General features: G+C 24.4%; 2 protein-coding genes across 2 annotated transcripts; both read left to right on the top strand.

Annotated features, from left to right (window-relative positions):
* Positions 1–50,808: 50,808 nt before the first annotated feature.
* On the top strand, positions 50,809–56,536 carry LOC145841670 (dual specificity protein kinase TTK-like). The gene is made up of 8 exons (XM_082949021.1): positions 50,809–51,051; positions 51,590–51,968; positions 52,242–52,407; positions 52,947–53,034; positions 53,780–53,967; positions 54,645–54,797; positions 55,745–55,865; positions 56,325–56,536. Exons 1-8 carry the CDS (start codon positions 50,823–50,825, stop codon positions 56,534–56,536), a joined length of 1,536 nt encoding a protein of 511 aa, XP_082805147.1. The 5' UTR covers positions 50,809–50,822.
* A 1,134-nt stretch (positions 56,537–57,670) lies between these two features.
* On the top strand, positions 57,671–60,702 carry LOC145840509 (LYR motif-containing protein 5B-like). The gene is made up of 3 exons (XM_082947794.1): positions 57,671–57,725; positions 58,391–58,471; positions 60,091–60,702. The coding sequence occupies exons 1-3, from the start codon at positions 57,684–57,686 to the stop codon at positions 60,274–60,276; spliced, it is 309 nt and encodes a 102-aa protein (XP_082803920.1). The 5' UTR covers positions 57,671–57,683; the 3' UTR covers positions 60,277–60,702.
* The last annotated feature ends 11,387 nt before the right edge of the window (positions 60,703–72,089 follow it).

The following is a 72,089-nucleotide window of genomic DNA, read 5'->3' as shown; positions in this document are numbered from 1 at the left end:
GTAGATTTAATTATCTTCTTACTAAACTAAAATCAAGCTATTAAAGCCTATTTAATTTTGATCGTTTTCAAAATATCACTATCAGTAAACTTAAAAGTTGTACAACTGACACAATGCAATCTATTTTACTTTCGTAATTAGAGCTTATTTTTAATAAAACTACACTAGACTATCCATATGTATTTTTTTAATTTTATCTTTATTTTTTAGGTTAAGTGATAAAACAAAACATAATCTGTGCTGGAAAAGAAGTCTAAGTTTTCAAACTATTTTTTTGTGAAAAAAGTTCTTAAAAAATAATTTAGGTAAATAAATGCATCTTAGAACTTTACTGACCCGTGTAATCTTTCTAACCCTGTTAAAGTTCAATGAAAGTTAATGTAAACTTCAAATGATAGAACTGCAAAAAAAAAAACAAAAAAAACTCAAATGTTAACAGTAATGATTTTAAAAAGAAATAAAATGTTGGTAGTTCTTTAGAGTTGCAAACACCATGAAACCGCAAAAGGCTTTCTAAAATTATAACAGAAAAGTTTAAATACAATTTTTGGGAAATTATACAGCAGAGCAATACAAGTCAATCTGAAATAGATTTATTTATTCATTTAAAAAAATTTACAAACCATAATGACTCTGTCACATAAAGTTCTTTGCTTAAAGTTGTAAATATAACCAATAAACGTATTAATGTAAATATTTTTATATGCTGATAGCAGTTTCGGTGCTCTGCCGAAAGTTTTGTGTTTATATTTTTAAGAAAAACTTTATTTTTATGTTAATGAAAAATATTTTGTTAAATAACTTTACCTTAAACCAATAGCTTACATTGACTATTTTCAATAGAATTAAACAAAATATATATATTATAGTTTTTAGTTTTATTTTGAGTATATTTAACTTATCCATTTTAAAATAGCATAAAACCCATTTTATTCATCTAATTTACTTAATTTTTTTTAAGACACGTCGTAACAGAAATACGAGAACAAACAGCTGCAGGGTTTGGATATATGTTTTTATTTAATATGTTATAGGAAGCTTTTAAAATTAAAAAAAAACCGAATCCTGGCAGACAGATTTCGGTATTAGATTTTTTTTCTAATGAGCTTTACAGTTGGCAAGATTAAATGTTAATTCTTAACTACGTCAAATTCTCAAATCAAAAATAACTCAAATCAAAAACTAAATTAAGCTGTTTAAAAAAAAAAAAAGATATAGTATGATGAAACTTGAAAGCAAATATTTACTTCTACACTTAACATACTTTTATATATAAACGTTTTTCATAAAAGTTTTTTCGAGTACTTTATTACAAGAAATATTTAAAACAAACAATTTTTAAAAAGTAAGTCGTGCTTCTTTGAGTAACGCTTAAAGTAAGTTTGTTCTATAACATATAATCAACAAGTAAAATAATTTTTTTATTTATTTCTAAATTAAAGTACTTCAGCATTTTTTCTTTAACATTAGTTGCAATAAACAAATGTAATAAAATATAGGGTTGTAGTAAATTTTGTTGATAGTTAGGCTCTACCTTAGCTAAGAAACAAGTTTAAATGTAGCCAAAATCAAAATACAATATAGAACTTTTTGTTTTTCTCAAAAAATGTTTATAAATATCTGCTATACTTTTTCAGTGATTATATTAGAACTAATTCTGAATAGTTATCTGACAATATGTAAGAATATTCGTTTTCATATTTCAAGCTTGTTTACATATAATAGTACTCGTTGAATTTTTTACCTTAACTTGTAAACCAACAATTCATACAGAGTGTTAAGGTATGCTAGTTACGATAGTAAGTTACAACCGTTACTATTGACTCTTATGTATTTTTGAAACGTTACAGTAGCATTTAACGTTAAATTAATTTTCCACATACTCTAAGTAACTTTGTTAAATTTGTAGATTGAAGTAATAAAAAATTAAATAAATTAATTGATTTATATAATAACTATATTCAGAGTAACATTCGTATCAATACAAGTTTTATGTTTTTTTTGTATAAGTATTGCAGTTTTTCTGTATTCATCTAATAATTATTTTTAACAATAACTTATAATTTGGTGTATCCGAAGTTTAAAAATACTGTACAGTTTATGGTCTGAAAGAGACTAAAAACAACAAAATTTTCTTTAATTTACACGATCAAAAAATAAGATAATAGTTTAAGCTTAAAACAACAAAATTTCAGACTTTTTTCATTGATATAGATTTTGTTTTTTATTTTTATTAACTAATTGACCCAAGCAAAAAGAGATCTTAGTTTATTAAGCACTAACAGATAAAATAAAGTAACAAGAAGATCATAGAAGCTAGACATCAAAAAAGGAAATTAAGACAATTTAACTTTACTCACAAATGTTTGTATAATATAAGTTTTTGATGTAAAAATTAATAAAAATAGAATTGTTTTTATTACTAAAAAGTTTTAAAAGGCTTTTATAAAACAAGAGTTAAATAAAAGACACATTTGTAAAAAATTTTACAAAGAGACATTAAAACTTATAAACTATATTTAAAGGGTCGTTAACGTAAACAAACAATTTAAAAACTAGACAGATATTAGTTTTACTTTTATAAATTTTTGTATATTTTTTCTACTTTATCTAACTTTTTATTACTTAATAGTGTATATAAACCTTACATCTTTATAGAAAAGTGTTTTAAAAACAATTTTAATTTAACTTTATTTAGTTAAAACTTTATTCAATACTTTATTAAAATGCTCAAAAAATAAATAACGAAATGAAAAACAAAACAGCAAATATTATTTGCACCAAGTATTATTTGAATAAACAATTGAGTTTTTTTTTAGTTGTAACAAATTGAGTTTAAAGATGTTGATAAACATAAAAACAATTAAAGACTGATTAAAATTTCCACAAAGCCTGTTTGAATTCTTTCACAAGAAAAACAATAAAAGCAAGCGATACTTTAATTAAGTCCTTAAAACATAAAACGCAAGAGAGAAGTTATACTACAATATATCAATACTTTTCTGTCTTTTCATTTTAAAGTTTCGCATCCTGCTGGATAGGGTGATGAGCGTTTGCTTTGGTGATGTTTTGCCTGCTAGGATAAAGTCATTCTCCGATAAGCAGTATATGTTTTTAAATAACTTAAATGAAAAAAAAAATTCATACACTGTTATAATTTATTGATACTAATGAAAATTATCATTAAATACGCTATTTTTCAAACTTTTCTTTTTACCAAACTTGCTAGTTACAATTTAAAATTTACTTGTATGTTAAAGTTAAATTGTTCCTAAGTAATTAAAACTAAGCATTTGGTACGCATACTTATATGGTTTTAATGTTTTTGTACACTATTACATTTATATAAATAAAAACATTTCTCAGTAAGTAGGATGAACTAAAAATTTAATAATATAATTCACCTTCATTTTCTACAGCTGGTTATTAGTGTTTAAGTTTGTCTGAAAGTAACTCGAAACTGCATTGCTTGATGTATTCTGATTGTAACTTAAGTTAAAGTCGTCGTTTTGTTGGTTGTTTAATGAACTTGTTACGTCATAATATTGTTGATTTACGTCAATTGCTTTGCTGTGTTATAAAAACTTGGTATGGTAATTAGACAACTGTGATCATTTAAGCTTATATGTGATAAGTGTTTTGTTTACATGAAGTTCTTCAACAAAAATCAGAGTATTTATTTAAATAGCTTGTTTGCTTTACACAAAATTATTTTTTTGATGTATTAAAAACAACTAAAATCTTTAAGTTTCTAATTACATAAAAAATTGCAAACTTTAAACTGATAGGAGCTGTTTCATTTGAACAATGCATCTGAATTGAGTTTTGATTTTTGTACTGAAAATTATTGGCCACAGTCGTACTTGTTAATTTGTATCTGTTTGGCTGACGGTTATACGAACACCCATCACTGTACTGACGGTTATACGAATTTCCAAAAAGATATCCGCTCGGCTGACGGTTATACGAGTATCCACCACTGTAGTCATCAACTGCATCTCTGTGATGTACTAATTTCAATTTTTTTTCAGTAAAGTTAGATTTTTTTTTTTGAGTAAAAAACATTGCTTCAATTCACTGAGTAAACAGCTTATTTAAATGTTATACAAAAATAGCACGTATATTGTTCAGCGAGGTTAAAATAAACAGAATAGTTACTTTGCAGTTCTGGATGATTTTCTGTTTGAAATAAAAGGTAAGGCATTGTAAAAGCCTCCAAAGTTATATTGATCATCAGTCACTGCAGTAGTTTCTATAATGTCGACTTTCTGCTTTTTAACTTGGGTTGTTTGAGAAACTTCATGAGAACTTTGGCGCTTTTTTGTGACTTGTTGTGGCTCATTAAAGTGCTGGAAGTTTTAAACTGAAACTACGAGTAAACTATTTTTCAATAAAAAAGTATAAACAGCTTTTGTTTATATACAAAGAATGTTTTTCTAAATGAACATTGATACTTTAATGCTATTCAACTAATGTAAGCTTTTAATTTATTGTAAAACAAAACCAATGTTAATTAAAATAAAACTAGACTATAATTAAATGCAATTATATCTTTTCATTATAGGTTTCATTGATTTTTTGGTATTTAACGTGAATAATGAAAACTTAAAACAGCAAATCAAAAGTACCTAGAAAGACATTAAAAAAATGTTTAAACCATTACAATAAAGAATAATGTAGACAGTCCTGACAACTATTAATAGTGTATTTAAAACAAATTTAAGAAAGTTCGTCAGCATTAGCATACAATTTGAATGAAACAAATTATTGAAAGTAAGTAATAAAAATATTTTCGAAATTTTTATACGAATAATAAAACAATTACTTTTAAGTAAAAGCATAAGTGTTGCAAAAGTCTAAATTACTAAGTAATAGAAAATCACTAACAACTTTTGTTCCAGTAATGTAACGATCCTCCAACTGGCAAACATTTAACAAATTCTTACTGATGCTGTTACACAGGGTGCCTAAATCCGCGCAATGATTGACGTCAGCATCGGATCTGTTCAAAAAAAAAATCTCTTATAATTTTCATGAACTTTCTTAAAGTTTCAAGCACACGAAAGTTTTGTTTCTTTCGGTATTATAAAACTGCGGAACACAGCGATCTGCTTTTGGAGAGCATTGTTACGCTTATTGATTTTCAAGATTGCTTTTTGTCTGTACTATTTAACTTGCTCGTTATAAATTATGTTGCGTTTTGAGTTAATTTTCTAAATGATTTTTATGTTTGTTTTAGCAACAAAAGCATAGTGTAGATGAGTGGAAAAGTTGTATTAATCCGTACACTTTATAAATTTTAGCCATTTTCTGCCATATTTCTTGCGCATGCTTTATTACGTCACCATTCATAGTTTAACTTGACACAGTACAGTATACTACCGCTTAAGTACGCACTTTTTTTGGTACGCATCACGCCTTAAATACGCACTTATCCAGAAAGACAAAGTAAAGGATGTTATACTAGAACTTCAAGAAATTCCAGTTTTTTTGCCAAAAATTTCAATTATCAAGTTTTTCCAGATTATTTTATGTTTCCAGGTAGAATGGCCAACCTGCTGAGTTAGCCTGATACTTTTACAACTTTTAAACTAGGGTGAGTAATCCTGAGTAGGCCAAGTAGCCTGAGATTGAGACAGTCCTGTTATTAAATGTTAACAAACTAAATACTTATGTAGTGGTTGCAGAAAAGTAAAAACAATAATGATATTTGAGCTGTAATGCTATAAAATAAATAAATCTAGATGACAAAGTTAAAAAAACCTACATATACAAAATAGTTAAGTCAATATTTAAATGTACATACATTGATGTTTTGAAAATGTTTGGTAAACACAAGGTAGTTTGGTACTTTCCCTCTAACAAAACAAAATGTAGCTTAATTTTTTTTTTTAAATCATTGACTGACATTGACTTTCTATATTAAATGTATGTATTAATTATGTAGAAGCTTTTTATAGAAAAAATAAATCATTTTAAAATCTATTAAAAAATTTTCAAATTAGAATTATGTTTTAAATATTATTTAAAATAAATGACTTGTTTATTTTGCTTAATTATTTGGTGGCTAGTTGTAAGAAAGAAAACAAACAACTAAATTTCAAATTGTACTATATCGTCAAAAAGTACGCACTACCCGTGCTAAGTACGCACTTATTGGTCGGGTTCAATTTGCGTACTTAAGCAGTAGTGTACTGTATTTTCACAAATATTTTCTTGTAGTATGAGCGTAAATAGTTTGAAGTTGGTTCTATTCTTGGTGAAAAACCAACTCTAACGTTTTATTCAAGTATTGTTTTATCTAGATTAAAAACACTGTATGAAAATAACTAAAAAAGGATATAATTGATTTTGGAACGTAAAGTTATTATTATTATTATATTTTTTTTGTATTTAATAAACAAGCTAACAGTAAAGTTTTAAACGTTCAAGCTAATTGAGTTCTTTCTTTTTCAACCTTATTTATAATACATTAATATTACTAATACGCTAACTTAAATAATATTCAAAATATGTTTATTATAAGGAATTTTTTCACTAATTGTTATTTGTTTCTCAATTTCTATAAAATTAAACTAAAGCTAACTTTTGGTACTCAGCGCAAAATGTTGGTAACTTGTTCAAGTCATTACACGGGCCCTGTTGATCCAATATAGTGTAGTTGTTGTGTGTTGGATGTTGTGAGTTTTGGTATTGGTTTGAGTAAACCCCCTGTTGTTTCTGTAACGGCTGGTTGTAGTTATTTCCGACATGCTTATGTTGAGGCATGTTGTAAGAAAGTTGATGTTTGTAAGATGCTGAACTGTAAAAGAATTATATTAGTTAAAGATATAGTTTATATACTATAAAAATATTACAAATTAAACAAATGAATCGTTTTTTAATTCAATTAAGCTTCCAAACTAACCACTTCAAATTAGTTTATATACTCTTTACTTTACTTCTAATCAAGTTTGTTAGAATTTTTTGATAACTTTTTTAAAAACCCAAAAAATAACTAAACACTTACTTTCTATATGAATACTGGTTAGAAGTTGACTTCTCAGAGTTGTAATTCCAAAATCTGGGGCCGTTGTTCGGTGATAATTGGTTATTGTAGATTTTGCTACCTACAGAACTGTGTTTGTGTTTATTAGTTGATCCGTTTCTAAACAAAACTTTTTTAAAAGAAATCAATATTAAACTAAAAGTAGTCTAAAATAAAAACTAACTGCTGCACTATGCACTGGTCAAATTGGGAAAAATAATTTTCTAGTGTTGTACTTTGTTGGTTGATGCTTTGGAAGTTATTGCTTGGTAACCAATGGTTATTGTTTTCATAAAATTGGGAGTCATTTTTATGGTTATAAGCAAAAGGCTGTTGATAAGTCTGAGTACTAAAATAAAAAATAATTTTGTTAAGAAACAATTTTCACTTTCAAAAACGTCTACAAAACAAAACTAACTGTTGGTGTTTATTGTGGTCTGATATACAAAAATAATTGTTTTGTGAACCGTACGATGAATTACTGGAACTGGAAGATAAATAATTGTTGTTAGCATTCCTATATGATATTTGGTTATATCCGACAGAAGCATTTTGTTGCATATCACAACTATTGGGTGACTGTTGTGAGTTTCCAAAGTATGTTTTCTTATATCGGCTACTGTAAGACATATTTTGTTTTATAATAATCCTGTGAAAATTTTAAGTTCAAAGTGTTTATAAGTTAAAACATAACTTTGAAGGAAAAATATCCTACATAACTACTAATTATCTTTTACTAAAAGAATTTTTTTTAAGAAAACGCTTTTACATAAAAAACTTAACTTCAACTCGATAAACTTATTAAAAAACTCTCTTAACTACTTAACATCGTAAAAAACAAACTACAAGAATCACTTTATTATTTTAAAGTATAATTTACTTGAATTTAGTTTTTTGAGTTTTCAAATTTTGTTTCTGACTTCAGTGCTTCCAAATGGTATAAGTTACAATACTTCTGCACGAAAACTCTCTTTTTATATGCATGCACTCGATATTGAGAGAAAAAAGAGATTTTATAATTAAGAATCTGGATAAAACATTGTCTACTCGTTTTTAATAACTAGTATTTAGTTATTTTCAAAAAATTTTAGGTCTTTGATTTGTTTCAATAGCAAACTTGTATTGAGTATATATTACTAAATATTAGATTAATACATAATTCAATCAAAACTTTAAAGTTAGTAGTAATAGAGTATTAAGGTTTAGAATTAAGTAGAAATTAACCAAGTTATAAATCTCTTTAAAATTAGTTTAACATGATTGTTAGAATCAGGCATTTTAAAATGCACCGTTTTATTTATGTAAGATCGTTTCAATCGTTTAATTTGTCACCATTTTGAATATTAGTTAATAGTTTAATTAACAACTAAAAATTTTTAATCTTAACCATTAAATGATCAACGTTTATCAATAACTTATTACATAAACCTTTTTTTTTTCTTTTTTTTTCACCAATAATTGAATTTTTTCTTCCTTTTAAGTCTGTGTAAAAGTTTTAATGATGTCGTCTATAAAGCGTCTTATATGCGTTTTCTAAATTAACTTCAATTTGAAATAAAAGTTTTAATAGCAGTTTTTAAAATATTAACAAGATAGTTAACTTTTAACTACTATACAACTTTTTAAATATTATTACAATAACACTACGCTATTTATAAATATCTTTGTATTTTTACTATACAAATTTTAAAATACTTTTACAATTTCACTATGCTATTCTATATTTTTTTTACATTTTATTATGCTATTTCATAAACATTCACTTTTGTGCTACTTCAATATTACTGGTAGTCGTTTGTTCTGATTCTAAAAGCTTAATTAACATATAAAAAATCAAAATAAACATAAACACTAAATTCTAAAAAGTAGCATGAAATAAAGTAAATTTTAAATATCATTAGTTAAAGTTCATCAATAAAGTTTATGTTTAGCTAAAAAATAGTACGTTGTGCTTATATCATTAATATAAACCAAAATCTCTTTAATGGTATCCCTAAAATAAAAATTTTTAGAAAACGTTCAATATTTTAATCTTAAATAAACATTCGAGATAAAATTTTCTAAATTTAAGTTTGCACCCATATATCATAACTAAAAGTTCAAATTAAGTATATACCTCCAACAAAGTATACATCCTAAATAAATTAGTATTTTGATTCATGTTAAATAACCGTGAAGGGTTAAATATTTCATTTAGTTTGCAATGACTGACAAAAATCTTTTTCTATTAAAGAAATGTTTATTTCAAATATTACACGACATAACAAAGAACAAAGTAAGTTACTACTTTTCTTAAAAAAATTATTATTTTTATTTTATTGGGTTTTATGTGAAAAAGTTTCATAAACTGCGTAAACATTTTATTTTTGTAGTACAATAATAAACTTATTCAAACAGTCTTAATGTCACTAAAACCACGTGGGAGTAAACTATATTTTAAGTAGTTAATTATTATATTAATTAAAAGTAAGTTGTAAGTAAAATGATTGAATCAATCTGAAGGTAGCTAAAAACAACCTTTAAAAACAAATTTAGGATAAATTTTCCTCATTAAAATTTGTAATTGTAAAATAAGTCATATATTTTAAGTTTCATGTATCTTTAATACGCAAACAATTTTTAACTACGTAAACTGTCAGATTGCATTGTATTGCATTGTATTGTTTTAAAATGGTACTTCTTAAACTAAAACACTGTCGTTTATAACTAATTTTGTAGTACTTTTTAAATTATTTTGTAATAATTTTTTAATTTAATTTATTAGGTCATGATTCGGCAGCCTTACAAAGTTGCCAATTTTCATAGAAGAAATTTGCTCACAGACCATTGTGCCTAGTTTGAGTAGTTGTAGTAATCGATGGAAAATACTAATTTATAAGAAAAACAGTAAAATAAGAGATCATAAATCATTTCAAACTGTTAACGATCAAACTTTAAGCCTAAGTATGTTTTTTTTTTCACAAACATCCCTGAAACTAAAATATGTATATACATTAAAAGTTTACACATTTATAAAATTGTATAAAAGTTTTGTATTTAAAGTACATAAATTTAAAACTTTTTCAAAATAACTTAAATTGGATTTGCATAGAACAAAATAACGAAAGTTATACGGTATTAGTACAATTTTTTTTAATGTTTTATTTTTCTCAACTGCGTTACTTGATGTTTTGTTTCTTGGTAAAAATACAATTACTACTTCAATGTCATAACAAGATATTTTAGTAGTTAAAAATTACTAAGTAAATTGTCAAAGTTTTTGTCTATACTTACTATATAGGTCATTTCTGAAAGCTTTATTTTTCATTGTTTGTGGTAAGTTTTTAGAACTGATATAGTTACCTGTTATCTTTTTTTCTTTTTTTATGTAAAAAATCACGTCTTTTATGAAAACGATCAAGCAACCATACTAACTTAAATATAATTTTCAAAACTTTTCTGATATATTTATTACTTTTTACTTGTTTGCTAATTTTCTCTATATGAATAAGCATTTAATGGTTTCCGTTTTGCGAGGTAAGTAGGTTAGATTTTCAATATAGCCTGAAATTGTCAAATAAATCTGGGTGTTTTAAAATAAATGTTTAAATTAACGTTAAAATTTTTTTAGTTTTAACTCATAACTAAAAATACGAAACGTAAAACAAATAAGTTTAGAAAAAATATAACATTCTAAAAAAAAATAATGCATGTATGTTTTAAGTAGGTTATTTACCAACAGCAACTGTTCTAACTTCAACTAAATATTGATTTACTTATTGAAATGATAACAAAGCTAAATAAGTTATTTTTTGAGTCAATTGGTTTTAAAAGTTAAATTAAACTGATATTTATAAGTATTTATATAATTTACACAGAAAATTTAGCTCATTTTTTTAATTTTTAACTTCAATAAAAATATTTAAAATGTCTGAACATTGATAAAAATTCAAAGAAATAGGCTATCAAAAAACACAAAAACATCAAAGATTAAAACACCACCAACAGTTTATTGTTCAAGTTAGTATTTCAATACACGTATAATAAACTTTAAAACTAAATTTGTAAAAAGTACCACAGTATGTTGACTATTAAAAATTTATTTCTATTATTTATCACTTAAGATGTTTTAAAATAAACACTTATCAAACACGTCTTTTAAATCTTAGTAAGCTGTTTGTTTGTGTTAACAATACAAAATTATTTGTAGTTTAACTGATTGTTTTATTACTTAAGATTAAAAAACTTAAATGATAAAATATTAAATCTAATAGCTCGTAAAAAACTTTATAAGCATGTGGTGTACGACTCGATAACCGAAAGGTTCCTTTGTAACACCAGGTCCTTAGACCAAACATTTTAAGCGCTTTTTATATCGTTCAATATATATATATATATATAATATACTAAAAAATAACTTTTTATCAAACTAAAGTTAATATAAATGTTTTATTTATCGGACTTATCTAGAACTAAAATTTAAAAAATTATAGTCGTTTTTTGTGAAAAACATAAAACTATTTAAAATACTTTGAAAAAAAACCAATAAAAACTATAGTTTTTAAATAAAATTGTTAAAATTTCAACACGTCTTGATCATTTATATTATTGTTAAACTAATAACTTTTTATTTTATCTAAAGTTCGTGGCTAGAGGTATAATAAAAAATTACTCACACAACACTTTAATGTATATATTTTTTTTAAACTTTAAACAATAAAAAAATAAATAAACAAATTTTTTTTTGTTTTAAACTGAATTGAGTTACTGTAATTCCATTTTCAAGGTCATTCATTATACTCATTAAAAAAGATAAGCTTAAATTATTGAAAAATGGTTATAAACTACGATTAGTTATACAGATGAACAGAAAAACTGACTTTTTAAAAGGTACTTTTTAAAACGAGTACAAAAACTGTCTAAATTTATAATTTGATACTCACATTTTCTATTCAACTGTCAATTTATTCTTTGCTTGAAACGTTTTTATGTTATTATTTTAACTTATCTTTACTTTAGATTCAAAATTAGCCTTTATTAGAAAAAAAATATAAAAAAATATAGCTTGATAAACTTACTAAAATATTTTATTTGCTTTTTAGTATCTCGTTTTTCGAAAGACAAAGTTGTCTAAAAATATTAACAAATTTATAAAATAGTTTGAAAAGAAAATTACATTAAACTTAAAACACTTCTTCAAACAAAAACTAACTATTTAAATAAAAAAAAACTTTATAACAACAATATCTGACTAAAACCACACTTTATATTACGATTATTAACTTTTATAGCAGTAACAAGGTTATATGAAAACTAGTTAGCATAAAAAAATTCTGTTATTATTCTTCAAATTATACAGTAATCTTCCTTTATTCTACCAACATATGTTTCTGTGTGTCAACGAATCAACACACTTCAACTGGGTTGTTAATAGGAAAGATAACTATGTTATTAATCTTCTCTATTTACCCTGTTATCATAACTGTTTTAGTCTTTTACAAAAAGTATCATAATTCAAAAACTAAAATACTGTTTCAAAAAAGTCACTAGTGGTGTACGACAACGGTACTTTTGAGTCAAAAACAAGAACAAAACCTGTTTTTTTAACTTCAATGTGTAGTTAATCTAAAACACGTACTAAATCCTTTTTTATTCCTACTAAAGTTTTATTAACTACATTGTTTTTTTTTTAATTCTTACATAAAGGAAGTGCTAAACGAAAACTGGGTGGGAAGATTTAAAGTTTTATTTAAAATAAAGATCAGACGTGTTAAAAATAGAAGGCGCCTTGATAGATTGATGAAGGTATTTTCAGTCGAGCGTTTAGTTATTAGGGGGAAGGGGTTGAAATATAATTAAAGGATCGTGAGAAGGTATTGTTGTACTTTTAATGACCACCCAGATTACGAACGTTTTTCCTTGTACTAGTGAAAATAAAAAGATTTATATAAAAAGTTTTGAATTGTCTTCAAATATTGAACACACTTGAGATAATTTTTGAAAAAGTTTTAAAAAAAGTAATTAGCATCATATATGTAACTATTTTCCTTTACCAAATAATCGTAAAACTTTACTTTTACTACTGTTTTTAAACTATTCTTAACAACTTATGTTTTATTTATTGCTATAAGTTTAAGTAATTTTAGACAAAATCTGTGTTTATGTGATAGATTATGGCAAAAAAAAGTATCTAAATCCTATATGGTAAACATTAAAGCAGTAATCACCCATTTCAAAATTTAGTACAATTTGTTTAAGTTTATTTTTTTAACTTGAAATAAGCTTAAATCAACAACATACATATTTAAAGTTAGCAAAATAAATTCTGTACAAGTGAAATACAAAAAAAAAAGAAACTATATATACAAAAATATATATCCCTATTTAAAGTAATAAAAAATCCTAGGCTTTCATCACAGCTATAAATGAATTTAAATATAACAACTTTATAACTATTTGACTTAACGAAACACTTTTGATATATAATAATTTCAAAAGGTTTAAGACGACAAATTAACTTTATTTAAGTTACTTTTATATCAAAGCATCGCTAGAAGTGCAACTATAAAAATTTTAAAAATCTCGAAATATTCTATAAACTTTACATATTTTTAAATACAAACAGTTGAATATTTTCTTTAACGTCATATATTATTGTTTTCAGTTTAAACTGATAAGAACTAGAATAAATAAAAATCAAACCTCGTAAACTTTAAAATAATAAAAAAATTTCATGTTATTTGACAATTCCATTTATTTCTAGTTTTTATTTTAAAACAAAAACAAATGTTACAAAATAACCTATAAACTTTTCGGAAACAAAACATTTTAATTTACTAATTTAATATTTATTAAAATATGATGTTATACTTGGTTTGATGATGTTATACTTGTTTGGATACTCATCAACTAAAACTAGAAGCACTTTGTACAAATAAACTCGAGAATAAATTACAGCAATTTCATAGAAAATTTGGCCATTTAAACAATTCAAACAAATTTTACCTATCCGATCGATCTTTTTGTTTAACTTTACATACAATCGATCAAACGAACAGTATGCAAATTACGGAAAGATAAAACCCAAGATAAAATATTTCTAGTGGCGACGTAAGGTATTAATAATTGAAAAATTATTTGTAGATATTTGTTGTTAATAAAATAAAAAATACCAGTATCAATGAGTAAATCATTTTTAGCAAAAAAAATTTTAGGATAATATACTTCTATTATTTCAATTGTTATTAACTTTACTTAGTAGTGAGCTTATAAAACTTAAATATACCTTTAATAAATGTTTAATAAATTGAGATTAGTTTACAAAAGAAGTTATATATGTGATTTTTTTTCTTTAAATCACGTATAAAAAAAATTATACAATTTATACCAATAAGTTATAGTATACATACATGAGATTATTTCTCAGAGTCATAAGCTAGGTTTTTATTTGAATAAGTAGATATAAAAATTGTATTTTTATTCTGAAAACTCAGTTTTAAAAAGTAAAATTTCAAGTAATTTTAAAAATCAGTGTTAACTGTTTTATTGTTTTACAATATTTTATACTTTTTATGTCTTTAAGTATAACTATATTTTCACATACACTATGTGTAAACACGTACTTTGTTAACAATAACAAACTTTTTCTTATAAAACCATCGTTTAACCATAACCTTGCTTAAAAGTAAAAGGCTTTTACTTGATATTTCAAATTACATAAGGAAAAAACTTGAAGTTCAAACACAAAATGGCGTCAATAGTAAAGCGTGACACAATTTAGTTTTGCAATTTGATACGGACTAGTATTCATTACAGTAAAAACAACTTTTTTGAATTGAAGTTGGGCATTTTAATTTTTTCTTCTCTGAAACAAAAGGTCATGTTAAACTATTTTTCTTATTTTACTTCAATATTTTTGTTCAATTTATATTTTGTTTTTTAAAATAAATTAAAGAAATAAAATCTTATTATACAATTATTTTTTTTTTATGTACGCAAACTAAAACTTTACGTACAAACACTTATCAGTTTTATGCTCACATATAAAATATTATAATCTGACGAATATTTAATAAAATATTCTAACCTGCGAAGCTTCCAGTTTTTTTTTTGAATTCCAATGGCTGAAGTGAATACTATTGATTGTTGGTTGTCCTAGAAACTTCAAAGGCTTTTCAGAAAGCGACGAACTGTATCATCATGTATATAGTTATTTAAACACAAATATATTAATTTAATATTTAGGTTGCATTCTGCATATTTTTTTTATTTTAATTTAAATTTGCTAAAAATTTTTAATTAATATTAAAAACATTTTAAGTTTTAATTGTAATTTTTAAATAGTAAAACATAATAAAAATTAAACAAAAGAGTCATACAAAATGTACTAGAAAAATCTAATAAATGTGTATATAATTTTGACAGAACTAATTTAAACTATTAACAATACTACGTTTAAATATGTTAACTATTCGTTGAATAGTATAGTGTTGGTGAAAATATACAATTATATAATGTTACAGTGTAGTTGGTACGTATTTAAATTTTTTTTTTATATATTCTATAAGCTTATGATTTATATCAATGTTTAAATAAATTAAGACTGATTAAAAATGTTGTAATTCACAACTATGAATAACAAGAAACATAAACAAAAATCTAGTGTCTTTATATTATTTTTAAAATCTTTAAATACATTTAAACTAATTAGTCTTGAAGTTTAACTAATCAATATTTTTTATAAAGTCTTACAATTTAGCTGGCGACATGTGAAATATTTTACCTATAAAAGTTCACAAAATAAAATTTCCCACTATTTTTATTTTTACTTTAGGAAATAAACAAGTATGCTTGGGTACAGATAGCAACATGTAACTTTTAGACAGTTCTCAAAACATATGTAATAAGAGTATATAATCATAGGCAAAAAAAAGACTCTAATTTAAAACCTCAAGTTTTCGTTTAATTACGTTTTTTGTAAGTAATTAGAACTTTGATAGTGTTTTAATAATTAATATAATTAGGTAATGATGCTAATTTTCTGATTTGTTTCTTTATACTGAAATTAAAAATAAAGCAATATATATTTTTCACTAAAAATAATTTTTAAAATAAAGCTAAAATCAACTACTTTTAAAGAAACTAATGTAAAAAATACTTATTTTACGTTATTTTAGATATATTTGGCTCTTTTTTTAATATAACTTTACTTATTTTCATTCCAAAAAAAAAAACTATTTATGATAACATTGCAAGCGTAATTAATATTGAGTTCAAATACCAAAAACAAGGATACACAACAAATCTACAAAGATTTATTATATTTTTTTTCGTCTCTGTAAAATATCCTGGTAAAACAAATAAGTAAATATAAACAAACAGCTACTCAAAAATATTTTTCATCATCACCAAATTTATACTATGAAAATAATAAAACAACTTGAACTATAATAAATAATAATAAAAATACTATCACAGTAAAACCTTTACGTATTTTACATCTGCAAACTAATATGTATAAAGTTTAAAAATCATGGGAAAAAAGAAAATTAAATAACTTGAAAATAAGTTTCTACTTACCCGTATCACTTTTCAACCCGTAACGGTCATTGCGAGTTCATGTAACTAAACTCTTCCCCCCCCCGTACTGTTGACTGAATTTTGAATAAATAGATTCTGTTAACAGCTATTTACAATTGCAAGCCCCATAAAACCGCAAAAACCGCAAATTTTCAGATGAAATAAACAGGGTAGCTGCCTTTGTGGTCAAGGTAAGCTGTGAATAAAAATATAATTTATATGGTCGGCTTAAATAGCTAACAAACAGTATAGCACTATATACTTCTTATAATTATAATTATAAAACTTTATGTATCATTTTTATTCATTTTAGGTTGACTTAGAGTTAAAATCTTATTTTAAATAAAATAAATAGTTAAACTTTTGGTTTATTTTTTAAAGATGACTCGCTTTTTGACAGTCTATGAGTAACTTTTTTATAAATTTAAAATCTATAGAAGTAAACATTAGTTAAAGTATATCAAAGTTTAAAATTCAACTTACATATACTTATAGTCATGCTAACATAAGTTTTTATACCATCTGGTCAAACCTTTGTTATTGGAAAATATAAAATAGTTTATTCTTTACTTGAGAAAAATTAACTATATATATGAAATAACTTAAGCTAAAGTTAAGTCCTTTGCTGTAATGTTGTACTTGTCCCCTTGTTGTACTCTGCTCTAATTTTCAACAAAATAAAACTTATTATGCTAAAGAGAAGAAAATATACATTAGCTTTATACAACCAGTGTAGTTCATTTGAAAACGTAATTATGGTAAGTAACTCATTCTATGAAGGTAGTACACGTCGTAAACATGAAAATGTTCAGATAAATTTCTGTAATACTACTTTTCTTGAGCTAATAAACTTCATGAGAAAGTAAATAGACAGTTCGTGATGAAAAATGTTTTTAGTAGTCAGTAAAATTTTGTTATCAGCTAGAATAATTCATCACTGAAAATGTTTACTACTCCCATCATTATTAACAGCTGGCTAAACTTTCATGTCAGAGAAAGCAATGTTCAGCTGACATAATTGTATCAGAGAATAAATTTGGTACTCGTCAGTTTCAGTACAGTATTTTGAGCCAGAAAGTTTTGCTTAACAATTTATAATTTAATTTTCACCATTAATAAAACTTCTAAAATATACAACTTTTCTGAGAAATGTTAACACTTGATAAAAATAATATATAAACAAACAAAGAAATAAAAACTAAACACAATTAATGATAACTTTAATTAATAAACAAATTTATGATTAAGTTTAAGTACGTAAAATACTTTTAGAAGGCTATTAGATCGAAAAATTTGTTGTTTCTTAAAACAAAGCTGAAGTAACTCTAATGCATCATATGTACTTTCAGTTCTACACTTTTTTTTAAATTGACTTTATTTCAAATCAAAACACATCCAATTTTTTTTTCTTTAAAACTTTGTTCGTTAACTTTCAAATAAATTTTGGAAAGTTATTAAAGTTGTTTTTTATTGAAACAAAACACATAAAAGCTGTCACACTTGGTTTAACTTGTTGATTTGTGACTTGATGTATGATTTAACTTTGAGTTTACTAAATTCACACTGAGATAGAATTTCGCATGCCTCACCTAACTTTGAAGAAATTAACATCTTTAGTTGAAGTTTTTGAAAAAAAATTATTAGGCTCCAAAAAGTATAAAAAACAAAATAAAAAGATAAATAAAACTAAATCTATATTAGTTTTATGTATTTTGTAACTAACAAAAGTAATAACTTTTATTATTTTTTATAAACGTTAACTAATTAAGTTACTTAATTTAATTAACTTTTTCGAACTTTATTTCCGACAAGTCTAATCCAAAAAAGACTTACTTAATAAATACAGTCAACTGCTTATAAAAAATTACTACATACTGTTCTACAAGCTATCTTGCATTTAATAGTAATGTATGGTACTTAACAAATAGTTTTGGAGTCAATTTTAAAGTAAATTTACTGCAAACTCATTTCAGTATGATTGTGTTCTATTATTACCATATAAATGTAGAAATTTGAAAGCTAGAGACATCTTTTAATGTGCTGCAAATATATATAAAGTTCTCAAAGCTATAAATGTTGTTAGGTACAAAAAACATCAATCTAAAGCACAATCACATAGTTATCAATAAAAATATACTGTGTTGTTACTAAACTCTATCAGGTAGTTTTATAAATGGTTAAGTTATATAATTACCTTCTAACCCACAGAAGCACAGTAAATGCATTTTAAATACCCGGCAACTGCTTAATACATACTACATCAGATACATCACCTATTTTTGTGTCGCGTGTCGAAATACGTTTCGAACACTATTAGATAAAGTTGTCTCTGTTGAATGTTGTAAAGTTATATGTTATGACGAGTTTTATATTAGTACTACAATAAAGTATATATAAAACCTATGCTTTGTCCCGCAAATATATATATGTGTGTTTCTTTTTCTTTTTTTCATTTAAAAGGAAACAAAATATATAAATCGTCTGACTTTAATGCAGTAAAACGTAAGAATTAATGTGTTCTCTTTTAAGTTTTAAAGTTTTTTAAAGTATTAGATTAGCCATAAAAATTCAAAAAATACTGCACTAAACTTTAAGTTGTCATTTTCCTACTTGCTGCAATGTTTTATTTAAACAATAACATAAGCTGCAGGACAGCTTAAATAAAACTTCGAAACAATAATTCTTCCGCTAAATCAAATCAATCTCCTGAAAAAATCATCTGATGCTTGTTAAACAAAATTCTTTTACCCATTTCTTGTTTGACAGTCGTGTTAAATGACCTTTTATGCGTGAATTAAAATGTTCCTAAGATGAACTCCTTTGTCAACAACACATTTCAACACCTCGTTTAAAAAAAGAAAAAGAAGAAAAAAATATTTAAGTTTAATTTTTTATTTCTAATTTTAGTTTGTCGAAGTTGTAACGAAAATAAGTAATATTGTTTTTGATTTAAATTGTGGGTTTTTAACGTACAGTTTAAAACAAATAGAGAGATTATAGTGAGTATATTAGATGTATGTATAGTTTGTCATACTTTTTATTTTGGTCATTGTTTTGCATTTATAATTTTGTTTTGTTTTTGTTAAGAAAAAACATGACTGGCAAACTTTGTAAAATTTTAGACTTATATTTTATGTTTTATTTTAACTTATTTAAAAGAAATTATAGCTTTAACTTTTACAACAACTTAATGGGTGCTTTATTAAGTAGTCTAAAAAAGTGTTTTGTTTTTTACTTAATAATGTTTTTTTATTGCTATTGTTAGTTTTTTTTGTGTTTTTCGTTAATTTTAAGAAAAACTTAAGGCTTGTTACGTTTTTATAAAAATATTTTAATTTAGTATTTTTTGAACTATATATCTTATTATTCTATCTTTTTTTTATTCTGTCTAAAACTATTTAATTATTGGCATATAGAAAGATTCTAAGCAATTAGTATAATTTTAAAGTTCAATAGACAAAACTTTAAAAACTTTTTCAGCTATTATTTTTAGATACTTTTACAAACATACGTTGGAACTTCGTAGCAGTATGAGCGAAGAATAAAAAAATGATTAATCAGCTTCGTCAATGAATGAAGGAAGGAAAAAACAGTAAAAAAAATTAAGGTTCGAATTGAATTTGTATTTTAAAATTTAATAGTAGTTTTCAATCATTGCAGTTATTTTTTGATTTAAGTGATTTTTTATGATACACTTTAAAAACACCGAATTTTTAAAACATGAGAAAGCTAACATATAATTCTTTTTCTTATACGTTACTAAATTTATGTTTTGTTTTTATTATACTAGTTACTTACATTGTTTTTTTCTATTGTTTGTTTTGTTTTTTTTTTACTTATATCTAGACAACTTTTAAAAAGACTTATAATTATTATTTTAATATTTTTGTACATAATTTATAAAAATTTTAACTGTATAATTTTCAGTTTAAGTTTTTTTTTTAGGCAAGCCATATTATTACGGACAAATATATATTTATAAAATTTAATCCATAAAGTACTATGAAATACGATTTCAAGCAAATACTGGAATACAAGTAGTCTTCATTAACAAAGTGAATTTTGTAAATTTAATTTAAAGTAAAGAGATTAAACTTTATTCAAGATACAACAAATGTAATCACTGCTTTTTAAATTGTTATAATATGACTAAAACTTAACACTTTTTTATATTAAAGTTTTTTTTTTCTGTACATCACGGAGATTAATTGTTAATAATCTTTTCAATACCACCAATCAGTAAACTATTTTCGCACAAAAAGTTTTAAAACATAGTTATTCATTGCTTGTTTATAATGTTTTCGGTTTTTCTTTAATACTTTTGTTAAGATACAAACAAAAGTAATTCTGAATATGTTACTCATAGCTTTATAAAAAAAAAAGTTTGGTAGTAGGTTACAAGATATAAGTTTGAGCTAAAGCAAAAAATACTTTAAAATAACAAACGGTTTATGAAATGTTATTAACGACAACTTTTACAATAAACTCGATTTAATTGAACTTTTGAACTAAAGTTTATTTTTTAATTTTCAACATTAATTTTAAAAATTACTACAAAAAACTAGTTAACTAGTAAATTTTCAAAGTAAAAAATTAAACTAATTTATTTATCTTAAAATAATAATATCCTTAGTTTTCAAAACAGTAAACATTCCTGAGCCGTCAAATTAAAAATAGGACTTCAATTATTTTTCTAACATAAGTTAATGTGTCATAACTGCGAGCGGTATGTGTTTTTAATTAACTTATTTTTTATGTTTTTTAAATAAAATATACAGAAACCCAAAAGTTTAGCTAATTATTTACATTTGTATGTAATATAAAGAAAATAAATACTCAATATAAACAAAAAAAGCATCAAAATAGCTACTTAATTCTTGTAGAAAATGGATGTAACCCCCTTGCACTTTTGAATTTTTTTTATAAATATCTTACTTTTTAAATTACCAAATCATTTTCCAATAACATAAATTTTTATTTATCTTCTGTTTCATTGCAAATAATTTTTACAAGCGAAATTTAAAAACTGATTAAAAAAAACGATAGTGGTTTCAACGTTCTTCCACAATCTGTTTTAACTGTCTTTAATTGGGTTTAATTTTTATTCAATATATAAACATAAATTTTATTTTTATATTCATTTGATCATTGATCTGATCAAATTACCATTTTTAAATTATTATATTGTGAAATGATATTTTTTTAAGCTATTAACTTTTACTGTGTAAATAATAATCATACAGTTTTCGAGAAATAATAGCAATAATAGAAGCCAGTGAAATAACTTTTAATAAAACTGGCTTCAGAAACAAACTAATGTTTTAAGTATCCACATTTTCTTACAAATTTAAATTTATTTTGTGAAACTACTATATAAGCTTGCTGTGTATATTCACTTGAACTAATTTATTTATTTTTAATTCATTAGTTATTATATTTTTAAATGTTAATGAAATTTAGTTTATTAAAACTGTAAGGTATGCTTTTTTGACATAAAATTAAAAAAATTGATACAAACTGTTATAAACTATCATTTTGATTATTACATATTGATTTTTTAAATAAAATTTAAGAAAAATCAATAGTAGGTTAACATGTTAGTAGGTTAACAATTTGCATAGCAATGATTAATTGTTTATTTTCGATGTGTTTAGAATTTTAAAAAGTGCAAGCTATTTATATATCACTTGTAAATATGAACCAATTGTATGTTTTTTTATAGGATACAAACTAATCGACACTGTTTTTAGTTTAAACAACATTTTCCAATAATTTAGATTATTTTGTATATTCAAATATGCTGTAAATATGTTTTTTTATTTAATTTGGTGTAAAACAATCCAATATTAATAGTCGACTATTTCCTACCATAAACTAAGATAAACACGTTTTAAAAAATATTTCAAACAGGGTGGTATTTTTCATGCGAAATAAAAATTTCTCACGATTTATTGATGTATTTAAATGATACGGTTAAATGAAGTTGTTTAGTGAGTATCGACTTCTGTTTTCGCCAAACAGGTTTGACGCCATTTTGTTTTCAATGAATTTTTTATTTGCAAAGTATTTAATCTAAGAAGATATTTGTACATATTTTTCTCTTTAAATGTACAAGTTTGTTCTAAAAAAATTTAAATTTATTCATGTAATATTTGTACACATAATTTAAACGAATTTTGAGAAAATAAAATAATTAGTTGTATATTATTTCTGCTATAGTTATACTATGAAGTTTTTAAAAATATTTCCAACGCATTAACCTATTTTATGTTCTTTTGAATCTTCAAAGTATGTAAATCAGTTTTAAAACTTTTTTATATGTATATTCACATTTGATATTTACTTAAAACTTACTATTTACAAAGTTGTTATATGTAAATAAAATGTTTTAAAAATGTCTAAAAAGAATACTTACAGCATTAAAATAATCGTTTTAAATTGTTGTGATTTGTTTTTAACATTTAAAATAAAATATAAGAAACTCTAGGAAGACAACAATGTAAATACAATTTATATATCATTATATTATAAAATTTTGTTTAGAAAAAAACTGTAATATTTAACTTTTTAAAAGATTTTTTAAATTCATATTTAATAATATGTTAATATTTATCAAAAGTACCCGTTTTACAACTAATGATTAAAAAGTAAAAACAGTTTACGTTTTATTTTATGTACAAAACTATTATATTTTTTTAATTAGCATTTTAATACTTGTAAACGATTTTTATCTACAATTCTAGTTACAAATAATTTGCTATACTTTTCAAAACTTAGTTGAAATCTTAAAATTTTATAAAATGTTTAACTTTTTTAACCTTTTAAATGAATTTTTTCATACACTTTTCGATATTTATTTTCTTTTGAAAACGTATAGTTTAGATATTACTGTCTTTTGTTCAGCAAATGCTGTTTAAGATTTAACTTTGTTGTTATTTTGTTTTTAATGCTTGATATTACGCTTAAAAAAGAATATAAATGAAAAACTTGTTCTAAAAAACAAAACTTTTGAATACTTGTGTTGTTAAAGTTTTTTTATAATTTTAATTTAATATTAAAATTTATCGATTAAAATAGTACTTTTTGTCACTTTTGATATTTTTGCTAGTTTTCTAAAGTTTTGCAAATGTAGGTAAGTAGTCTTGTTTTAGAATTTTTAATGATGAACAGTAAATAGATTATTTAAAAATTAATTATGGTTTAGTTTGAAATTCTGTTACTAAATCAAAATCCTCTGTCTAAACTCTAAAACATTACACTTAGTACGAAAATGTTTATGCTAATAACAACTAAAAAACTAACACTATTCATGGACTTTGTAGCAATTGATGCTTTTCATTTTAGTATAACATAAGCTATGTAAAACAAAAATTATCCAATAAAAACTTTATAATGACTAGTAAAAAATCTAGCACTATCTCTATAGTATTTCTATCAGAGTATCTTAATAGACGACAAACCTTTTTTATTTGCAAGAAAATGTTTTTTTTTTTTAATAAGCTACCTTTGTTTGAAGAACTTAAGCTAAAATAATAATTAAAAAAGATTCACTTTAAAAAACTCTACAACATGTCAGTAATGTTTTTCGAATTTTTAATTTGAAATTAAGAATGTAGTGTTTTTAAAATGAAACAAAATTAAACTATATATTAATATTCAATAAACAAAATTATGTTTTGTACAATTTAGTTCAAACTGAAATGAGTAATGATGTAGTTAATTGTTTTCTTAACATGTTGTGAATTTGTTTTTTTAAAATTGAACTATAAATTACTTTGTATTTTTTTTACGCTATCCGTAAACTTGTAATGTTTTCTAACTAAAAAAAATAGTTATTTAGTAATTGTTATATCATTTAATTCAAATATAGTTTGTTTGATGTTCTTAGTTTTTTGTGAAGTTTATCATTCTTAAACTTTGTTGTGTTCGTTTTAAAGCAGCATAAAAAATATCCAAAGTAAAATACATATACTACAATTTAACTTTAAACATACACAAAGATGTTTTATTTTGATACATAAAAACTTTAACCCTAATACATTCTACACTAACAAATTATAATATTAATTGGTAATACCCTTAGTAGCTTTGCAGAGTATAAAAATGTTATCATTGTCCAAAAATTACACTTTTATTCTAAAATTTGGTTTGAAATATTTTAATATAAAATATATTTACTTCAGCTGCATAATTGAAGTATTTTTGAATTTTAGGTTGTAACCATACTTTTAAACTAAATGTATAAGTCTTTAACTTAATAAACTTTTTTCTTCGACCTAAGTTTAAAAACTTATTTAGACTATAAAATAGTTTTAATTATTTCTTAAGTCATTTGTTAAAGAAATAACATTTACTTATTTTAAGTTTCACTAATGCTATAAGATGAAATTTACAACACTGGCGCTTTTTGTTAGTATAAATAAATCATACTAACGTACACCTTTTGTACATTCTATTGTTTTAAACATCGATTCAATTTTAAAATACTAAATGCATTCAAACATCTAAAATTAACCCAAAATTTAAATGTTTAAGTTATGGTTTACGTATTTTACTAAAACCTTAGGTACATAATTTTAAACATTAAATTGGTATTCTATAGTGATTCTACTTAAAATTAGAGGTTTAAAGAGTATAAAAATAAAATCTTAATGTTTAGCTATATTTTTTCATAAAAGGCAGATACATAAAATTTACTAACAAATTACTTTGATATAACAGTTAACGAAAAAAATCAATAAATTAGTAGTGAATAAAATGAATACAAATTAAAGCTATTTACTGTATAGTTTTCAAATACATTATAGATGTAGTTGTAAATATAATACTTAAAAACATTTACACAAGTATTTTTAAGAGAATAGTTATAGGTGATATTAGTTTTCGTTTTAACATGTACTAATTGAGAAAATGAATTAAATACCATTATACATTAAGTAGAAAGTACAAGAGTATAAACATTTATAGCTGAAGTAAAATATTAGTTCACGTTTTGTATGGTTTCAATTAGTACAAAATTAATTTACAGAAGAAATTGAATTGTATAGGAGAAAGGTATTTTGATAGATACAATAAACAAACTAAATCTTACTACGGCAGCTTGTAGTAAGCTAATAGTTTGCGGAGGGAACGTTTCTATTAAAACTACTATTATGACGTAACAGGTAAGACTGTTTACTTGATATTGTGATGTATCGTTTATTGAACGACTTAGAAAAGCGCTTAAAATATTTTGACTAGGACCTGGTGCACGAAGAACCTTTCGGTAATCGAGTCGCACACCACAGATATATTTAAACTTCGTTGTACATGACTGTAGTATTGTCTTTTTAAAATACACTAAAACTGATTCGATTCGAGATTATTTTGTTTGTTTTCAAGTAACTGTAAAACAAAGGTGAACAACGTCTGTTGGTTATAAATCTAATTTAATAAAACTGTTATTGATGTCTGTTTTATTCGTAGAATTTTCCTTAAAATGTTGAGTACAAAAGTGAGTATTCGATTTTTTTAAGTTTAACTCCTGCAATCGCTAAATAAAGCAATACTATGTTTTCTACAGTTAAATATTAGCATTTGATTTTCATATAAACGCTAATGCAATGTTTTGCCAATTTTTTAGTTATAAATTATTATAAAAACTAAGATAACTTTTAAAAAACTGTGTATAAACATGATATTTTCACCATTACATAAGTAGTTTAGGCTTTTTATTTTTATATATACTTATATAAATTTTAATATGAAACTGCTTTGACTATAAAATAGTGCCTTGTGTTGGAAATAATACAAATGATAAAGTTTAACAAATAAAAGAATTAGTCAAGCCCAACAAAAACAAAAAACTCAATTTCTAACACTGTCTTTATTAAATATAGTAACTTTTTTTTATAAAAATATTTCTTGTTAAATAATTTTGTTTTTAGTCGTAACCGGAAGTTGTTTTGAAATCTACTGTAAAAGTTTGTTATTAACTCTTTGTTTATACATTGTATGTGTTTTTTAGCAAAACGTTAATCATGGTAAAACTTGTTTTTTTAAAGCTTAGTGTTTGAGAAAAATAAAATTTTGTTAGTTTATAAATTTATTAGAATTTATAACCTAATCTTTAATTGTTGACCTATATTAATTTAATTTTAAAATATAGTTTAAATAAATAATATTGAAGATTAACAATTTGTTACTTTTAATATTTATTTTATTAATAACAAATAATTACATACATATTTTATGTCACTTCTAAAAATACTTTACGTATAAAAAAGTTAAAAAATTTAAAGTACTGTACTTTACTTTTTTCTGGGTTCACCTTATCGATGTCACTACTGTTTTAGTTGAAAGTTTTAATAAAATATGTTTTATGTCAATAATCTAACATAAATCTCTCTGAACTCTATGTTTTAGTTTATTGAACGACAAAAAATACGCCCAAAATTTTTTGTATTAAGACCTGGTGCACGAAAAAACCTTGAAAAATTTATATCATAGCCTCGAATTAACAGTTAAAACTTATTAGTTTTTAATATGCAAATTTATTTATAAGTATTATTATAATAACTTTTACCTTTAAAGTACTTTTTTTAGCTTTTAATTTATAAGTAAGAAAAGTAAAACTGTTTTAATCAAGGCGTAACAATTTTTATACAATCTATCACAAAATTCAACTTTATTTTTGTAAAATAAAAGTATTTGTCGAAAATGTAAGTTTTTCCCGTTTAAACGTACTTCTTTATTAATTAAGATTAATTTTTCTTTTTTTTAAATTTTAAAAATATCAACGGTCTTTTTTTATAGTTAGTAATTATTTTTCAAACTTCAACTACATATGAAACTTTGAGTAGCTTTGATTTTATATTATTTTAAACATGTCAAAGTAAAGATTTTTTGATTAATTCTTCAAAGTATTAACATTTACTGTTTTGTTTTTTTGACATATTTATTGGTGAGTTTTGTTTCTGTGTAATATAAAAGCTATTTCTGGTGCTAAATTTTGATCTACTAAATTTAAGTTAAAATTCTACAGTGTTTTTCGATTATTTTAGTTTAAATTCTTCGACAATTTTTTTTCTACCGAGTTTAACTGACAACACGTTTTACGATCATTATACTAACATATTTAAATGTTTGCTTAACAAAAAGTTATTTCTCAGAGCTTTTTGATATTTTTCAGATCTTTTTTTTAATTAAATTTTTCTGCCGGATTCACTTTGTTTGCTTTGGGCAAACTTTAAGATAAAATGCTACATCCGTTTCACTTTTTTGTTTTAAAAACATGCCTTTAAACAAAAAACTTTTTTTTCTCATTATCAATTTGCCTTTTTCAGTTAACGAGAGGTAGTTATATATTTAAACATGGCAACACAGTAGCTATGTAACTTAATTCATAATTCAAGTAAAGGCTAAAAACGTTTATAGCTTAGTAAAAAAGTAAGTTATACTTATTGTTTTAACTTTTTTTTTTTAAAGCAATACTTATAAAATCTTAAAGTACTTAAAAAAAGACTTGAAATACGATAAATAAAACTGATTAATATTTTTCAAATCAGCCAGGTTAGTATTGAAAACTTATGCTTTTTTCTTAGCTAATAATTTTTTTATACGAAACATGTTTGTGAATTTTCGTTAATGAATTTTTATTAACATTAAATTGGAAGTTAAGCACTTTTAATTAGCATTTCAAGAAATATTGTTTTTACAGAAGTCATTTATGTCACACATCAGCCAATTTGGTAACCAATCAGCAGCCACTGTACAACATAGTTCTTTTAGTTACAACAGTAACCAGTTTAGTTACCCTGGTAACCAGCTTGGATCTACGTCACATAGCAACGCGGATCTACAGGAAAGTATCCAACAAAACTATAATTCCGACGAGTTAGTTTTACTGTGTATTTGTTTTAAAATGTTTATGTTTTAAAAACTGAATTACTAATATTGTAAAAAATCTAACAGTGAAGCTTAAAGTATACAAGTGTAAAAGTTTAGAACTAGAAAATATCAACTTTGTTTAATAAAATTTAGCTTTCTAACTAGCTTGTTCTTAACAAGATCGAAGTTAGATTGTTGAAGCAAAATTTAACGGTTAACGAAACTATTAAACTACAAACGTTTAATCAGAATACTTTCTCTGTTCTGTAGTATTAGCAGCAAGTACAAAATACTATTATAATTTGAAAATAAAACCAATTTATTAAGAATCCTGGCTGTTAGGGTAGACGTTTTTTTTTAGTTTATTTGTAAGATTTCAAACTATACATGATCAACATGTGTTCTTACGTCATGATATGTGTTACTACGTCACACATGCTGTGGTGACGTAACAATACCGAAACTAGCTTGTATTTTATAGACCTGATATATTTAAAGTTCAATTAAATTAAAATGACTAATAACTTTACTTATGTTTTACTTAAGAATAAAAAAGCTAAAAGCTTTGAACTAGTAACAAATAATATTTCTTTCTTTTGTACTACTCATATACCATAAACTTTAAAGAAATTACTTTTATCTTTTTCATAGAAACTTTGAAATTTAATGCCATTTAAGTGTTAACGTTTTAAATTACATAAATATTTGAATAAATAAGGAGAAGTTTTAACGTTTCTTAATTTTATGACTTATTAAACATACCTAAGCAAGCAATAAAAGAATTAAAAATACCAAATTTATAACAGTATTCATGTTAGATAAAAATAAAAGTTCCATTAGTACCAAATAAATTTACAATTTTACTTAGAAAATTATTTAAGTTTTATTTCTTAACAACCCACAGTGATCATGACGATAAGGAAAAAAAAAAGAAAGGCAAGAAAAAAAGCAAACAAGCTAAACAAAAACATGAAGCTGGCTTACAAAGACGTTCGAAATGTCTTACCAGGAGTGTTCGGAACCAAACTGCCCAACATAAAGACGATTTGGCAGGCGACCGCCTACATAGCCCACTTGGGAGACACGTGTCGGGGTACAAGTAAAATTGTTGATTTCCAGGTTTACAGGAGCAGGGAATGGAACAAGTTTGTTGATGTTGGCGGGAGGTTCACCAGAGCCGTTTACGAGAAGGTAGGATAGATCAGATGAAAAAAATATATATGATTTAAATAAATTATTTTTTTAACATTAAAGCTACTAGACTTGTTTTTGTAATAACCGCTATTTATGAAAGATTGATAAAGCAGTGAGTTATAACAAATATGACAGTTCGTATCATAACTCAACCTTTTTTATATTAATTTTTTCTTAAATATTTTTAGTAGAATGTGTTCCAAAGTTTTTTTTGTCTTTTTAATTATTTTTTAGACATGGCTGAACGTGATTTTGTTTACTATTCTAAAAAATATAATGAATTTTTTCTACAAAAAATTTTTAAAAAATCAGAATTGGCTAAACTTGTGCATGAAACACAAGTTTTTAATGGAAATGCCGTAGTAGAAGTTTAACATACAAAATTTATTAAATTATGCGAAAAATAACAATTTAAAATAAATGTGTGCTTAGCCTTGTAAAAGCAAATTAAGTATCTGTTAAATTCGAGTTGTTATTTTTTACTTATAAGTTTAAATAAAAATTGCTTATTATTTGATCATAAACATAATCAAAAAGTTTTAAACGACACGGCTATAAATACTCATAGATTTTACAAGGTTTTTTTTTTTTTAATTGTAGAAGTACTTAATGCTTAAGATTTTACAAACATATATGTAAAATTCTACGTTAAAATAATTAAATACAACATATACTTATTATACAGTTGTTTGAAGAATTTGTTAAAAAACAACTTTGTTCTCAACAGTTCACAAACCCACAAAATGAATCAAAGAAGCGTCGAAATCCGTCAAACCCCGATGTTACGGGTAATACCCATGTAAAGAAGCCAAAGGTTTCCATAGCAACAATGGATGATGATCAGTATTACGGCGGATTCTACCGAAATCTACCATTCATATGGGCTTCGAAAAAAGGATCGTCCAGCAACTCAAAGTAACTATTTTGTTTTATATTTACATATACTGACCAAAATATGACATTTTTTTATCTCAGAATTGCAGTTAGTAAAAATCAGCCAGACCGTGGTAACAAAAGTTCTAATAGTTATCTGCAAATGAATGTTAAGACAACAAGTACAAAAGCGGTGAATAATTCTGGATGTTACAAAAGTTCAGCTGTTTCAAATAGAGGAGCTTCTAGCAACTCAAAGTATTTGTTTTTATATCATCTAGTTTCTACAACATTGTTACATAACAATTTTTCTAACATTTATTACTTTACAGTAATGCAGTTATCAGCAAACACAATTACGTTACAAGTTCAAACAATTACCATCCAAGCAACAATTATGACGTCACCACTTCATACAACTACCATCCAAGCAACAATTTTGCTTGCAACGTAACTTACAGCAAGGCTTCAAATGCATCTATGCAAAATAGTACAAATAATAGTAAGTATACTTACATCATTAACAGAACTTAATTATTAAATCTATTTAACTAAGAACTTTTTCTTTTTGCCTAAAAACATAACTTATAGAATATTATATTATAGGAATAAAATATATTAGTATTGAAAGTAACTTAAAAAACTTTTGTCCTTAACTTTTTTTTACATATAACATTAAAGTCTAAACATAAATGTTGACTTATACAAATTAAGAAAGCTATTCTTACCAAAACTTTATTTTAATTTGTTTATGCTTGTGTAAAAATTTAAAACATTCTCTAGAATGTTTTGAAAGGTAAGATTTAATAGTGTAATTTAAACAATTTTTTTTTTTGCAGACCTTGTTCCAAGCAGCAGTTACAACGATTATTACTCCAGGGGATACCAACCACAGCAGAATCAGATGTACTTTTATGATCAGGACTACAGCGGTGCTAAAAAGCACAATATAAACTATAGCAGCCAACAAAACTATCAAAGTTGGTTTTAAATTTAAAGTATAAGTACTATAGTTTAAGAAACATACTAAGCTACATATTTTGTTGCAGAATTTTCAAAATCTGGTAATTGGTCATACTACAATCAACAACAAACGCAGAACAACCAGTTTTATCAACAGAATTACTATCAGCAGGGAGGGTACCATAGCAATAGAAGTTACTATGGTAACAACTACGATCAAAATGGTCACTACTACGGTAGCCAGCAAGGTTTTCCTCTTAACAACGGAGATCATGGTTACTATGGGAATCACCATCAAACCGGTTACTATGGATACCATAACAACCAACAACGTGTTTCTTCTTATCAGATTTAAAATAATTCTGTACGCTGAACTTTAGGAAAAATTGAATATTGTTAATATTTTACATAACTTTTAGTATTTAAAATTTTAGTTCGATTGCTTTTTGACTTTAAGTTAGTTTTTTATTAAGTCATTTTTAACAAGTTGTGTGTATTTGTGGTAAAGTTAAGTGATATTTTTGTTTCAAAATCGTAACTAAACTTTAATGGTTTTTAGTACTTTACTGTGTTAAGACTATTCGCTAAGTACTTTAAACAACTAAAAAAATTTGATGCTTTTTTAAAAGACCTAAATAAAATCAAACTCTCTTTGAATATTTAAACTCATAAATAGTTATCTTTAATATTTGAACTTTTAATTATTAGTTATAGGTGTTAGTTTAATTTGAAAAAAAAACTTGTTTGAGTTTTCTATTAAAATAACAGCTTTTATTTTAAACTACTTAACTATGAAAAAATATAAAATTTTAATCTTGAATCTTTCGTAAGTAAAAGTTTTAGAGTACTAACACTTAATAATTACTTTTAAGTAATCTTAAGTATAATATGCTGTTTTTAATTAAATTTACTAGTAAAAATATTTTTTTAACCGAAACATTTTAGTCAACTGGCATGTAAAGATATTTTAAACTTTAAAGAGTTTCTAGACTTAACAAAAGTTTCGCATTTGAATAACTTTTGCCAAGTTTTAAGAACTAGAACCTATTAGTTGAATTAATTTTTACTTTGTTTTATTTTCTGTACATACTACTTAGCATTTAAAATAACTATTTTTTTATTGTCTAAAAATAAAATTTGTTATAACTTTTTTGTTTTCATGGTTGATAAGTTGTAAACTGTACTGTTTAAATATTTTCTGACGGTTTAAACATTTAGTATTTTTTTATCATTTGGTGTTGTTTTTGATTAAAATTTGTTCGAAATGTAAAACTTTTATTATTATAAGGCTTATTTTATTTAATACAACATAGTTTAGTTTTTCCAAAATCGTAATTGAGTTCTAAAAGGTAGTAATTATAATTTCTAAGTATATGAAACTTATCAGGAATAAAAAAATAATAAACTTCAATAAAGTTAGTTTTTACATTCACAATAAATATTTAATTATTTCATTTAACTAGTTTGATTTGAATTTTAAACCCCTTAAAGTTCATTATACCTAACATATGTTAGTTCATTATTTTAACGACTTTCTAACAGCAGTTAATGATGTAACTTTTGTATAAAAATGACTGAAAAACATTATGAGTATAGCATTAAAAGACTTAGTTGAAATTTATTTGATAGTTTTGATATTTTGTATTTTCTATAATTGATTTATAAAAAAAATGAAATAGTTTTTTATGTATCAAATTAAAGTTATTTTAATGTCCGCTTTTACTACAAAATATCAAAGCTTTTTAGAAAAACTTACAAAACTATCAGAGCCAAAATAAAAGAAAAATATCAAACTTCAATAAAAAAAATTACACATTCAAAATAAACGTTCAATTACTTTTTTTAACTAGTGTGATTTTATTTGAAACTATCTTAATATAGCTTCAAAATACTCAGTTCAGAACATTCATCGAGTAAATTTGAATCAATGTTGAAACCAAAGTTCTATAATGAGCCTCCAAAAAAATTGACAAAACTAAATATCTTTTAAAAACAAAAAAAAAATCATTTTTATAAGTAATGTCCGACAATGAAAAACAGTAGAAAACATATTTTCAATTACTTCGATAGATTTACAAAAATAAAAATTTAACTTAAAAAAGCAACATAAAGTTAATTAATAACCTCTTATATTAATTTAACTGTAAATATTAAAAATTTTACTTAAAAGAAAAACCTACAAATTAGTTTTGAACACATTTTTAGAGTTTTTATTTTAATATGGACTCTTTGTAAAATAACTAACACTAAACATTTTTTGTAGTGTCTTGTTTAATTTTTATATAAAATTGTTTAAAAACTAACGCTTTAATGTTTTTTTATAGTCAGCAGTCTTTTAAAAGATTTATTAAGAATATATTTTTTATTTTGTTGCAAAACAAGTCTAAGCAGGCAGCCATTATAATTTTTTTAATTAAAAATTAAAAAAGAATATTAATAAATGGTCATTTATAAACATTACAGATTATTATCAATAACGAACATTTATTAAATTTTTTTTAAATATTTTATTGTATCATTATTAATATAATATTTTATTGTGTGTTTTTTATTTTATCAAGGTGTTTATAAGTTAAAACGAGTCTTGCCCATTAGCCATCGTCGTATCTGATTTTAGTAATATTAATTAATTATTTTTTTTTTATAAAGTATATATATATATGTCAACAAGACCATACAAGCTCGCTTATACGCTAATCATACAACATCTTTTAAAGGCGGCATGTAAGAAAATGACACTGAACTTTCAAAAAGTGTCTGGGGCTTAAAGCGCAGCGGCATTGACTTTGAAATATCCTGGGAAGTTATAAAAAGAGCACAGCCTATAGCTGACGGCAATAGCCCAATATGTAGGCTATGTCTCAAAGAAGCAACAGCCGTTGTATATGCACTGAAAGTCAAGAGATGCCTAAATAAAAGAAGCGAGTTTGTATCGTCTTGTAGACATGAAAAAAAATCGCTTTTAAAGTGTAACAAGATTTAATTTCATCCTTATAATAATTTAAATTTCAATTTTTATTTAACTTTTTATCTTAATTTTATCTTTATTTCTTTCAATTATCTGTTCTAATATACAGTTACTCACTAAAGTTTTATAAATATTTGCTAGTTTATTGGCGATTGATAAATTATTTTTTTCTAGTTTATTCTAGATTGGTAAATTAATTTTCGCACAGCAGTTTTGCATGATTTTTGATAGTTTCAAAATTACGTCATTATCTATTTATGCTTAGTTTTTTAACTTTTATTTGTGTGTTTTATTTTATGCTTGATTTTGAACTTGTTTTGAAGTTGATGAGTGCATAGGCACGAAACTCAAGTTCTTCAAGTTTTTCATCTTGAAATAAAAGTTTTATTAAAAAAGCTTTTAAGGTGGGCTCCGTGTGAAAGATTTAATTTATTAAATTGAAACTTCTTGATACATATATATATTTCATGAGTTAAATATTACTGCAATATACTGTTCAAAAATAAAAATAACAAAATTTTGTATCTTGAGATATTACGTCGTTGAACTCAAGAAATACAATTTTTTTAATGTTAAGTTTATACTGTTTGCATTTGATTAATTAAATGTATATATTGATTTGTACTTTTATTTTAGTAGAACAAGTTGAACTACTAAAAACTTGTTCATTTCTGTTTTTAAAAGAGCCCAAATAAAAAGTGAAATATACAAAAAGTGTATAACTTTGTAATTTCTTGAGAGTATAACTTTTACTATTTGTTATGTCTTACTACTAGTTTTTGAAACTGCTAAACTCTATTAGTTAGTAAAACAAAACTTTTTTTCTTCGAAACATTTTAAAACAGTAATCTATGCTCTAGTGTAATACAACGATTTGATAAGTTTCAACACATGTTTTTTAAGTAAAATTGGTAGTTTCATGAACTATTTCAATTTTTTGAAAATTGTGTTTATGGTATATCTACGTTTTTTATTTCCCAGAAGTGCATATTCTTGCAAAAAAAATTAAACATATACATTGTTTTTTGAAACTGAACTTTAAATACATTCTAATGAGCATAAAACTTACAGTAAAACAAGTCGTAACAAACTATGATAAGCAAACTATACTTTACTAAACACAAAACAGTTTCATTAAATTTTTCTAAATATGTTTCATTTTTTTTTTGGTATTTTTTCTTGCAACGTTCATCTGAGATTATTTAAACCTGTCATTCAATACAACTCCTACGCCCTCTAGCCACATTTAAGCAAAGATCACATGAAGATGTTTTAACGATTGTATAAATATTACACTTTTTTTCTGTGTGTTCTTAAAATTTACAGTAAGAATAATATAGTGTTTAAGTTTTTCAAAAGTCCTTCTGGTATGTCGGTTATTATTTGTATCTTTTCTTTATTTTCATATTTTATAACAAGAATTTTTGTTATACTTCAGAAAAATCAATCAACAAGGCAAAGCTTTTATTTAAAACTTAACATAACTGCTTAAGTATTTTCAAATACGTCGTAAGCAAGCAAAAATAATAATTCCGGTGAAATATTCTACTTGCTGGCGATACATTTGAAGGAACTTTAAGCAGTTAATTAAATTTAAAATAAAAGGTTTGTTGATTTTTTTGAAATATTATAGATAAAATTCTAATTATTTCTTAAGTAAACATTATAAACTAAAGAGATTGAAAATTTTAAGTTAAACATATTGTTTATATAAGTTTTTATAAACTAGATTTTATTTACATCTGTGTTTTACATCTTAATTTGAAGTTGTACAAATAAAAATCTAACATATTATAATAATACATAACTTAAGTATTTGAAGACTTTTTTTCATATAGAAACTTCCTTTTACAATTTGTTATGTAGTAAAAACTTAATTTACAAACTTTTTTAAGCTAAAAAATCAGAAAGTAAAATTTTTACAAAGCTTTCCAAAAACCATTAGTATAATAAATAAAAAAACTATTATATAATTTACATTCAAAAAACTTATTTCAAACGATTGTTTATAACTGTTTACCATCACGAAGTAAAAACGGTTTAAATAAACAAAATCACAAGTTTTTACCATAAACTTTGTTTCGTTTAAAATAATCATATGCAATCTTTTTTGAAGCTCGGTAATTAAAGTACACTTGATCTTAGATATGGCAATGAACATTTATTTATGCTCTTAAATGAAAACTAAAATATTTTACTTACTTTTAAAATATTATTCTAACTTATTCTTTTTTTAGCAGTAGGTTAGGTTATTACCCAACAAAATTTTCAAAAACTTATTGCAATTATAAGAAAATAAATAAAATTCTGCATGCAACATAACTAAACATCTAATTTTTGCTACAGTTAGAGTTATTTAATAATTTCTATTTTTTATGTTAAAGATATGGATACAATAAAAAAAAGTAACATGATGGCATATGGGTTGTAGTACGAAAATTATCTGAGTTGAATGTTGCAAGATTAAAACCTAGAGGTCAACACATTTACAAAAAAATAAAGTTAAAGGCTGCATTGTGTTTTTTATCTATAAAAGCCTATAACTTTGACCCTTTGAAGGATTATGATTATTATATTGTTCTAAAATTGCTTTAACACAAATATTTTTATAAAATCATGTCAATGTTTGCATTTTGTTCTGCAGTTGAGTATTAAGCAAGTTCTAAAATATCATATGCATAAACAACAAAAAGTTTATTATGTGTTCAAAAATGATAAAAATTGTAAAACTTTTGTTTACTTTTTGTATAAGTCAGAATTGTAATTTTACCTGGAAACCTTGAAAAACCTAGAATTTGTTAACTTAGGCAAAAAAAACCTGGAATTTGAGAAACTTTGAAAAAAACCTGAAATTTTCAACAATTTTTACATGTTAAATAAAAAAATTTTGATTTGACACAAAAATCTACCATATAGATAAACATTTTTTGTTATTATCAATTTTTTATATATGAAAACATATTTGGAGAAGCTTTACAGTATTTTTTTAATGTTTTTATACTACTTAACTCAGTCTTTACCTTAAAATAAATTTTAAACTAAAAATAGACCCAAAAATGTGTACTTGGAAAAACCTAGATAAAGTTTTGAAAACCTTGAAAAATTTTTGAAAAAACGAGTGGCAACCCTGATAAGTTGTATGTTTTGTAGGTAGTTAAAAACTATTTGAATTTTTTTTTGTATATATCAGGATAGCCATATAACCTGGAATTTGAATTTTTTCGTATCAAACCAAGAAGTTATACAATTTACACTTGTAAAATATTGAAATTTAGGTTAGATGAGAAGTGTTTATTATATTCAGGATGCTAACAAGCTTCAAAATTAATTTATATTTTAAACATAAAGTTTAAATATATACAATTTTTACTCACTGTTACAGATATCATGGTTGCAGCAGAGTCAGGAAAGTCTAATAAATAAAATAAAAAGATATAAGTCAGGAAAAAATAAAGTCTTTTGAAAAAAAGTCAGGAAATTGGTATAAACATTTTTTTAAAAAGAAAGTTTACCATCACTATAAACTGAATTTTGCTAAAGTTATTTTCAAAAAATTTTGCTTTTGCATTTTTTTTCTAGTATCTAGTTGAATTTTTGCTATGTATTTTAATCTTCTATGATACCTCAGTTTATTTACTGTGTGGTAGAGATGCAAGCCTATTTTCCTTATAAGGCTGTTTATTTCATATACACATTGATCTTACACAGCTGGTTCAAATGGTGCAATAGAAGTAATATGCATGGCTGCTACAAAACTTGGAATTTGACAACTTAGGCTAAAAACCTAGAAAAACCTAGAATTTCAAACAATTTTTACATGTTAAGTAGTGAAAGTAGACCCAAGAAATCTATCATAAAGATAAAAAATTGTTGTCATTATCAAACTTTTTTCTTAAAAAACACATTTAAAGTAGCTTTACAGTATCTTTTCAATGCTGTTATACTATTTAAAACTGTTTTAACCCTAAACTTAATTTTAAACTAAAAATAGACCCAAAAATTTACTTTTAAAAACTAGGAAGAAGTTTCTCACAACCCTGTATATGATTAAGTCCAGCAGAATAACTGTTGTTGACCTGTTGAAAATTAAGCTTGAAAACTTAACATAATTTTAAGTCTTTTTTATGTATATTATAAATCAGTTTTAATTAAAAGATTGATCTAAAAGTCAAAAAGAAAAATCAGGAATTTATTTTCAGCTCGATCTGTGGCAACCCTGGACTATATGCAGAGTTGCCAAAAAACCTGAAAAAACCTGGAATTTGAGAAATTTTGTAAAAAAAACCTTGAATTTTGAACAAAATTCATTAAAAAAAGCTGGAATTTTAACAATTTTTACATGTTCAGTAGTAAAATGATTTGACACTAAAAATCTGTCATATGGATAAGATATATTCTGTCATCATCATTATTTTTTTTACTAAAAAAACACATTTAAAGTAGCGTTACAGTATCTTTTGAATGTTTTTATACTATTTATACAATTTCCTACCTTAAACTTATCTTTAAACTAAAAATAGAACCAAAAGTGTATATTTGAAAACCTAGATTAAATTTTGAAAATCTGGAGAAGATTTACAAAAACATTTGGCAACTCTGTATATGATAAATAGAAAATTTAATACTTAACTTTTTAAGTTTGTTGCTTTTTGTATAAAATATGAGTTTGATAATCATTAAGATTTAAAGATTATTTTTTAACAAAGTGGCCTTGTGACTTAGAAACCTAAAAATCTTAAAACTAGACAATTAAAAATAAACTTTAAACAACTGTAATTTTAAAGAATTTTCATATGTAAACTACTGAAATTTATATTATATAAATATTAGCTATTATATAGAAAGTAGATTATACAACTTGAAAAGTATTATAACATTATACTTTCAGTTATTTTGTATTATTAAAAACATTTGTGCCTTAATTTTTTTTTTTAAACTACAAACAACTTGACTTAAAATAACTCAAACAAAATAAGAAGACCTGAAATAAATTTCTTAAAATCCACCCTGCCAAAGTCAAAAATAACTGTATTTTTGAATTTTTAGAAAAAAGATAACTATTTTTTAACTTTTAAAAATTCCTACTTTTAATTTGTTTAAAGTTAAGGTTAGATTAAGAAAAATTTTGAGAACTAATGCCTAAAAATTGTAGGAGAACATAAATTTTTATTGCAATCGTGTCTTTTTTTTTAACTTTTTAGATTGGTCCTTCCATAATTAAGGCCATATCGGAAGGGGGGATCCAACACTTTTATTACAAAAAATAACTTAACTATTTATATGAAAGCTTTAAGTACAAACTATATACCAGTTTTTATAAAATTCAAATATATCATTTTAAGGGCATAGGGGGGGGGGTAAACACCCTTTTTTGGTTTCTGATCTTATTATATATAGTTTTTACTAACCTACAAGATGCTTTTTACAGATTAAAAAAATTCAAAAAAATTTTTGAGATATAGCCGGTCAAAATCAGAGGCAACAATAGGATCCTTATGGGAGGCGCAAACTAAAACAGCAAATAACTAAAAATCTATCTTCTCCTACGTTTTTTGAGATAACTACCTCAAATTTTCAGGAAATGTTCCTTGCAATATTTAAAAAATTCTGTCCGAACAAAATTTTAAAAAGTTTTAAAATAAGAATTTTATAACAAAAAAACTGAAAAAATCTGTTATTTTTTTTTTTTTTTTAATGAAATTTTTAATATTTTAATTTTTTTAAATTTCCTTCCAACATAAATTTCTAAATGTGTCAAGGAACATTTCCTAAAAATTTTAGGTAGTTATCTCAAAAAATGTAGGAGAAGATAGATTTTTAGTGAAATAGTCTATTTTTGCTAATAAATAATATTGTTGTCTCCGACTTTGACTGCCTATATCTCAAAAATTTTTTTTAATTTTAAAAAAAAAAAAAAAAAACTAAAACTAAACTTTTAAAACTAAAAAATTATTTTGTAGCTTAGTAAAATTTATATAAAATACGATCAAAAACCAAAAAAAGGGTGTTTACCCCCCCTATGCCCTTAACTTTTGAGATATGTTATTTTTTGTAAAAGTTTCCAATCTTCTTGTAAATTTAAAAAATCACTAGAAATATATCTCCTCCATATTTTTTCAAGCAATCTTCTTCAAATTTTAAGAAAATGTTCCTTACATTATAGGAAAAAATTGTCACTTATAAATTTTAATAATTAAAAAAGTAAAGGCTTGATGACAAATATTAAATTAATTTAATTTTTTGAAAAAAAAGGTATTTTTACTCAAAATTTTTTGAAGTCCAAAGTAGCATTTTTTTTTGTTATTGTATAAAAATTAGACTGTGAAAATTTGAAGAAGATTTCTTGAAAAATGTAGAAGGAAATAGATTTTTTTAAATACATTAGTCTTTTTTTGCTGTTTTAATTTTCCCTACCCATAGGGAACCCTTTTATGTGGCCCACCCAACTTGATATCTTATTTTTTGTAAAAGTTTCCGATACAAACGTATGAACCACAAATTTTCACTACCACTAAAATCACTAAAATTTTAAAATAATCACTAGAAATATATGTCCTCCTTAATTTTAAAAACAATCTTCTTTTAATTTTAAGAAAATGTTCCTTACGTTAAAAGAAAAATAATTGTTATTTGTAGATTTTAATAACTAAATAAAAAAAAATTTTATGACAAAAATAAATAAGAAATTATTTAAAAAACAAAAAAAAAATTGCTCAAAATTTTTTAAAGTCATTTTTTAACTTTATTTTGTAGAAGTTTGAATAAGCAACAAGTTGTTTTGAACAGATTTTAAATATTCAAACTAACTTAGTGCTAGTTGAAGTGGGAAAGTATAATAGGCTTTTAAGTATAAATTGGCAGCAAAAAACTAAAATAATGAATAAATAAAAGTCACTAAAAATCTACCTTCATTTCTTTTTTTTTAGTAATCCCAAGTTTTTAGGAAATGCTCCTTTAAATATTAGGAAAGTTTAAAAATTATTTAAATTCTTAAGGGTATAGGAAAGTTCCAACGTTATTTTACAAATAACATTGACTTATATGTAAAAGCTAACTTAAAGTAAAAACTACAAGCCAGTTTTTATTGAATTTAAAAACCTTGATTAACTTATGAGATATTGTGATTTTTGTAAAAAGGTTCCAGTACAAACATATAAAACCCCAATTTTTTGGGAAATTTTCTAGGAAATGTAAATATCTAAAAATATATCTTCTTCATTTTTTGAGCTAGAGACCTCAAATTTTCAACATAAGTTCCTTTTGTAGTTTAAAAGTTTATTAACTTTGCAATTTGAAAAATATTAGAAAATTTAAATTTCAGATGAAAATTGGTGCTTTGTTTTTTTTAATGTATATTTTTCAAAATTAAAAAAGTTCCTGCATTTAATCTATTTGAATTTTAGAAATGGTCATTTTTAAAAAATTTGAAGAAGACTGGTTAAAAATGAAGTAGAGATCAATTTTTTATTAAATAGTTTTTTTTTTGTGTTTTACGTTTTTGCCTTCCATTACATTTATTACATTACTATTAAGCACACCGACTTAGATTTCTTAAATCTCAAGAGTTACTTTAATCTTTAATAATGACTTAAAAATGTCTGAAAAGTAAGATAAAACTCTATAAAATAAGATTAACTTGTAAAAATCAAGGTGGACTCCCCTATGCCTTTAATTTGCTTCAGAAGTTAACCATTTTTCCAACTTGACTGGTTAGTTATGTTTCCGCATATCAAAATTTACTAACGTGGAAAATAGTCTTTATCATAATTGGTCAAAATTTGTTTTTTTTTCACTTATTTTATTATATTATTTAATATTTACAAAATTATGTTATGTGAACCCATTATGCTGAAGATATACAAAGATTATTAAATTTATTTTGTTGTATAAATTTCTATATTTATAACATAAAACTTAATCCAGGTGTCTTTGAAATCTTCTGGTATGCAACAAACTCTAGATAATCTGACGAGATGACTTGAAGGATGTTTTGAAATTTCTGACAATCACAGGATGACTCAGGGTATTATTTTTTTAACCAAGGCTATCTTAGGACTTTTTTTTGAACAAGATTTAGTTTTAATAATTTATTCTTTGATAATGAATTTTGTTGAAGAACTTGACATTTATTGATTTTGAAAAATTAAAAAACTTTTTTTTTGAAAACTCAAGATGACTTAGGATCCTTTGAGGTCACCCAGGAGAGTTGTTGTCTAAAAAAGTAGTAACCCTGGTATTATTTACTTTTAGTGGCTATAATTTTATAAAGATTTGTCATGCAGATCAAAATAAGAAGTAGTTTGTACTTTAAGCTTTCATATAAATAGTTTTTTTTTTTGTAATAATTATTTTTGTAAAAAAAAGTGTTGGACCCCCTATGGCTTTAATTATGGAAGGACCAAACTATAAAGGAAAAAAAAAAGACACGATTGCAATAAAAATTTATGTTCTCCTACATTTTTAGGCAATAGTTCTCAAATTTTTTTTTAATCTAACCTTAACTTTAAACAAATTAAAAGTAGGAATTTTTAAAAGTTAAAATATAACTTATCTTTTTCCTAAAAATTCAAATATATAATTATTTTTGACTTTGGCAGGATGAATTTTAAGAAATTTATTGCAGGTTTTTTTATTTTGTTTGAGTTATTTAAAATCAAGTATTTTGTAGTATAAAAAAAATAAGGCACAAACGTTTTTAAGAATACAAAAAACTTAAAGTATACTGCTGTAATACTTTTCAAAACTTTTTAAGTTGTATAATCTATTTTTGTATAAAATAGCTAATATTTATATTATTTTAATATCAGTAGTTTACATATACAAATTTTCCGAAAATACAGTTTTTTAAAGTTTTTTTTAAGCATCATTTTCTAAAGTTTATTTATAATTATCAAGTTTTAAGTTTTTTAGGTTTCTAAGTTACATGGCAACTTTGTTAGAAAATATTCTTTAAATCTGACTGATTGTCAAACTGATATTTAATATAAAAAGCAACAAAATTTAAAAATATTAAACTTCCTGTTAATCATATACAGGGTTGTTAAATGTATTTGCAAATTCTCCTTAGGTTTTCCAAATTTCTTCTAGGTTTTTAAAAGTACACACTTTTAGGGTTTAATATTAGTTTAAAGATAAGTTTAACGTAGGAAACTGTGTTAAACAGTTTAAAAGTTTTGAAAAGATACTGTAAAGCTACTTTAAATGTGTTTTTTAATAAATTTTATTTTAGTGGTGACAAAAAGTCTGAATCTTAATGATTTTCTTAGGTCTACTTTTACTACTTAACATGTAAAAATTGTTTGAAATTCTAAGTTTTTCCAGGTTTTTGGCCTAAACTGTCATATTCCAAGATTCTAGGTTTTGTGGCAGCCATGCATATTACTTCTGTTGCACCATTTGAACCATCATGATCAATATGTATGTTCAATAAACAGCCTTATAGCAAAATATGCGCGAATCTCTACCACATAGTAAATAAATCAAGAGATCATAGAAGGTTAAAAATCATAGCAAAAATTCAAGTAGATACTAGAAAAAAAATGCATAAGCAAAATTTTTATAAAGATAACATTAGCAAAATGCAGTTTATAGTGATGGTAAACTTTCTTTTTATAAGATTATTTATATCAAATTTCCGGACTATTTTCAAAAACCTTTACTTTTTCCTGACTTTTATGTTTTTATTTCGTTTTATTAGACTTTCCTGACTCTGTTGCAACCATGATAGTCTGTAAAATATGAATAATAGTTGATATTGTATATTTAAATTAAAACTTTTTGTTTAAAATAAAAATTAATTTTTAGGTTTCTTAGCATGTTGTATACAAAAACGCTTCTTATCTAACTTAAATTTCAGTATTTTACAACTATAAATTGTATAACTTCTTAGTTTAATACAAAAAATTCAAATTCCAGGTTTAATGACTACACTGTTATATACAAAAAACTTTTTAAAATAGTTTTTAACTAACTACAAAACATACTACTTATCAGGGTTGCCACTAGTTTTTTCAAAAATTTGTAGAAAATTGTTAAAAAATAAAAAAGAAGCTAAATTTTTAGTGTAATAATACTTTTGCGTTTTTTCTTTGTGACTTTAATTAGAAACCTATTGAGCTCATTGATTTTGATCTCTCATAAGTTATATCATTATATCTCAAAAATTAATTACAATTTTTTAAAGTGGTTAAAAATATCTGATAGATCAGATATAAATCAACTAAATATAATCAACAATCAACTTGTAAAAATCAAGGTGGAACCCACCTCTTATGACTTTTATCTCAAATTTGATTGAAATTTTAATAAATTAAAATACTTACCTATTTTTATTATTATTTTAACAAAATATTAATTGTTAGTCATTTGTTAGTTTTATTTTTGGATCTATTTTTATTTTAGTTCATTGCTCTGTATTTTTTCTTACAGCTTTTTGTGTCTGATAAGCTGCTCTGCAGTGTAATAGAATAACACAATAAAAGTTAAACTAAATCAGGGTTTCCCAAACTCATTTACTAAATCGCCCCCTTTTCAGAAATTTGAAAAATAATTCCCCCCCACGATTTTACAAAGTAGTTTTTCTCTTGAGTACAAACTTTTGAGCCAAAAAAGTTGTGTTTGAAATGTAATTTAGTCTGGTATTTCTTATGCAAGAGTTTTTGTGGCTGTTTTCAAAGTAGTTTACAGGGCTTGAGAAAATAAGTTACAGTTGTTTTCTTATACGCCCAGTAAAGTGTATTAAAATACTTGATTATTAAAAAGCCTTGTGTAATCTGTAATCAATCCTGTTTAAATATGAATTGTTTTGAAACTAATGAAACTTTTGGGGTAGTGGTGGACAACTTTTGTAACCAGCAATTAATATTTACTAGAAAAATCTTTTCTAGTTTCAACTCATTAAAAAAATGTAGTTGCGGGCTGCATAATTTAATAAAATAATATTTAAGAAAATCAAACAACTCGATCAAAATTGTAATAAAATAATTTAGTATTATTGTGATCTAGGAAATACTATTGTGAACTGAAAACCAAATTGAAAGTGTATTTTAAAATATTAGGTATCAAAAAATATTTTTTTAGATTTTGCACAAGTAGTTTTCAAGTTATTTAGCGGGTCGAAATTTGAATGTATCTTAACCTTACGTTACCGATCTGAAATCTTAACTGAAACCTGACATTTTAATAATCTCTCATATAACGAATTTTGGACATTTAGAAATTAATACTAAATAACTTAATTAAGCCGTTAGTTATTAGCCTATAATAATTTACTAGAAGTAGTGAAAAACTAAAAGCTAGTGTTGAACTAATAAAATAAACAACACATTCTAATTGTTAATATATTAAAAATTAAGATAAAACAAAAAACAGTTGTATTAATAGTTTAAAATTCCTTAGTATACAGATTTTTTAACAATAATAAATCAAGTTAGAAAATAATATTGAGTTTAAGAATCTTTCAAATGAAAAGTTTGAAGTCATTTAAATAGAGACTTCAAATCTATACTCTTTTAAAACCAAAAAAAATTAAATAAAAACTTTAATGGTTATCAAGATTTTTTTATTTATACAGATTAAACAAGTAATAACAAAAGTATGTCAAATAAATTTCTTTTAAACAAATACTTTTATACTACGCTATAAAAACTTTTAGTGTAATATAAAACGACAAATATAAACTACAAAATTAACCAGGTCAAAATAAAACTATTGACAAATTTAAAACATAAACCATTTAATAAATACAGTAGACTTCCGCTCGAAATCGCACTTTGAACAAAATAAAAAAGTGCAAACTCAAAAATTATTACCTTTTTTTTTACAAAATGATAAATTTAAATATGTTATATGCAATAACGTTATGAATAAACATAAAATCAACTAAAACATAAAACGAACATTCATTAAAAAATAATCTATATAAGATATTAAATATTATGTATTTTTTGTTTTTTTAATACTTAGTTAGTAATAGACTTTAATTAAGTTAAATTTTAGAAAATATAAATTTGCAGTTTTTTTGGGTAAAAAGTGCGAAATCAAGAGGAAGTCTACCGAAATTAATATTAATTAGGCATTATTCAAACATGTTGTAGAATAAATAACTTAATAATTTTTTTATTAAAAAAAGACTTTTTAAACACATTACAAACCAGGTTAAATAAGAAATACTTTAAAAGATCAAATAAAATAAATTAAAAACTTCAATAAAATAATTTCTGCTACTGAAGTCTAATATAATGTTAAGGATGAGGTTCATGACTGCTTGCAATTTTTTTTTCAATCTGATTCTTAATCAGTAAAATAAAGCCTCCTTTACAAATATCTAGATTAGATCTTTTGCTCAAGATGTTGATACTGAACTGAAAGTTTTTTCAACAACATAGCTAGAAGGAAAAACTATAAGCAACAATCTAAATTCCTCTCAAATGATTGGATACTTTTGCCTTTTTTTTGTTGTGTCCAAAAGCTTTCATATCGTTCTTTGGAAAAATTTACTTTAAGTTCAAGGTTAGTTTGTAAGTCAGAGAAGGTTTCCTGTAAGTCGTTTACTTCAAAAAGATCTGCCTTGAGAAGATCCATATTTTTATCTATATGATAGCTTTTTTAACAAAAGGGTTGATCATGCCAATTCGATCATCAGACCACAAGTTTTGGTAGACTGAGACCATTGTACAAGTTTTTCGGTTGTGACTGACTGATGAGTCCTAATAAGGACGAAACCGGTCTCAGTCTACAGAAACTTGTGGTCTGATGATTGAACTCGCATGATCAACCCTTTTGTTAAATTTTAGCTTGTCTCACGGCAAACAATAGTCCGAACTTCTGTTCTGCAGACTTTCGCCGATGTTTTTTGTTGATAGCTTTTTTGTGTCAAATCAAAATTTTACTATATAATATGTTGAAATAGCTAAAAATTCCAGACTTTTTAGGTTTTTTTTTGCCTAAATTGTCAAATTCTAGGTTTTCTAGGTTTCTGGGTAAATTGGTAACCCTGTATAGTTTTATTTCTTAGTCTAACTTAGTGACTTTTCAAAAAACAATTGAAAATGTCATGAGGTGATAGTTGATAATAGATAACATAGATTTTTACAAACCATTTATGATCCGAAATAACATATATGTCAGGTTATAAAGTGGTGAGAGGGATTCTGATCGTCTATGATCTATGTAATTGTCAAATAAAAAAACATATAAATGAAAATATGTAATTTACTTGAAAGTAGGAGTCATAAGTACTTGATTTTTTTCTCTATATTTTACATAAAAAAAAAATTTCATTTAAGTGTTATCTCAGGCTCAAATATTTAATAGCAAACTAAAATTAGTAACATAGCAAGACAAAAAGTAAAAATTTTCTGACAGCCAAAAATTTTTAATTCACCCCCTTTTTGCCCCCTTACTAGTTATCGCCCACCCTTTCGCCCCGTTACTAATTATCGCCCCCCGACTTACTAAAATCGCCCCCAGGGGGGCGATATCGTTCACTTTGGGAAACCCTGAACTAAATAGTCAGTTTAGATTTTAATATTCTCTAAAAACTTTATTGTAAATCATACTTAAATGTATTGTTTGTGTTAGTTTTAGTAGAAAAAACGTTTGAATTCCCTAAGGTCTTATAAAATTAAAATTTTAGATAATTTAATTTTTGAATCAGGGTTTGTGCGCATCAGGCTAAATCAGTCTTTTTGATAAAAGTTAAAAAACGTCAGGCTAAATCAGTTTTTTTATTCAAAAGTTTAAGAATATCAGTTTTTCTCAGTTCAAATGTTTTTAAATTTCTGATTGAAAAAAAATTGAGTAATTTTTTCAAGATTAAATTGAGATGTGAATTTATTTTTAAATAAGGATTTAGTTATTTAAGACAAAATTTTTCAGTATTTGTAAATATAAATGCTTAAAACCTTTTGTTGAATCTCTAAAAAAAATAAAAAAAAGTTCTTTATTTTGTTTTCCATAGATGAATTGTTTTAATCTCTAATTTAAAGGCTTTATACCAAATACTTTTTATATTAAAACTCTTAGCAGTTTATTCATTTATTTTACTGTTTGTTTAAAGTTATTAGAGATATTTGAAACACTAAAACTTAGCTTTAAGATATAAGTACTAAGTTTTGTGGAAGTACAAATTTTAGGTACAATTCATTTTTCCTTACAACAACAAAATACTAAAGGTTTTTTTTCTAATTTAAGTGTAAGCTTTTTAAATCTGATACGACATCAACAATCACTGTATTTAATTAGAGTTTAGGATTTATAATTATGTATCAATTTTAAGTATTATTCATAATATTTTAATATACATTTCATACTTGTTCATATTGTATGTAAGCATTTCATTTGAAATTTTAATAAAACACAACAGTGCACGTCGTTTTATTATAAGTCTTATGGTTGTAATATTTTTACTTAGTGCTTGATTAAATTGAACAGTTGTGTTAAGTAATATAGATTAAATTTTTACACTAGTAATAGATTAGATATAACACTAATCTTAAAACTTATCACTGAATTTGTTATTTTAAGGGCATAGGGGGGTAAATCACCCTTTTTACATTTTAGTCTTATTTTTTTTAGTTTTAACTAAGCTATGAGTTGCATTTTGCAGATTTTTAAAGTTCAAAATATTTTTGAGATAAAGCTGGTTGAAGTCAGAGACTACAATAGTACTAAGCAAGACCCCCCAATACCTAAAATGAATTCTAAAGGGAATTTTCCTTACTTTGAAAAAATGTCAGGCTAAATGAAAAAAATTTCGCGCTTAAACCCTGAGTATACTTTTAAACTTTTGATATTTTATTTGCAAAACAATTTTTCACTTAAAAATTGAGATCATGAGTTAAACATTAAATCTTTTTCAAATAGAATTTATTATTGAATTTATAAAATATTTTTTTGTATTTTTTAAATTGAAACCATTTCAGTTTACCCTTTCAATAAAGAACTTACTAAAATCACCAATAATGAAAATACTTGATTACTGGTTTCTGAAAATTTATTTTGAATCAATAAAAAATGTCTGAAAGCTGAGATTAAACTATACAAAATAAGATAAGTTTGTAAAAATAAAAGGAGCCTTAAATAATTTGGCCACTTGAGAATAAAGTTTTTTTTTTTCAATCTATAGGTTTTTACTTTCTGGCAACCAATTATATTAGTTTTATTTTTGTTAAGTCTAATAGTTTTATTTTTGTTTAAGGTTTCTTTAATACAAAAATAAAATAAAAATAAAAAAGTTTTTAATGAAGTTAATTTAATTGAAGTAAAATTGTTTAAATAAATTCAAAAAATAATCTGACTACTTACAAAGAATACCAAGTTAATTAAGTGTTAAGCAGTTAAATTTTTTATCTTAATGTTTTGTTTCTACAAAAAAAAATCTTCATTACCATTTAAAATGTGTTCATAAACCTACATTTATTTCTTAACTTTAAGTATAAATGCCATCGTTTTTTTCTTTAGAACTTGCTTATAACTTACACTTACCATAGTTTTTATCCTAAAAAAATTAGGCATGTAAACTTTAATGGAAATATTATACAGGTAGTTTAAAACTGTATAAGTTGAAAATGAATTGGCTGTAAAAATTAACTAGAACATTTTTTTGAATGTATATTGTTAAACAAAAACTTTTTTCTAAATTTACTAACATATTTTTCTTTCTGCTTTTTTGTTAGCCCAACATGTTTTTCAAACGTTCTGATTTAAATGCATAGTGTACTGAGAATCTTTATACAAACAATATTTATTTTGGTTTTTGAATGGACAGCTGCATGTATAAATCATAGTTAATTAGCTAGAAAAAATAAATTTTCAAAATGGCTTGTAATACCATTTTACAGTAACTTTAAACTTTACTTTATCATAACTGAAATATGTTTTAGTTTCTAGTTTTCTTATATATGGGTTGTCACAAAACGTTGAATCCTGGAAAAACCTGGAATTTGACAATTTATGGTATAAAAATAAGAGTAGTGAATAAAAATCACTAAAAAATATGTAATTTTGAACAATTTTGTGTGTTAATAGTAAAATTTTGATTTTATACAAAAAATATAGATAACAATTTTTGTCATCATCAAGTTTTTTATTTAAAAAACATGGAAACTGGAAGAAAATTTGCTAAAAACCAGTGGCAACCCTGACTTAGCCAATTATTGAATACAAATAAATAGAAAAATTAATTATGTTTTTAGGTTTAAGTAAATGTTGTAAAAGCTTTGTAGAATCTAGTTGCAGAATAAAGATTCAAAAAAGTTTTATAGTATATTTTTTGTAAGATAAATATTATTATACTTACTACAATGTATGATTATAGTATCTTATTGATAAAAATATCAAAATTCAGTGAATTTAATTTAAGCAAGCACAATGGATGATGACATGAGAACCCCAGCTAAGAAGAAATCGCCACCCAGCTTTGTGATGGAGACACCAAAGACGCCTGCCTGGCTGAAATCTCTGGACAACAACATACAGAACAGCACACCGCCACCTGTGCAAGAAGAAGAAACAGTGGTGATGAAGGAAGCTCCAACCGTTGTGGTGAAACCTGTGGAGAAGAAGGCACAACCTCAAAAACTCGTTAAAAAGTTTTCAGGTTTGTGTGCTTTTTAAATACTTACAATACAGTTGAAAATATTTTCATATTGACAGATTTAAATTTATGTTTACATAGTAAATACTAAGACATTTTTGGTAAGTTTTATAACCCTTATATATAATCATTCCTTTTCTTTAATTTTCTAGTTGTATTAGTCCTATTATAGTTTTTCTTTAAAATCTGTTAGCTTTTTACATGCTGTTTCAAACAAAATCTTTGTTTATTAACAAAGAATTGTAGTACAAACATGTATTTCTTCATTTTGTTAGCTGATTAAAAGAGTTTGCTTTTTGTTTCATGAATAATCATCTTTCATAATAAATTTAAAGATTTTTAACTAATCACAATTTATAACTCTGTAAAACAGAATTGTGAAACTTAAGGTCCTAACCTTTTATACTATCTTGATATTTTAGTAATTTTCTTCACTATAAGCTATCAAGTAAAATATGTACATTTTTTAATTAACATGTTTGAACTTTATTTATTACTTATTACTTAGCTTCTGTTTTGTTTCTATTTAAAGCTAAAACAGGTGGCCCGCGCAGAATACTCAGGAAAAAGTCGCCAGTCTCAGAAGAACCCCTGATAAAGTTTGCCCCTCTGGTTAGCAACGACAACGAGCTGCTTAGCAACGACCTGGTCAGCAGTGAGGAGATGGGTCCACCAACCTCGACCTTTGTAACAACCAGAACCCGGACCAACACCAAGAAAATGCCCCCAATCCATGAAAACAATGTGGATACGGTTACCATGGATTCAGACGGGGCTATGAGCTTCCCACTGGCCCCAAACTCGACCCTGGCCAGCAACCAGTTTCCATTAGCAACCAACTCGACCCTTGTTGGTAACCAGCAGCCCCTGGCAACGCACCAGTTTCCCATGGCAACACCATCACACCCACAAACTAGAAGGTCAGTAATATGTTTATCAACTAATTTATTTGACATTTCAAGTTTTTTGTTGTGTGTAGTGTGAAAATTTTCAACTTGTTTTTGTAAACATTAATTCAATTTTATTTTTTTGAATAAGATATTTCTACACAGTAAGCAAACATTTATTTTGAAAAAATGTCCAATGTAAAGTCCACACAATCAAAACTTTTCTTGTAACTTTTATTTTTTCTCTCTCTCTTTCCCACATCACAGCCTCGGTGTGAAATACCACAAACGTAACCCTGGTAACAGGTTGATGCAAACGCCGCTAGGAACAAGCAACTACTCGTTCCAACACAACACTCCCCACCACAACCTGGCGACACCCCACTTATCCGAGGAGGAAATGAGGGAAAACGCGTTCAAGCGGAAAATAAGGTTCAAGCACGTGAAGGGGCAGACGTACATGGTTTTGAAGGTGATTTTAATTATATATTATATTTTTATAAAAAATTTAATATTTCATTATAAATTTAAAGATACATATGTTTTTAACAACTAGTAATGATTATTTGAATTATTCACTTCATCGTTTGAATTTATGTACTTGTATGTTTAAACGTACATGGTATTGAAGGTGATTTTTTGTTAACTGTTTAACTTATAAATATAAAGAACTTTAAGTTGTCAAGTATATTTATAAATATATTACAAATAACATGTTTCATGGAGGTTATTTATGGTTTTAAAGATAAAATTTGTTTTAATTTATAGTGTATATTAAATTTAATTGTACTTTTATACCTAATAAACATTGTTTATAACTATTTAATTTTAATAGCTTCATGGATTTGAAGGTGATTAGCATAGTAGTTTTATATACATTTTAATTATCTATTATATGTTTTAATGATTTCATGTTATAAAAGGTATAAATAAATTAAATTTTAACATGCATCAGTTGCTTTTAATTAATTAATTTGTAATTTACAAAATGTATTAAAACTATTTTCAAAGGTACTTGGTGAAGGAGGGTCAGGTCAAGTTGTTCAGGCTGTAGACGAAAATGGAGATATGAGAGCAATAAAACATGTCAGATTGAAAGGTGAGAATAGTAGCATTTAATAATACTATTGTTAATTTAACGATCAGTATCTGTAAATTGAAAAATTGCTGAACCTAAATATTTAATAGTATTATTTATTTTAAATTCATGCAAATCTTATTGAGTTGGAAAACAGACACTTATAGTCATTGTATTATCTTTTTCATCATTATACCGAGTAGTTGCCCTTCAAGTGTAAATAAAACTGATAGTTTTAAAGTTCTTCACTTAAACTCCTAATCTTTGAAAACCCTTTTAACTTAAAACCCCTAGTTTATAAATTCTGACCACTAATTTCTAACCCATAAAAATAGTGTGTGCAAAAACTACAACCAACTTTTCTAACTTGATCATACCTTTTTTGTGCATCAGTTCATGTATTAAACTAGTTTAGTTCTATCATGCACTTGACTCTTATCTAAATAAGGATTATATTTTTTTAAATGTATAAATAATCTAAGCTATTAAATTTTATGTATAATCTGCATAAACATATTTTACAACTTAGTATTTATAATGTAAATTAAATTTAAATAATTTAATTAACTCATTTTTGTACAATATTAGTTTAAGTTTTTTTTGAAAAACATATCATATTGTATAGTGAAAGTACTGCATAACTTTAAATTGATTAGTTAGTTGTGTACTAAAATCACACCTTGGTAAAAATTAGATATATTTTTGTTTTTAAAGTTTTCTCAATTATTAAAAATATATACTTCTGTATTTTTATTTTATTACACAGATTTGAGCCCGGTAGTGAAGGACAGCTTCATCAGGGAAATCAATTTCCTGGCCGAGTTCAAAAACTCCCCCTACATAGTCCACTTGCACGACTTTGAGCTGACCGACAAGTCCCTGCTGATGGTTCTCGAGTTTGGTGAGACTGATGCTTCCAAGTTGATGAGACACGGTAGATTGGAACCTAATGAGGTTAAATAAATGTATTTTTAAGCCTTTTACTTATGTTTATTTTCCAATGTTTTTTTTTTCCTATATAAAATTTTTTGTTAATTTTTAGATCAGCTTGGTCTTTTTAATTATTTAGTGCCTCTCAACTTGAGTTCTCAAACTAAAAGTAAAATATTGCCCACTTAAAAAAATTTATTAAGAAATTAGTTGTAATTCATTGATTCTTACCATTATATAAAAAGTCTGATCTAATCTGACAACAGAAAATTAAGCTGAATTTCACAACCCAAATGTTTTAGGAAAGTTTTATATTATACAAACTGTATCATGCGTTAATTTATTCTGTTGGGAAACATTTTTTCAAGTTTTTTGATTTTTTTTTGTTAAATCTTAGTTGAAAAATTTTTTTTATCCTTTATAATTCTAATACTTAAAAAGAAAAGTATCCCTTGTTTACAGGTTTGTTAAATTTTATAAGTGAACCGTAATTTTAAATTCGATAAAAAAACTAAATGATTCAACATAGTATATATTATATAGCAAGAATATTTTATATATCATTACTATGTAACTCTTAATAATAATCCAAATAAGTTATATCTATTTTTATTTATTTATTTTTTAATTGATACATCCATTTGAAATCAGGTTAACAACAATCCAAGTAAGTAATAGTTATTACTATCACATTCATTCAGGTACTAGTATATTGGAAGAACATGCTACGGGCGATCAACGAAGTCCACAAGAAAGGAATAATACATCAAGACATTAAACCCGCGAATTTCGTGCTTGTCAAGGGGAAAATTAAACTCATTGATTTCGGCATTGCTAACAAAATGCCCGACCAGGTTTGATATTATATAAATTGTTTATATTTAATTATTTAGAGTAAAACAACATTTTAGGGATGCATTTGTTGTATTTCAACAGTCAAATAAATCATTAAAGTATTGGAAACATCAGTATAGTTTTAGTTTTTTTTTACTGAGTAACTAAACTAGGTTTATAGATAAGTTGATAAATTCTAGTAAATAGATGAATTTCAGTTGCTAATCTTTATATTTAATTTTCATATTCATAATTTTTTATGCTATTATGGAAAGTTTGATATGCTTTAAAAAAAGTATTTTGTTTAGCAAAAGTGTTTTTTTTTTTTTCGGATTCTGTTTAGGAGTCGTTTAAAGATCCAATGGAAGAACTCAAGGCGAACTGTTTTGATTTACAAGTTTCGATTATTATATTTAAAGTTTTGGGATTAAGAGCGACGAGTAATAAATAAAAGTTCAGTGAGGTTTTGATAGGAATTACAGAACAAGGGGTCAGTGTTATTAGTTAAAAATTTTTACCTCACTCAAAAATTCATCCAAATCGGTTTAATTTTAATCTTTCACATTTTTGTAACACACTGTTTTTTAATAAAAAAATAAGTTTTTAGTATAGACAAATATATAAGTAATTAGGTTATAATCGAAATGTCGATCGAAACAAATTTTATTAACAAGCTGTTTTGTAAGGATGCCATATAGTTCTTGAACGAGCAACAATTTGGTACAATTAACTATAGTAAATTCTATTTGAATGAAACTTGTCTATAACAACTTATGATCTCCTGTATGCCAATATAGGAGTAAAACATTGTTTTGTTAATAATTAATTGTAAAATTAATCTTCTTAAAGCTATTTAAGTCGATAACTTTGAACTGTTTGATTTAAAACAAATTAAAATATTATAGTAAACTAATTTATAAAAATTATTAATAACAAACAATTTTTGTAACAAAAGTTATTAAACAAGGATGCAACAAGTTTCCTTAACGAGCAACAATTTGGCACCATCAATTACATGGCCCCCGAAAGTCTACAACCCAAGGGTACTGGTTACAAAGTGGGAAGAAAAGTTGATGTCTGGTCCGCAGGTTTGAATTTTTCAATATATTTTTAATGTTTTTTAGTTCAAGTTTTAGTTTTTTTGAGTATGTTATTTACAGCTGTTGCTGAATAAATGACCTATTGTGTTTTAAACTGTTTGTTTTGTAGTCTTTTTGAAGTTGTGTTAGAACAAAACAACTTTGATAAGGCCTAAATGTGTTAATTTTTAGAAACTAAAGTTGGTTTTAGTTTTTTTTTCATTCAGATTACATATTGTAGTACATTTTATATTGGTTTAGCTTTTACTACTTGATAAATTTTTATTGGTAACTGATGTAATATGACACCCTTTTTCATTTATTTTCACATTATTCAAGGCTGCATGTCATATTACAAGATGTTTTAGTATTTTAAATTAATTGAAAAAATATTATTCAATATTTATTTTCACTTTTTCGTTGTTTTTTATATTTAATTATAATTGATTTAATTTCAATTTTTTCAAGGGTGCATGTTATACTACATGATGTATGGACAAACTCCCTTCCAAAAAATCACTAATCTCCAACTCAAATTACAAGCGATAACAGATGCGAAACACAGTATCGATTTCCGGGATTACCCCAACGAGTTCCTCCGCATAAACGTCCGAAGGTGTTTGAACCGTGACCCCCATATCCGTCCCTCCATTGAGGATCTGCTTAAATATTACCCGTGATGGGGGCATTCCCAAAAATGAATATTTGTGCTGGAACTCATAAAGGATTTTGAATTGTTCTCTAAGGGCTGTTGACTGTTTTCGTTTAGTGAAATACTTTTAAGTAAATGGTTAAAATATATTTCTCCATATATGTTTTTCATCAAAAATATAACTTATAAATTTTATTTCACAATGATGAAAAAGTTTTGTTTTGATAAACTGTTTTTTTTTTTTTAATGACTTGAGGCTTCATAGTTTTCAATATAAATGGAATATAATTTTATAATAGGTACTATGTAAATGTTTTGAATTTTTCTAGCAACAAAAATATAGTTGTTTTAGTTTACTTAAGTGGTGCTTTATTTCTTAATGTTTGAACTTGTTCATGATCATAAAAATTGGCCAAAAAATTCTACAAAACATTACCTTGAACTTAATATTCTTAATTTATGCTTATTTTGTTCCAAAAGCTTAAATAAGTATCAGTGTCTTATAACGTGTAATTGTTAGTAGATTTTAAGTTTTAGTTTTATTTTTGAATTGGTAAAATTATATTAAAGTTTTTGTTCTAAGCTATTTCGCTGCTTTTCTTAAACAAATCTTAAAAATTAACAAAATATCCTGACTAATATTTAAACTTTCTTTACTATTTTTAATATAAATATGTTTATATGAAGTATGTTTCTAAACTCTAATAAAAAAATCTTTGAGGATACTTTAAGCTTTCAGTAAACTTACAGCTTTAATAATTGCAACTTTTAGGAAAAGGTTCATGTTTTGTACTAATTTATATAATGTGGTATTTATAAATTACACAATTTTAAATTAAATGTTTCAATATATAATTTGCGGACAACTTAGTTTTAATAAAAAAAAATATAACAAAAACATTGTTTTATATGATGGTAATGAAGTTTTTATGGATTTTTTAAATTCCTACTTGTAATTGAAACAATTTAGCTAAACAAACATCTTTTAAAATATTTTTTTACTTCGTTTATTTTTCTTTCAACTGTTTGTAAAGCTTCAATTAATGTTAAGATTTTTATTTTAAGAACTTAAAACTTAGTATAATGATTTTACATGTTTACTAATGTTTTTTACTCCATACAAGCTAGCTAAACAAAATAAATTGTAACAAAATTTTTAAAGGTTTTAAACAAATATGACTGAATTAAAATATGCGGTGAGAAACTTATACAAAACGGTTAGTAATTGTTTTATATTTATTTATTGCTAAAAACTAAAATATATTTAATTTTTTAATACTTTCATCTGAAACGGTACATTTTTAATTTGACAGTTCTTTTTACTTAACAATATAAACACTTTAAAAATAAAACTAGGGGTGTTACCTTTTTTTAAACTAAACAAATTACGACTATGCTAATTATAGTATAAATAAAGTGTTTTTGGTATAAAGTCATAAATAAACAGGTAAACGACTAAATAAGTTTTTTTGAAATTTTTATGAAGTGAATACCAATAAAATTTGTAAAAAATATTTTAATAGCTTAATCTCTAAAAATTACAAAATTTACATGGCATATACTTTTCTCTTTTTTTGTCTTTTTTTAGCAGTCATGTTTACTTTAAAGACTATACTTTAGGAGTTTAACATTAGGGACTACGTTTTAAAGAGCTAAGAGGTTGAAATTAAAGGTTAATAATTAGAATTTTTAGTTAGGTTAAAGTAAGGTATTATTTCTTGTAAATCTTAAAAATACAGAGCTAAAATATTAAACACAGCCCTGTAATAATATTTTTTTATTAAATTTAACAAATTATTAACAAACAAATATTTTACATAGTCCTCTTATAATAAATTCATATTAAATTTAACTAATTATTAACAAACAAATATTTTTACAGCTCATATTCATGGGTCGTGAATACCCGAAAGGAGGAACATATTTCAGGGATAGATGCCACGCAGCTTTTATTAAAAATAAGGTTTGTTTAAATAAGAATTTAATATTTATTATTATTACTAATTACAAAAATCAAATACTTCTTTTTTTTTAGATCAAGGATTTTTTTGAATAAGAATTCAATATTTATTATTATTACTAATTACAAAAAGGAGGAACATACTTTGGGGTTAAAAGTTTTTATGAAATACAAAGTTTGTTTAAATAAAATTGAATATTTTTTAAAACAAACTCAAGTCAGACTAATGAATAAAAAGTCATTATTTTCAAAATATCTATGATTTTTTTTAGTTCAAGCAAATGCAAAAAACTCTTAGGTTTTATAAAATGTTTGTATAAAATATTTTACACAAAATTTAGATTTATGTAATATTAATACTTATAAGTTGAAAAAAAAGTTAAATGTTTGATTAATAGTTTTGTTTGAGTACTTATAGTTTCTGTTTTGTGCTTGTTCAAAAATGAATTAATTTTTTTATCAGTTTTAAGTATGTACTTAAAGTAAGTATCCCTTCTTAAACTTATTTGTTGTCAGTAGTATTAAATAAGTTGCAGATATAATCTTGTAATATGTGCATTAATTTATTTAAATATTTTTTTGTATGTTGGTTTAGATAAGAACTAACAAATTTTATTATTATCAATACTATATTTATTGACCGGACTAGTAAATATAAATTAAGAATTAGAATTAACAGATTAAAGATCATTATTTCTATCATCCTATTTATATACCAAATAAGTCAAAAACATATACACTAACTTATTACCTAAGGTTTTTTATTTTAAATTAGATGAGTCTTTTATACAAAATATTATGTATTTTGAAAGGAACTTAAAAAAGCGATTGAAATTAAAAAAAAAATGTTTAATCAAATGATTTGATTTGATAAAAATTAGTAACTTTTTTGTTTTAATGCTCTAAAATCTAAGAAAAGTTTTATTTTTTTTTTTTTTTTCTTCAAAAGATCTGTTGACATTAGTTAATATATTTACTATTTTGAGTAGAAAAATTTTAATGAAAAAAAAGTTTTAATCAGCAAAGCTACTTGTAATATTATTAATTTATACAAAAAACATAATATTAAAATCTTACAGTTAAATTTTTTTTTAAGTTAGTTGATATAAATCAGATTTTAATATCTTTTTATGTATATCTTGTATATTTTTGAGTGTAAATTAAAAGTAATCTTGGTCATTCAGTTTTATAATGTTACTTTCAAAATATTGCTTTCAATTCGGGATTCATTTACTTTCTCATATACTAAATACCTGAGAATACGTATTTAATAACAGTAAGCTTAATAAATAGTTTAATTTATCAACACTAGTTTTTTTAGCTTTAAATTTAGTCTGCAATTTTATGCAGGGTTTAAAATAAATTTTGTTTTGTTTTTCTAAACAGCTTTACAAATAAGAGTGCTGAGATAATACTGAAATTCTATATATTTTGTTTCAAAAAGTAGTATAAACTTTTATTCGTGTATAAAACTTAAATTAAGATTTAAAAAAACTTAGTTATACAAATTCGCACAATAAATGATGATGAGGAAGTTGATAGTCAGAACTCTCTATGTGGTTTAAAAACAAAAAATACTAAATTATTTTTGTTTTAATAATTTTTTATTGTTTGTAACGTAGGATATAGAAGACGATGAAGAAGTGAAGAAGTTGATAGCCAGGGGTGAGTTTGTGGTGAAAGAATTGGAAGCATTGTACAAGTTGAGAAAATACCGAGCCATGAAACAAAAGTACTACGCTGACGAGACCTATGAGGAAACTATAATCAAAAATATTAAACAATTAGAAGATGATGATGATAAGTAAATTGCTACTAATTAGTTTTTATTCTGATTTGTTTTTGGGAATATAATTAAAGTTAAGCTTTTAATCTTAATTATAAAATAAACAATTTTTTGGTATTTTTTTTTAATGTTAGATGCTAAATAATTTTATAAAACCAGTTTAGTATTTACTTGTCATTAATTTTAGAGCTTTTTTCTCTTGTATTTCAACATCGATGTATTGAAAAAATATTGATAAATGTTTATTTGCTCTTTTTTTAGTTGCAAAGTATTTGTTTGGGGGTAATATGACATTTAATACTGTGTTCGTAATTCAAAAGACTTTTATGCATATATTTAGTATTATTAAAAATATTTAGTATACCATTTTTCTTATCGCTTTTTATTTAAGAAGCTTAAAAATGTATTTAAACATTTTACCAAATTTTTAACGAATGAAATAATTGAAAAAGCTATAATCGAGAACTTTAATGGATGAAAGCATTATTTTCTATCTGTTTTACATTTATTTTCAAAAAGATCAAAATATCTAGTATATCCTAAAACTATTTTTTATATATACAAAAGTTTTTTAAAGTATTTACTAAGTTTTATAAACTATCAAATTTATACACTTCAACTTGTTTCAAGTAGTTGTAATCTTTGGCTGCCTTCTAAAAAGCTTTTAAATCAACTTTATTAATTTTTGTAACTTTCTTTAAAAAACATTTTCTTTATTTCTATTCATAGTCTGTTTACTATGTTAATCTTTCTATAGCTAGAAATAATTGTTTTAATAATTTCAATAACTATATTTAAATTCTTGATAGGTTAAAGCTTTCATGTGTGTTACTATTGTGATATATGCAATAAAAATTGATCAAAATAAACTTATTAAACTAAATATATAAATAAAGGTATTAAATAGTAATTTGTATCTATTAATATTAAATTAAAACAAACATTTTTTTAGTCTTATCAAATTGTATAGTTGCTTCTTAAATGTATTGTATCTGTTTCTTAAGCCAATGAATAATTTAAATGATGAGAACCTTGTAAAGATTTTATGGTACTAAATTGATTGATTCGTTAAAGTCCACAAGAGCATTAAGATTAGTAAGTACTCCCTGAATACATTAAATTATAAATAGTTAGTCGTTGAAATAAGCTCTAAAAGTCTGTCAACAAAATGTTTCTAAAACATTTTAGGTTTTAAGTACTATTTGAATAAAACAAGAAAACGGTATTTTATTAAGGATAAATAAAAATCTTTGATTAATTAAAACAACTGAATTTTTTGGACTCATAACAATAGAAATAAGTTTTTATTGTACTCTTACGAAAAGATTCCTATAAAATCCTTCTAACAAAACAACTTATAAACCTTAGTTGTAAACTAAATCTTACCTAGCCTCGATTTAATTATGACTAAACCAGTTTATTAAAATATCATCGAAAAGATGTAAAAATCTAAAAGATTACAGTCATACATTTTTAAGCAATTTTTTAGATTATTTTAATCAATTTATTAGTTTTAAGTATAAAGTAATTCGCTACGGATTCTTTAGTATTTTTAAATTTTTTACTTAAAGAAAATTAAAAATATGATCATTGACTTTTTTTTTAACTGGGCTTAATAAGATAACCAAGTTAAGTGATAATTTAGAATCAGCATCAATTTGCTATCCCAAAAATATAACTTGATCAAGTTTAAAATATTGTTACTTTTTAACTTGAGATATTTTAATGGATCCTTGGGGATGCGAGGCGTGGGCGCTTCTTAGTGCTGCCTGCGGCAGTAAACGCCGTTAGCTTTTTGCGATCTTTGATGCTTTAATGTGATCCCTTCGGGATTCGAACTCCAAACACTTTGTGTTTGTTGATACTGCCTACGGCAGTGTGGCGCTAAACCGTTGAGCTATCGAGTTCACCAAGTTACTGTAAATTTTGTGTTATATATATGCTTGTTACAAAAGTATAAAAACATTTGAGCAAAGTCACATATTTAAATAGTACAAAAATAGAGCATTTTGTAGTGCTCATATTAAAAAGTTATTTAAAATTGAAACTGATTTTCTTCTTAGTTTTTCTACTAATAAGTAATAAACAAAGTGATAAATTCTTGTGGTAAAATAAACTAAAAAAAGTATCGTTGTAGATATAGAAAAAAGTATTAACAGTGTATAAAACTTTAATCCTTTTCTAAAAACTCGCTCTTAAAGCAGGTCAATAAATAATGTTTTAGTGTTCGAGAAGCTTATATGCTAAACAGAACTTTTACTAATATTTTTATTTAAGAAGTTAACATTTTGGAAGATATAGTACTGTAAATGTGAATAAACATCAATTTATAGTGATATTTATATCTAAAACTTAAATGATTTTTTTTCTATAGAAACTAAAGGCAATAAAATTTCCTTGATAGAATTTTTACGAATAAACTAAAAAAATTACTTTCAATATAGTAATTTAATGGTAATCTTTCAAAAAATACTGTAGACTTTTAATAACTAGAGACTGAGAGTAAACTGCAGTGCCTATTTTGTTTTGTGACACAATTTATTATAAAATAAAACCTTTCAAAGCTAAACTAACTCGCAAAAGATTTTTCATAGCAAACCCGGACTTTTTTTAATACATGCTGACCTCTAGTATACAACTTTTTAAGTACTTTGGTATACCAAAAAACAAAACACTTCTTGTCCAGGAGTTAATACTTAGGCTACAGAAAAAAACAACTGATAGATTTTTCGGGGAGCTTTTCGATATAAGGATTTTATACATTACATGGAAAAAAAGATATATAAATTGTTTTTTATACTAATATTATTTTTTGCGAATGATGTGAATGACAACATTGCATTGCTACAATTTTCTTTTTAGTTGTTATATTTTTGTAAAAATATTTTAAGTTTAAACTGTACAAAACAAAAAATTAAACAGTTATTTAAATATAAATCAAGTCAAGAAATACAAAAAAAATAAAGTGTTGCAGACTTGTTTTAAGTATGTTTCTGTTCCAGCTTTGTTTTTTCCAGAAGTCAAATATATTTAGCAATTTTTCATTTTCTTGGCAGAAACTAACTAAATATATATTTTTGGACTTTGAGGCTGTTTGAAAAAACATCAAAAATACTAAGACAGATAAAATAACTTAGATTTAATCATTTTCAGTGTTTAATTAAACCTTCTTATTTATGGCCTTGGACAGAGGTCTGCAAGACTTTTATAAACGCTAGTCAATTTTCTTTAATAAATACACTTTGTTTATTACTTATTAGTAGAAAAACTAAGAAGAAAATCAGTTTCAATTTTAAATAACTTTTTAATATGAGCACTACAAAATGCTCTATTTTTGTACTATTTAAATATGTGACTTTGCTCAAATGTTTTTATACTTTTGTAACAAGCATATATATAACACAAAATTTACAGTAACTTGGTGAACTCGATAGCTCAACGGTTTAGCGCCACACTGCCGTAGGTTTAGCGCCACACAAAACATCAATTTATAGTGATATTTATATCTAAAACTTAAATGATTTTTTTCTATAGAAACTAAAGGCAATAAAATTTCCTTGATAGAATTTTTACGAATAAACTAAAAAAATTACTTTCAATATAGTAATTTAATGGTAATCTTTCAAAAAATACTGTAGACTTTTAATAACTAGAGACTGAGAGTAAACTGCAGTGCCTATTTTGTTTTGTGACACAATTTATTATAAAATAAAACCTTTCAAAGCTAAACTAACTCGCAAAAGATTTTTCATAGCAAATCCGGACTTTTTTTAATACATGCTGACCTCTAGTATACAACTTTTTAAGTACTTTGGTATACCAAAAAACAAAACACTTCTTGTCCAGGAGTTAATACTTAGGCTACAGAAAAAAACAACTGATAGATTTTTCGGGGAGCTTTTCGATATAAGGATTTTATACATTACATGGAAAAAAAGATATATAAATTGTTTTTTATACTAATATTATTTTTTGCGAATGATGTGAATGACAACATTGCATTGCTACAATTTTCTTTTTAGTTGTTATATTTTTGTAAAAATATTTTAAGTTTAAACTGTACAAAACAAAAAATTAAACAGTTATTTAAATATAAATCAAGTCAAGAAATACAAAAAAAATAAAGTGTTGCAGACTTGTTTTAAGTATGTTTCTGTTCCAGCTTTGTTTTTTCCAGAAGTCAAATATATTTAGCAATTTTTCATTTTCTTGGCAGAAACTAACTAAATATATATTTTTGGACTTTGAGGCTGTTTGAAAAAACATCAAAAATACTAAGACAGATAAAATAACTTAGATTTAATCATTTTCAGTGTTTAATTAAACCTTCTTATTTATGGCCTTGGACAGAGGTCTGCAAGACTTTTATAAACGCTAGTCAATTTTCTTTAATAATTTGCTCAAATTTTAATGTAAGTATTGAAGGAGTTCTATAAAATAATAATTTCTAAATTAAGATCCTATTTTGGAGTTTTAAACAGAAAACTTATAATTTTACAAGACTTTGATTTTAAATGCTGCATTTGCTGATTTCCTGGCCTAAGAATAAAACTCAATTTTAAAAACTTTTTGACATATTTTTTTTTTAATATATTAAAACTGACAAGTTAAAAATGTTACAGCTCAATGGTAATCATTTTTAAAGTAGCACAGAGGCAATAGGGGTAAGGCGAAATGATTAGAATGAATGAAAAAAAACTTGTGCTAAAACTATAAAAAGGAGGGAAAGTAACTTAAATGTTTTGGACTCAGTTAAGATGAACGACTAGTGAGTTCTAAGACAAACATTTTGGGGTTAAAATTGGTTTAAAACTAATTAGCACATTTAAAGATCAAATAATTTGTATACATCGTACCAAATAAAAATTATGTTAAGTTTACATACACAATAAAATTAAAGTAGTCCACCTGTTATTACAAAAAAGTTATCTAAATACCCATGAAAATAATAAATATTAGATGATGTTTGAAAATGTATATGATTAAGTGATAGAAAAGAATCTAATGGGGTTATTAGACTAACTTGTTATATAACTTATAGTTATTTAATTGTGGTGATTTTAATTAAGTTTCCTTGCTTTACACGTTATATTAGTCTTCTAAGACTATTACTAGTACGCATATATATATATATATATATACCTTAATTGACTTACCTCTTTCAATATGTGGTCCTAAATCTAAAAGTTAAATACATATTCAAAAAATGCAATGCAAACAAAAAAAAAACTCACGAAGAAAAAAAGCGAAAAACTATTTGCAGCAAGAAGCAATATAAAGATTAGTATGTACACGTTTACAGATATTTTAAATAGTTGTACTAGATAACATAGTTGTAAATATATGTCATTAACATACATACTTATTTTATGATAACTATTAAGTTATGAATTGACGAAAGCTTAAGAACGGGTTTTGGTTCATTTTCTTTTCAAGTTTTACCAGAAATAATTTTTGGTTTTATTTAAAAGTTTAAGCTTGCAAAAACTTTACAAAATTACCTAAAATACTTATCTATACTTTTTACCTTTTTTATCTGATATGATGTAGTTTCAATTAAAAACATCACAAATTATTTGAAACTAAAAAAAAAACTAACAAATGTTTTTAAAACTCATATACTTTTTCATAAACTAAAGGGTATTTTTAGGGAAATCTTGAAGAACACTTACTCCAAATAACAACTCAAAAGTCCCTTAAAAACCTTACATTTTTTCAGGCTCAACCACATATAAAGAAGAGCTAGAAAAGTCTATTAATAAATAATTAATTATAAAAAACTGTAAGTAATATGTTGATTAATAGTTGTCTATATTTATTTGGAAAAATTAAACTTTATAATACAAAAAAGTTCTTAAGTTTTGAGTTTTTAGACGACTAAATAAACTATTATGTCTATATTATACCATATTTTTTCAATGCAAGTCACGTTTTGATAAAAATATCGACTAAATTTTACTAATTTTTAAACTAAAAATAACCAAAACTTGCATAAATTACAAAATTTTAAAATTTTTAAAGCTTCTAAGAAACAAAACCAATTAGAAAAAATTAGTTCAGTTCTAAGCACCTATGTAAAGAATACTTGGTTTTAATTATAGTTCACTAATGGAATTTTTTGAAGTAAATTGTCAGTTAATCAACTATAAAAATCAGCTATGTATTAGCTTATTATTTTCTTATATACATATTATCAAAAAAATAACGATTTTAAACTTTCATGTATAACAGCTTTTTTTTTGTTGTATATGTGGCATAATTTTTGAAAAAGTAATTACTTATTCAGTTGTAAGAAAAACTTAGTATAAAAAAATGCAAACATAAGCAAGTTAATAGTTAATAAAGGTTGTAGCTGAAAAACAATTTCATAATTGGTGTAAATAATTTCAATTTTGAATGATTTTATATCAGTTATCAATAAAAAAAAGTTTTTTTTAACTTAATCAGAAAATAAAATCAAGTACATTTCTTTATCTATCTTATTTTAACAACATCAAATTTTTTGAGCTTATGTACTTAATTATGATGATATTCAAAACAATGCTAACATATAAAATTAACAGTTAGTATGGGAGAAATTTAATTTTAAAAATCAATAAAAGCTTCTTTTACATTATTTTGTTGTTTTCTAAAACTATAACTACAGCATTATAAATTTTTGAAAAATACTATAAATACAAAAACTATTATCTTGCAACTACATTAACTAGTAAATTATGTTTTGCACTTTGTTGTTAAGCTAACCATTATTTTTTTTCAAATAAAGACTTTAATTATGATTAGTAAATTCAATTTAACAACCATTTAGGATTGCCATTTGTTTTTTTTATTTTTTTTCAGATTTTCCAAATTTTTTCAGGTTTTTAAAAGTACACATTTTTGGGTCTATTTTCAGTGTTAAGATAATTTTTATATAAAAAAACTATATTAAGTAGTATAAAAACATTTAAAAGATCCTGTAAAGTTACTTTAAATGTATTTTTAATAAAAATATTTTGATGATGACAAAAAAATCTTATATATATGATAGTTTTTTCGTGTCAAATCAAAATTTTACTACTAAAAATGTTAAACTTATAAATTCCAGTTTTTTCCATGTTTTTTGATCAAAATTCCAGGTTTTTTTCAAAATTTCTCAAATATTAGGTTTTACCAGGTTATTTTCGCCTAAATGTCAAATTTTAGGTTTTTCCAGGTTTCCAGGTAAAGTGGCAACCCTAAACCATTACAACATCATCAAATTTAGCTTCTTGCTGCAAACAAAAGATAAAACATTACAAGTAAAACAGAGCAGGTCCCGCACAGAAAGTTACCCATGAGTGACTGAGGGCAGCTGTAGTTTTGGATTGGGTTGTGTCTCAACTTTTTCACTCCCGTCAGCTGGTTGGTTGATTTTACTTTAAACATCGAGCACTCCAACCTGGACAAGTTTCAGGGATGATAATTTGTACGTTAAAATTTGTAAACTAGTAAAACAGTGTACAAATACTTCTTGGTTCTACTAGAAACTATTTCTTAAATAGATGTTTATGCTATTAAGTTTTAATAGTACTTAAAACACTAACTTTGTAATATATTTTTATATAAGTAAAATTAGCTTTTGAATAAAAAAAAACAAGCTTTTAAATAGTTTTTTAAATGAAACATTTGCTAAATTTTGATAACTTTTGTTTTGATCGTGATTAAATAAAACAATCTAAACTAAACAACAACATGAAAACATAAAAACAGTTTTACAATGTTTCAGTACACTTAGAAAACTAATAGATAAATAAAGATATTTATAATTATTCAGTACAAAACACTAAAAACTATTGCCTTGCTGAAATATTTGTTTTTATTCGTTTGATATGAAACACGCCTTAGCTACTAAAATACTACATTTAAGTTTTATTTACACTAAATGCACTATAATACAAAACTATTCAGTTATATTTTGTGTTAAAACCATATTACTACTAAAAATCAATCCTAAAAACATTTTACAAGGAAAGCTTTTCACCTTGAATGAAAGTTAATCTAAACTACTCGGGTAATGATAACCTTTCTCTTCACTAAAACGTTGACTGCAGCAAGGTAGCCAGCTACTTCACACACTAAGAGTTCAGCCTGTACTGGATGAGCATGAACTGTAGATGGTGTTGTGTGGAGAGTTTTTGGGCTTCTGATGAGAAATATATGCACAGTAACTTAATATCAAATTAACATGTTAGACTGTTACATTAGTTATAATTTTATTAAAAACTGTAACAAAAGCTGTACCCTAAAACTTTACAAATAAGTCACTTTATGACAACTTTGATTTAATTGCCTTTGTTTTCTACTAAATTATATTTAGTTTGTAAAGCTGTGTAAAGATAAAAACTTTCAATGCATACACATAGTATCAAAAAGAAAATACGTTTTATTGAAATGTATAAAGCTTGTCATAAATTTTATCATTTGATTTAACAAAAAATTAATGAAAGTAAAAGTAGTAATTTACAACGCTGCTTTATAGGAAGACTTTTTTTTATGCTTTTTTCAACCTGATAATTCACAGAGTTTTCATTTAACTCTTTACTTTATTTTTATTTTTCAACATTATTAAATTAACACAACTAGTTTTTCTTTAATAAAAGGTGGCATATAATATTAAGTATCAGTTAAAACATTATTTGCAAATGGACTTTTGATTTGAGCAGGTTGTAACTTACTGCAAAGAGTTATAATTTTTTATATTTAGACTAATATTATTAGTAAATTAAAAAAATTGTACTTCTCAACAACCAAATTTAACTCTGCAAAGGCTTTTAAACTATTCTTATCAAAATCATTAAGCACAAAGCTAACAACAGTCTGAAAAGTTTTAACAAACAAACTTTCCAAATAAACAAAACCTAAAAATTTGAATTGAATATATGTGGACACTATAAAATTTTTTTTGTTAATTCTTAAACAAAATCAATCATAACAAGAAACTTGTTCATTATTACATGTGGCTTGAGCTATAAAATAAATTTAAATTATAAAAATAGGTGAGGTACAGTGTATAGTTTCATAGAACGGTTACCTCTTAAAATCAAGTTAACCAATACATTAAAAAAGTAAATGTTTCTAATTTTTTAACTTAGCATTTTTTAACTTGTCTTTAACAGTTGTTCTTGAAACATGCTTACTAAATATCAATTAATGCAACAACTAGTTTAAATAAAAAAAAGTTTAACAGTATAAAAATACAAACTTTGCTAAAAGAAAAGGTGAAACTTTACACTGATTTAAACTTTTTAGTAAAAAAAAGTTTTTATTCTACTTAATTTTTTGAATACAATACCTGAAAATTGTTTTTAATAACATCATTTAAGACGACATAATCAACTTTTTATAACTACACTGCTAAAAACTTGGTAGTTTACAAAAGAAACATGAAAAATATATTCAGTATCTATAATAGAAAATGCTTTGTACAAAACTGTAACAAAACTATTAAACAAGTTGTCATATAGAAAATAGTTAAAAAAAATTATATCATGTTTAATAACAGCTATTTTAGTTAGAAAACATAGAAAACATAAAACTTTTTGAAATTCATCTTATTTACATTTACACATTTAATAACTAAAACAATTAAATACTATGCACTGACAGATGTAATAACTCTTTACAATTACATACTGAAATTTTTTAAGCCACTGTAGGTTGGCTTATAACTTAGTGACTTTACTAATATAGTGGGTATTATTTTAATCAATGCATACAAGCTTAATATTGTTGATTTAAATGTATAGAAATTAAAGTATTCTTGATCATTTATTATCTAAACGTACAGGTTTTGATTGTAAACACACCCACTTTGATATAAATTTACTCTTTCCAAACAATCAAAACAAGAATTGGTGTTATAAAAATAATTATTATAAATACAAAGTTTCAGCATACTGATCTTACTGATAAATTAACTTTTTTTTTCGAATGTTAAAAAAAAACAATTTACAATTTTATAGCAAATAAAAAATATTCACAAATGTAGTTATATATGTTTTAGAAACTGTTAAACAAAAAAGCTATAAAGATAATTACATTTACAAAGACACTTTCAAACCGTAAATATATACTATAGTTGTGAAGGTCAAAAAGTTCAATCCTTTTTTTACAACCTGTGTATTATTAAAATCCTACTTAACAAAAAAAATGTTGCACTGGTAAAACACTCCACAACATAAGTAAGATTTACTAGTTATTTAAAGAAATTGTTTATAGATCAAAGCTAGTTTAAATAACAATTAATATAATAGTTGAGCAAGCTACAGATATTAAAAAAAAAGTTTTTACAACTACAAATATTACAAATACAACAAAAAGTAAGATTTACTATGTCAATTATTCAATTTTCAATCTAAGTTAGCTAGTTAATAATAGGGTTTTACAAACTACATTATTACTCTTCACTTTATTTTTCAAGAAATTTCAATCAGAAGACTAACTTTTATACATATGTACAAGCTTTGGTCATATATATATTTAAAACAATTTCAATAGTTAAAAGCAACAAACTTTATGAGCCAAAAATAACAAGTGTTTTAAAGTCTAAAACAAAAATTTTACTTTATTAGAATGTGTTTTTTATAGAACTGTATAGATTTATGACATGTGAAAAATAATTTTGTTTATTTTTGAAATTGATTTGACTATCTTGCTACATACTTACAGCTTATTCTTAAACTGATAAGTTTTTTGAACGGTGCTAGTTACATAACTGATTTTGAACAATATTATAAAGCTTTGCAAATGTTGAAACAAACTATAATATGATTAATGTCATAAGACACTTACACTCCTAAAATACTTATCAAACTTTCTAAAAGAAAAGTATATATTTCTGTATTTACTACTTAAAACATTTATTTCCATCTATAAAAATTATCAAAAAAAATATTGTAAAACATTTTATAATTACAATCTGCCATATAATCACAAATACACATAATCTGATATAACAAAAATTATATTTAATGATACTTTCTTCCTGCAAACTAAAAATTAAAAGTAACTCTTTGTGAATTTTTATCATATATACTTAATATAACAAAAAACAATATTTGGAATAAACCATACAACTTTTAAAAATGAAGTTAGTGTGGTTTGCATTTATTCACAATAAGTATAGCGGAGTACAGCAATGTGCATAGAAACTATTTTACTGTGGACAGAAAGTTTGATATAACTAGTTCAAATGTGGGAGTTTTATATCTTAATTTATTTTCAAAAGCATATGTTTTAGAAATTTTACTTTAGAAAAAGTATAATTGTTGGAAGTAAAGACTACCAAATTAATTATTGAGAGTTTTAAGAACTATTGATTTAAAGTATTCCATTTACTTTGATGCCAACATACTATACAACAGTTAAAAACTATCAAACAAACAAAATTTACTGAAAAAGAACACCAAACTTAATATTAATAACACTTATAACTGATACTAACCATCTCTCACGTTGAAAAAGAATTCTTTACATTTGATAAATTTCAAAAAGAATAGGTAAATGATACATTATAAACAACTACTTTTAATGAAGCTGGCTGTGTTGGCTGGAAATTGTCATCAACTAATATTTGTAATTGAAAATTTACATAATGGGCGAAATTTGAAAAAAACGCTTTTTCAATTATACGCTACCAAACTAAATTTTACAAACTTATATTTGGCAAAGCAGGTCCACAAAGTATGTTTTTATAAGCTTTGTTGAAGATACAAAAATATAATTGCCCTTTTTGAAAAACAACAGTTATATATATTTTTTTATGATATTTATTAATAGAATCTACAGCAAACCTATGTCAGCAGCAAATCACTT

The sequence above is a fragment of the Thalia democratica genome, chromosome 7 (assembly GCF_965202585.1).
Source record: "Thalia democratica chromosome 7, ktThaDemo2.hap1.1, whole genome shotgun sequence".
NCBI classification, from domain to species: Eukaryota; Metazoa; Chordata; class Thaliacea; order Salpida; family Salpidae; genus Thalia; species Thalia democratica.
The sequence above is the reverse complement of the archived record's forward strand: the minus strand, read 5'-3'. Positions and strand labels throughout refer to the sequence as shown.

What these genes read in the sequence shown, in the direction of transcription:
- LOC145841670 (XM_082949021.1), top strand. Translation starts at nt 50,823, where the DNA reads ATGGATGATGACATGAGAACCCCAGCTAAGAAGAAATCGCCACCCAGC. An exon ending in ACTCGTTAAAAAGTTTTCAG is followed by an intron (nt 51,052 to 51,589) that starts GTTTGTGTGCTT and finishes AAGCTAAAACAG; the next exon opens with GTGGCCCGCGCAGAATACTC. An exon ending in GTAGATTGGAACCTAATGAG is followed by an intron (nt 53,968 to 54,644) that starts GTTAAATAAATG and finishes ACATTCATTCAG; the next exon opens with GTACTAGTATATTGGAAGAA.
- LOC145840509 (XM_082947794.1), top strand. Translation starts at nt 57,684, where the DNA reads ATGACTGAATTAAAATATGCGGTGAGAAACTTATACAAAACG. An exon ending in TGAGAAACTTATACAAAACG is followed by an intron (nt 57,726 to 58,390) that starts GTTAGTAATTGT and finishes ATATTTTTACAG; the next exon opens with CTCATATTCATGGGTCGTGA. An exon ending in CAGCTTTTATTAAAAATAAG is followed by an intron (nt 58,472 to 60,090) that starts GTTTGTTTAAAT and finishes TTTGTAACGTAG; the next exon opens with GATATAGAAGACGATGAAGA.